The following is a 71,490-nucleotide window of genomic DNA, read 5'->3' on the forward strand; positions in this document are numbered from 1 at the left end:
CGATGGCGGGCAGGCAGGGCGCCGGGCGCGGCGAGGTTACCGTGATGATCGGTTGAAAGTGACTTCGATCAGCTGACCGCGGAAATTATAATTTCCGGAGCGGAGCCCACCTTCGTGTGACGCGCCAATAATTTTGCGTCTTTTTAAAGTTGCGCGAGGTGACCTGAGCGTATTACGCGTAATTGGCCGCTGTCAAATTTGACAGAACAACGGCTGTTAGAAAGCATGCGCGAGCTGGCAATCACGATGATTATTGGCGAAACGAGGCGCCCGTGAGAAGCCGCGCATGCTCAAGAAAATATAATTATTCGGCGGAACGGTTGCGACACCGTTAATTGTTTATATTTCGAGCGTGTTTTTATACGACAGGATAATTTGTGTCGCGATATGTTTTCCAGAAAAAAACATATAAAAAACGATATGCCTGTTGACTTGCGATCGGAAGCGAATATTCTAGAATATTCCAGTAAAAAATATAATATTTTATTACACAAGTAGTTTTCTATTATGCGTTTCAAACATTCCCGCCCGCCTTGTCGCACAGTGACAACATATTGTGGTATTTCGGTCGCGGAATCGCAAGTCGATAGTGATCGATGGTGGGGCAGGCGCGCCGGCGCGGCGAGGTTCACGTGATGATCGCGTGTAAAGTGAATCGATCAGCTGAGCCGCGGAAACACGTGGTGATCACGTGTTGCGAATCGATCAGCTGAAACGGCGAAAGTATGTGGCAGATGTGAACGGCGAGTGACCGATGCAGTGAGCGGTGAAAACGAGACAAGTGTTATAGTGAGGTGGTGAGTGAAATGAGTGAAGCGTGACAGTTGATATGGTGCATGACGTGATGATCGTGTAGTGAGTGATGCTATGCGTCAACGTGCGGTGTAGGAACGTCGTTCACGCCCGGAAGAAACACGAGCTTGACGAGTGGGCGCACGAGCTCGGACGTGGCCGTTCGGATCGTCACTACGCGTGTAACTCCATCGTCCCCGGGATGCAAACGCGATATGCGAGCGAGGGGCCATCGGTTCGGGGGGGTGATCTCGGAGCGAACGAGGCAGAGATCGCCGACGTGGGGTGCAGGTGCATCCTTGAGCCACTTGGTGCGTGGGGCGAGTCCGTGCATGTATTCGGATGACCATCGCTGCCAGAAGTGATCCCTCATCCGCTGCAGATGACGCCAACGTGACAAGGTGGACACCGTCTGCTCTGTCAATGACGGTTCTGACAAGGCGAGGAGCGGTGTCCCGATGAGGAAGTGACCGGGGGTCAGCGCCGAAACGTCCTCTGGATCATCTGAGAGTGCCTGCAACGGACGTGAGTTAAGACAGGCTTCAATTTGTGCAAGGAGTGTGCTCAACTCCTCGAACGTGAGGGTGGTCGCGCCGATCACCCGACGGAGGTGGAACTTGGTCGACTTTACGGCGGCCTCCCATAAACCACCAAAATGCGGGGCCGCTGGCGGGTTGAAGTGCCAGCGGATTCCTTGAGCGGTGGCGGCAAGGATGACACTTTGACCTTCGGCTGTCGCTGCGTTGAAGAGACCTCGCAGCGTCCGATCTGCTCCGATGAAAGTCGTGCCACAGTCGCTGTAGATCTCAGCACACTCAGGAAATATAACTGTCTGTGTTCGCGAACGCGCTGCGTGAACAAAGGATCGCGCTGCACAAAGGCTGAGTCACTTTTTTGTAAAACAAAGACTTTAATAATATCACACACGTATTGACAAAATACTATAACAACTTATTACAAAACCTTAATTATCTTTACAGTGAAATCGGAATCAAAAATCAAAGTGCGGAATAGCGGCGGTCGTCAACGAATTTTGCGGTTTATCTGATAAGCGGTTTGCGATATGTTTTCACGACGGAAAAGCGATAATGCTGGCAAGCGGGGTGAGAGCTCCTCATTTATAATTTCCGGAGCGGAGCCCACCTTCGTGTGACGCGCCAATAATTTTGCGTCTTTTTAAAGTTGCGCGAGGTGACCTGAGCGTATTACGCGTAATTGGCCGCTGTCAAATTTGACAGAACAACGGCTGTTAGAAAGCATGCGCGAGCTGGCAATCACGATGATTATTGGCGAAACGAGGCGCCCGTGAGAAGCCGCGCATGCTCAAGAAAATATAATTATTCGGCGGAACGGTTGCGACACCGTTAATTGTTTATATTTCGAGCGTGTTTTTATACGACAGGATAATTTGTGTCGCGATATGTTTTCCAGAAAAAAACATATAAAAAACGATATGCCTGTTGACTTGCGATCGGAAGCGAATATTCTAGAATATTCCATTTAAAAATATAATATTTTATTACACAAGTAGTTTTCTATTATGCGTTTCAAACTGTCTGAAACGTTGTTTCAGTATTCCAAATCCATGCTCAACTGAAATTCTGCATTGACTGTGTATACGATTAAAATTTCTTTGGGCCTGTGTCAAATGTCCATTATCCCGATATGGAGTAATTAATTGGAGAAGGCATGGATATGCAGCATCTCCAAGAAGTATGCTTCCATCTAAAATAAAAGCATGTATATTTAAAATTAACAGCTAAGGCTAAGGCTGCTTTTTGATATTCATTCTGCTAGTTGAAAATCTATATTTTATATTATGTACTACAGATTTATAATACTGGCAGTAAATATCAAAACGTAGCCTATGAAAACATTTACAGTGAAGTATATATTTTAATCATAAATCTTACAGATATGGCAATGCATAGTCAACCACATCTACATACATAGAAATATTGAAAAATGTTTCTTTTTTTAATCTCCTCCGGACTTTCGAATACAGAAACTGTTGACGCATGTCATAAATTTGTATAATCAATAGACTCTTATATTAATCGCTCGTATATCAACGGAAAGGTTTGATCGTTCGAACCGACACACGACAACATTATCGACCTTGTTCACCATCCCATGTGATAAGAGTCACGCTGTCACGTGTACATTTTATTTACTCCTATTCTTTCGTCGCTCCGATTCGCCGAAACAAACATCCGATCCCGAGAAAGAGAGGATTCCGTGACGAAAACTCGGAACGCTCCCGAAAACCGAGAATCAGATCTCTGCGAACCGTGCTATCGATCAGCTGTAAATACAAGTAAACATATGTTCGTTGCTGTAATCACTTTCCTCTCGGAGCGAGCCTTCACGAGGCTGTACAAGCCAGCAGTCGATCAACAATAATTTGAATTAGAGCGACGCCGTCGCGCCTACTGATATCCACAACATTTTTTGGTCCTTCGAGCCGGATCGCTAACGAGAGGACGACAAGTCGTGAAGTACATCATCCAATTACATTTTGGCTGACTTTGATCACGACCTACGTTGTTTAACGCAGCAGCCGCCATTCCAATAATGGCTACCACCGCAAAGCTTTTGGAGCAACAGCTCGACCTTGTTAGATCGGTTGCAAATGCCGTATCTAATTTCAAAAAACTCGGCCACGCCAAGATGACGTCCACCGTGGCTGCAAACCGGATGGAACGCGTCAAGGAACAGTTCCGGGAGATTCGCGTCAACAACGCCAAGCTGTTAGTCCTCGCCGAGGCCGCTACGAAGACCACGCATCGATACTTCACCGAGGAGCTGTATCAACAAGCCGAGGTCCAGATGGATGCTGCCCTTGACTACCTGGCCGAATTTGCCATACCTCCCATTGCCGCCCCGCACATCAACATCATGGACGCTTCGAACGCAAGTACCGATTATCATCATGGTCCGCGCCCGGTCTCGCGTTTACCGCGAATCGAATTACCGAAATTTGACGGCTCTTTCGAACGATGGGAAACGTTCCGCGATAGATTTAAAGCAATGGTAATTGACGATCCGATTTTAACAAATGTAGAACGCCTGCATTACTTATGTTCAATCGTTACCGGAACGGCCAGCACTTCGCTGAGTCACTTAGCAGTCACCGATGCGAATTTCGAAGTCGCGTGGCAAATCTTATCGTCGCGCTTTAAAAATCAACGTCGAATCGTCAACTCCCATCTTTAAATTTTATTCTCGTTACCGTCGGCAACGCATGAAACCGCGAAAGAGTTGCAGACTCTGCGTGACACCACCAATACCACCGTACAAGCGCTGAAAAATCTAAAACGTCCCGTCGATACGTGGGACGATGTTCTCGTGTTCCTCGTTTCGCAAAAACTCGACAAAGCTTCGAGAAAAGCGTGGGAATTAAAAATGAGCGAATCGCAAAATTTACCGTCCTATTCTCAACTCGACAAATTTTTAGAGTCTCGCATTCGCGCGTTCGAAGTTATCGCCCCGACGAAAAACATCGAGTCAGCCGAGACTACCTCGTCAAAAATTAAATCGGCCAAATCCGTAGCATCACATACAACGGCCGTGAAGTTCGAATGCCCGGTCTGTAAGGGCCATTATCGTTTATTTCAATGTACACAATTTGCCGCTTATACGCCGGAGCGCCGTTTTGAATTTATTAAATCGAACCGCCGTTGTTATAATTGTTTCGCGGCAAACCTTGCGTTAAAGGATTGCACCAACAAGCATCGTTGTCGAGAATGTAAGCAAAAGCATCACACTCTCCTTCACCTTGGAAACCACGCAAAGTTACCGTATGCTGAATCGTCACATTCAAAAGAAGAGACGAAAAAAGACCAAGACAAAAACGTTGTCGCTCTTACCCTAACACGTTCAATGCCAGCTATTCCCGCCGTTCTGCTCGCTACAGCGCGCGTCCGCGTACATTCCGCGCACGGTCGCTTCATTCCCGCTCGCGCGCTTATCGATCCAGGATCGGCTGTGACACTCATTACGGAGAATCTTGCGCAATTACTCCGTCTTCCTCGAGTAAAGCAAAATTTAAGCGTTACTGGCGTTGGTCAAACAAAAACTTCCGCACGCTACGCAGCAAATATCAAAATTAGTCCCGTAAAAAGTAACAATCCCGCGTATTCGACGACGGCTTTAATATTGTGTTCGCTCGCGGAATACGTGCCACCTCCCGTTGCGTCTCACACTAAGTGGACGCACCTCGACGCCCTCGAATTAGCCGATCCTGATTTCCTGAGTCCTACGCTAATCGATATAATAATTGGAGCCGATATGTATGGAAATATTTATCGCGACGGTTCACACAAGGGAACACCACACGAACCGTTCGCGCAGAATACCGCGTTCGGCTGGATTCTCTCGGGTCCTACCGTCGAAACCTGCCCCCGCAATTCCGTACCCGCATATCATACTAACATTTCACCTAATCTTGAGCATACCTTAAAACAGTTCTGGGAACTCAAAGATATCCCAGCCCGCGTTCATCCGAGTCCGGAAGACACCCAATGTGAGGAGCATTTTGTGACGACTCACTACCGCACCATGGAAGGACGCTACGTCGTGCGTCTTCCCTTTAGAAATGGCCCGCCTCGCGACCTTGGAGACTCTCGATTCGCCGCGTTGAAGAGTCTCGAACGGCTCGAACGTCGTTTTCGAACCGACCCATCGTTAGCAACGGAATACACCGCATTCCTTACCGAGTACGCAAACCTAGGTCATATGACTAAGATAAATCCTACCGAATTTCCCGCCCAAGCTCCCGCGTACTACATTCCACACCGTGCCGTGATCCGTGAACATAGCAATACAACCCGACTTCGTGTTGTGTTTAACGCGTCGTGCAACACCGCCACCGGCAAATCATTAAATAGCGCTCTTCATGTAGGAGCAAAATTGCAAACCGATCTAGTAGCGGTCGTCCTCCAATGGCGACAACCTCGATTTGCACTATCAGCGGACATCGCCAAAATGTATAGGCAGATTTTAGTACACCCTCTCGATACGATGTATCAATGCCTCTTATGGCGATCGTCTCCGACGGCTCAGGTCGACGAATACCGACTTCTTACCGTCACTTACGGCACCGCCGCTGCCCCATTCTTGGCCTTGCGAGTCTTACGGCAATTAGCCGAGGACGAAGGCTCACAGTTTCCGCTCGCGGTACCGGTTCTATTACAGCAAACGTACGTCGACGACTGTACTTTCGGCGCCGACGACCTTGAAACTGCCAAACAAACACGAGATCAGTTAATTTCGTTGCTATCTCAAGGCTGTTTTCGTTTGCGTAAGTGGGCGAGCAATTGCCCTACGCTCCTTGAAGATCTCGATCCTTCCGACCATGGACTCGCAACCAACAAAGATTTGCACGATCACGATTCCATTAAAATTCTCGGAGTTACCTGGAAACCGGAACACGATATCTTCACCTTTCAAGTTTCGAATTTAATAACAGTCGCGAAAACTAAGCGCGGAATATTATCAGTCATCGCGCAACTCTTCGACCCACTCGGGTGGGTAGCTCCCGTTATCGTAACCGCGAAAATTTTCCTGCAGCATCTCTGGTTGACGAAGTCTGATTGGGATGACGAGCTTCCCGCCGAGATGTTGCGCGAATGGGAAACATTTCAATTGACGTTGCCTCTCCTTGAGCAGTTAACTATTCCGCGCTGGACGCAGTATCATCCGAACAACAGAATTGAATTACACGGATTCGCAGACGCCTCCACGCGAGCGTATGCGGCAGCGCTTTACCTCCGTGTCATTTCGGGCGACGGTTGCATTACCAATACTCTGATCCTCGCTAAGTCTAAAGTCGCGCCGCTCAAAACCATTAGCGTCCCGCGTTTGGAGCTTTGCGCTGCGCTCCTACTAGCACAACTCATAGATTTCGCTCGTTCTGCTCTTCACCTTCCCGATATCGATTATTGGTGTTGGAGCGTTTCCATGGTCGTCCTCGCTTGGATACGTCAAAGTCCCTCGCGGTGGAAGACGTTTGTCGCGAATAGAGTCTCAAAAATGCAACAGCTTCTTCCCAATGGAAAATGGAATCACGTGCCCACGCACGACAACCCCGCAGATTGCGCATCTCGCGGTACCGACCCTGCCTCTCTTATTAATCACCAACTTTGGTGGCACGGCCCACCATGGTTATCACATTCGTTCAATCAATGGCCAGTAATATCCGACATCCCGGCAACGCATAGTGAATTACGCGATTCAAAAGCTTGCGCGACATGCTCGGTAAACCATTGGGAGCTTGAATCCCGATTTTCCTCGTGGCCGAAATTACTGCGCGTCACCGCGTATATCCTTCGTTTCGTTCGCAACGCTCGTACCCAGACGAAAACACAATGCGATGCCTCTCACTCGCACCCGCATGCTCTCCGGTCCGATGAGCTGGTCGCCGCTCATAATTTTTGGATTCGACGGATTCAACTCAATCTATTTGCTGACGACATAGCTCGCCTAAAACAACTACGTTGCGTCTCAAAAACTAGTCCATTTGCTTCGCTTTCTCCTTACATAGACAGAGACAGCTTGTTACGCGTTCGAGGCCGATTAAAGCACGCAAGCCTGTCAGATGACGCTAAACATCCGCTAATTTTAAAATCACATCCATTGGTCCACCTCCTTATTAAACAGATTCATGTTGCGGCCCTACACGCCGGTCCGCAACTCACACTCACGCTCCTGCGACAACAGTATTGGCTAATTCGCGCTCGCGCCACTGTGCGTACCGTCCTCTACCAATGTATTGTGTGCACACGGGAGAATGCACGCGTGCCCGAACAGCTTATGGGCGACCTGCCGGATTTCCGCGTGAACCCGACTTCACGCGCCTTTAATCATACCGGCGTCGATTACGCGGGTCCGTTACTAGTGCGTACGACTAAAGGTCGTGGTCATAAAGCCCAGAAGATTTGCCAATATTTTGTGGAAGTATGAACTTATTACATTCATAATTAATTACTGTATTTTAATCAAATATTTTTATATTTCTTATTCAATTCGGTTAAAATCGTAGATATTTTGTAGATATGAACTGGTAATTATCTATAGTTTCTGTTATCGATATCAGTAGGCGCGACGGCGTCGCTCTAATTCAAATTATTGTTGATCGACTGGTGGCTTGTACAGCCTCGTAAAGGCTCGCTCCGAGAGGAAAGTGATTACAGCAACGAACATATGTTTACTTGTATTTGCAGCTGATCGATAGCACGGTTCGCAGAGATCTGATTCTCGGTTTTCGGGAGCGTTCCGAGTTTTCGTCACGGAATCCCCTCTTTCTCGGGATCGGATGTTTGTTTCGGCGAATCGGAGCGACGAAAGAATAGGAATAAATAAAATGTACACGTGACAGCGTGACTCTTATCACATGGGATGGTGAACAAGGTCGATAATGTTGTCGTGTGTCGGTTCGAACGATCGAACCTTTCCGTTGATATACAAGCGATTAATATAAGAGTCTATTGATTATACAAATTTATGATATGCGTCAACATACCGTCCGCCTCGAATGTGATTGACATTCGATATGAATACAATATTTGCGGTCAATGAAATTTAACGTAAATTTACAATATTCAATCGGACAGTTACAATCCAATGCCGCCCACCATGGCGGAATGATGTTCGCTATCATTGTTGATGTCGACCGGAAGAAAACAAAGTTTTGTAATGGGGCGCTTGAACTCGGATTCAGCCGTTTTAACAGTAACGACTCGAACGAGCCGATCGCTGCCTGGATGGCATTTAACTATACGCCCAAGCTTCCATCGACTTGGAGGGGCAAGTGGATCGCGAAGTAAGACTAATCTACCGGGTGTGGCTAGAGTTTGTACAGAACGCCATTTAGGGCGTTGTTGTAAGGTATTCAAATACGTATCTTTCCATGCCTTCCAGACGCGTTCGCTTAATTGCTGCACTAGTTGCCAGCGAGATAAACGATTTTCGGCGAGTTCGAGTAAGCTCGGCTCCGGGATCGAGCTTAAGGATGCGCCGATCAAAAAATGACCCGGAGTCAGAGCGGTATAATCGTCTAAAGCGTCGGACACGGAAGCGATGGGACGAGAATTTAAGAAAAGTTCGATACGGCATAGTAATGTGGTTATCTCTTCGAACGTTAAGGTGTGCGTTCCAATAGCGCGTTTAATGTGATGTTTCACAGAGCGTACGGCAGCCTCCCATAGGCCTCCGAAATTGCGGCGCAGCGGGAGGTATGAAATGCCATGCAGTATTTTCTTGAGCTATGTAATTTTGAAATGCTGGATCACGCGTGGCTGCATGGAAGGAGGCCGTAAGCTCTTGATTGGCACCTTGAAACGTGGTACCGTGATCGGAGTACATTGCATGCGGAATGCCACGACGTGCGGTAAAACGATGATACGCGGCAAGGAACGACGCGGTAGTATAATCCGATACTGCGTCTAGGTGCAGTGCTTTCGTGGTCATGCATACAAAAATTGCGAGGTAAGCTTTTTGGGCTTTATGACCACGACCTTTAGTCGTACGTAGGTGCACTAGTAACGGACCCGCGTAATCGACGCCGGTATGATTAAAGGCGCGTGAAGTCGGGTTCACGCGGAAATCCGGCAGGTCGCCCATAAGCTGTTCGGGCACGCGTGCATTCTCCCGTGTGCACACAATACATTGGTAGAGGACGGTACGCACAGTGGCGCGAGCGCGAATTAGCCAATACTGTTGTCGCAGGAGCGTGAGTGTGAGTTGCGGACCGGCGTGTAGGGCCGCAACATGAATCTGTTTGATAAGGAGGTGGACCAATGGATGTGATTTTAAAATTAGCGGATGTTTAGCGTCATCTGACAGGCTTGCGTGCTTTAATCGGCCTCGAACGCGTAACAAGCTGTCTCTGTCTATGTAAGGAGAAAGCGAAGCTAATGGACTAGTTTTTGAGACGCAACGTAGTTGTTTTAGGCGAGCTATGTCGTCAGCAAATAGATTGAGTTGAATCCGTCGAATCCAAAAATTATGAGCGGCGACCAGCTCATCGGACCGGAGAGCATGCGGGTGCGAGTGAGAGGCATCGCATTGTGTTTTTGTCTGGGTACGAGCGTTGCGAACGTTATATCACGCATTTTTTGACGCTTTGTTTCAGGATCCTTTTGGTACTGATCACGCACCATCTGAAGTTTTGTTTCAGGATCCTTATGGTACTGATCACGCACCATCTGACGTTTTGTTTCAGAATCCTTATGGTACTGATCACGCATCATCTGACGTTTTGTTTCAGGATCCTTATGGTACTGATCACGCACCATCTGACGTTTTGTTTCAGGATCCTTATGGTACTGATCACGCACCATCTGACGTTTTGTTTCAGGATCCTTATGGTACTGATCATGCATTATCTGACGTTTTGTTTCAGGATCCTTATGGTACTGATCACGCATTATCTGACGTTTTGTTTCAGGATCCTTATGGTACTGATCACGCATTATCTGACGTTTTGTTGCAGGATTCATAAAATATTTTTCTTTGTGAGAAAAAGCATCTTTTTCGATTCGTTTCGAACGCTGTTCCTCAGTTTCCTTACTACGTGCAAGTCTTTTTCTCAGTGCATCCCTCTCTCGTCTTTTCAATGTCTCCAACGGCAGTAGCGTTAATGGAGCAATTGAATCATAGAGGTACGGAAAATGAGTTATTGTTTGTTTTTCAAACATTGCGGACAAATGAGGTCTTAGCAACGATTGATTATACGTCACGATGCAAGGATTTACGCCAAACAGAATAGATGTAACAATCGCAATTGCCATAGGACCACAATTATAACCGTCACCTTGCGACTGAACTTTAGGAAAAACTATTAGATTGTTTTGACAATCATGAAAGGGAAATAATCTGTCCACAAAAATTCGAATTTCTCCATTCAAATTATGTATATTTGCATTACGACTACCTTCATGAGAATCATATATAATAATAGATTTTGCATCGTAATGGCAAGCAACCCAATGTCCACCACCAAAATCACTGTGCAGTATTTGCAAATGCTTCTTCTTTGAAATATTCAGTGGAACAATCTGATCGGGAAATATTGTCAACCATACAGGTCGAGGTGCATAATCAGAATTGCTCTCGAGTAGCGCATGGAAACTGTCTATCATCGTTTCCGTCAACCATTCTTTGAAAGCCAAAATATTCTTTTCCTTATTGCCATAATGGAACTTGTGACACTGATGATCCATTTTCAGTTGTTTGGGACAGTTTTAGTTATAGATATACGGCGTTTGGGGCAGCCTTCTAGTGATGCAAGTATCAAATAAGATTTTTCTAATTAGACGCCTAGAGCAGGCGAAAGGTCTGAGATATTGCAGACTAAAATGCTACAAAAGCGAATACTGTTAATTTGGATGTGTAATAGACCCAAAACAAAAATACTTTTTCTAATTGTATAGGCGCCACGGGCAAGCCAAAAATCTGCGCTATTACAGACGAAAACGCTATAATAGCGAATAATTTTAGTTTGGATACGTAATAGGCCGAACAAAATTAATTTTTGTAATTGGATGCAGGCGTCTAGGGCAAGCCAAAATTCAGCGCTATTAGCAGCCGATGTTCTAATTCAGCGCTTATGGCAGCTTTTATACAGCGCCTGAGCAGCCGATTAATTTTTTTTTATTTTTCCGGATCTGTAAAATAAAAAAGTTATATAAATACATTATAAATTATTTTAATAAACATATGCAAAGATTCAAAATTATTACACTAATTAAACAATACTTCAGAAACTGCAGTTAAAAAGAAATGAAATTACATCTGTTCATTTTTCTTTTGTATAGTACTTGTAATTCACGTAATCACATTGACACGTCAAAATAGTATTTATTTATTATTATTGTAAATAAATCATCATTGCAGTAGACCTAAAATTTCTTAAAATTAAAAATCATAATCGAAAATTTGAAGTAAATCTAATTTTTTTTATAAATAGAAATATTCTATTTTTTTTTAATTTATCGATTCTTCACTATATATTTGATTCAATAATCTTACCTCAAGATTTTTATGCACAAAATGATGAATACCAATCGAAGTTAAATGCCTATCTTTGTTTTCCCTTTAAACTAAACAACTTTTGTCTGAAATTTTCCTATATACTTTCGAGATATTTAATAAGTACAAAATTTACTTATGAAATAGGTATTTCTGTACAAACAAGATTTATAAATACAGGATTTACTTACAGATTAAACAAGAATTTTTAAGAGGCATTGATGATTTATTGATAATAAAACTTCCTACGACATTTAAATAAACTTGTTAAATATGCAAGACGAAAAAATGTTTCAAACAAACACCATAGGATTTGAAGAAAGACAGATGATGCTGATATTCATTTGACCTTGCAGAGATCTTGAAAATTCCTGTTAACGTTAACCCACTAAACATGAAATATACATGCAATGTTTCAAATTGTTTCATTTAGATTTCAAATGATACATTTTACGTATTTGTTTTTGATATAATTCATAAATGTTACAATTGAAATATTTCATCATAGTATATATTAAAAATATTTCAAATGAAATATCTCAATTGATATATATTTAAAACATTCCAAAGTTATCGTTTTAGGTATATTTACAAAATAATAGTAAAATAAATATTTATGTACACGATTAGATAATCGCTTACATAATTTGGAAAATGGCAATCACGTATTACATTCAAATTGTGTTTATTTATTATAAATAAATTATTAGAGAGAAATATTGAAAAATATTGAATAACATAATTAGAATACGTTGTATATAAATATTTATATAAATGGTCTTGTTTTAAAATTGTATTATTATTTAAATGCTTAGAATGTATATATTTTGTTATTATATATTTATTTATATATTTATATTTTTTTTATATTGAAAAGATTCATTTTTCTTTTTCCTTTTTTTAAATTAATAAATTTTATTAAATATTTGTTTGCCAATTAAACAAAAATGTAATCGTACACCAGCAATTACTTTTCAAAATATTATTTTTCTTGTGTGTGAATAGTTTCATATAATATCTGGATTGCAAATATATATTGTTAATAATAATAGTTTTGTTGCATATCTATTATGCATATAATTTGGAAATAATATAATTTAATAATTAAAAATTGCAAACAGAATAATATATTCACATATTTATATTTATTATATTATATCTGCACATATTCATATTGATGAGATAATTGTTTATTATATAAAATCATGTGCGTGATAATTAAATATTTTCTATGCAATCAAATTAATAAGGAATATAATGATTTAACATGATTATATTCTAAATCTGTTGGTGAAAACGTTACGTGCAACAAATATATACAATTTAAGTTATTAAAATTTTATTATTTTTGTAAAATATCATTGACTTTGTAGAATACTTGAAAATATTACAATTCTATTTCTTAATAATAAATTAATTAAATTTAATAAAGGAAATAAAACATTTTATCGTGTTCTGATATTGGACTTATTAACCATAGCGTGTAATTAAATATTATAGGTCTACGCTTATTGTGATAAAGCTCTTTGATTGTTAATGCAAAATTAATACCTAATCAAAACATCACATACCAATGCTCAAGCTCGTATGACAATAAAAACAATGATAAATTATTAAATTAAGGCCATGTGTAACGAGCAATACGATATTATTTTATTATTGAGAAGAAAATTCTTAATTTGAAATAATAATTATACAAACGTTTCGAGCTCTACTTGCTCCTCTTCAGTGCGCAAAAAAATAGTGATAATAAATAACGATAATAAATAAATACATAAAATTCTAATAAAAAATCCGCAATACATAGTCAATATAAGTTATATAGTTGAGTCATAGTTAAAACGCAAAATATATTTACAATGAATTGAGACCATTAAAATAGTTCAACAAAGTAAGAACCCAATTAGAAGCAGAATGATTCGTCCGGTTATTCATAAAATATATTAGAATTATTAATAAAAACTTGGAGTGACACTTATACATTACTCCAAATGAACCACTTATCGTTATTTGACGAAAGTCCCTCGATCTGGCAATGATTATGTTCATCCTCTCCAAATTATTTGATATTTGTTAACTGAATTTAAAGAATTTATTCAATTGTAAAATAGGATTCCACTAATGTGTATGTGAAAAAAAGATTAAAAATTATAAATTAAACTAACTACTAAAATATTGAACCTTTATGCTTACAAATTGTTCCGAATAACTTGAGATGACGATGCTTCTAATTGTTGTTGGCCTTATTGTTAGTACTTGACTGTTGTCTAGTCTTTTAAAAAGTCGAATAAATAGGTGTCAGATCTCACAAAATAAACATTTACATAAGTCTAAAAATTCGATATTTCTTCTAGAATGTCGAAATACGCGTTGTTAAGCAATTCGGTGTCTGTGTTATTATTTATACCATAGCCTTTGTTCCTTGATGTGTATCATTTCCGAGATAAGTCTTTTATAATAATTAGATTCAATATCAAGTATTTTAACGTTATCCCAATCAAAAGCATGTTTTTTATCCATAATATGTTCAGAGACCACAGAATGCTTGGAGGAATCAAATTTAATATTATGCATATGCTCTTTTAGTCTAGTGCGTAATTTTCTTTTGGTTTGCCCAACATACGAAGCTTCACAATCCTTACAATTAATTTTGTAGACAACATTATTATTATTGTTATGCACGTTTTTGTCCTTGTGGACTTTAATTAATTTGTTAAGATTATTTAGACAACGGTATCCTACTCTGAAATCTGATTTTTTTATTGTCGATGCTATTGTCTCAGAAATGTTATTAATGTATGGAATGACGAAAAATTTTTTCTTGCTATTATCTTCTGCAATTTCTTTTTTTCTATTGTTGTTAAACTGACCATTGTTTAAAACTCTTCATGGTTACCCTATTCATTTAATCTTTAAAGAAATAAATAAGAGAATAAGAGTTTTAAACAATGGTCAGTTTAACAACAATAGAAAAAAAGAAATTGCAGAAGATAATAGCAAGAAAAAATTTTTCGTCATTCCATACATTAATAACATTTCTGAGACAATAGCATCGACAATAAAAAAATCAGATTTCAGAGTAGGATACCGTTGTCTAAATAATCTTAACAAATTAATTAAAGTCCACAAGGACAAAAACGTGCATAACAATAATAATAATGTTGTCTACAAAATTAATTGTAAGGATTGTGAAGCTTCGTATGTTGGGCAAACCAAAAGAAAATTACGCACTAGACTAAAAGAGCATATGCATAATATTAAATTTGATTCCTCCAAGCATTCTGTGGTCTCTGAACATATTATGGATAAAAAACATGCTTTTGATTGGGATAACGTTAAAATACTTGATATTGAATCTAATTATTATAAAAGACTTATCTCGGAAATGATACACATCAAGGAACAAAGGCATGGTATAAATAATAACACAGACACCGAATTGCTTAACAACGCGTATTTCGACATTCTAGAAGAAATATCGAATTTTTAGACTTATGTAAATGTTTATTTTGTGAGATCTGACACCTATTTATTCGACTTTTTAAAAGACTAGACAACAGTCAAGTACTAACAATAAGGCCAACAACAATTAGAAGCATCGTCATCTCAAGTTATTCGGAACAATTTGTAAGCATAAAGGTTCAATATTTTAGTAGTTAGTTTAATTTATAATTTTTAATCTTTTTTTCACATACACATTAGTGGAATCCTATTTTACAATTGAATAAATTCTTTAAATTCAGTTAACAAATATCAAATAATTTGGAGAGGATGAACATAATCATTGCCAGATCGAGGGACTTTCGTCAAATAACGATAAGTGGTTCATTTGGAGTAATGTATAAGTGTCACTCCAAGTTTTTATTAATAATTCTAATATATTTTATGAATAACCGGACGAATCATTCTGCTTCTAATTGGGTTCTTACTTTGTTGAACTATTTTAATGGTCTCAATTCATTGTAAATATATTTTGCGTTTTAACTATGACTCAACTATATAACTTATATTGACTATGTATTGCGGATTTTTTATTAGAATTTTATGTATTTATTTATTATCGTTATTTATTATCACTATTTTTTTGCGCACTGAAGAGGAGCAAGTAGAGCTCGAAACGTTTGTATAATTATTATTTCAAATTAAGAATTTTCTTCTCAATAATAAAATAATATCGTATTGCTCGTTACACATGGCCTTAATTTAATAATTTATCATTCTCTTTGATTGTTAATTGACTGAAATATAACCTAAGAGCTTTGGACATTCACATTCCACAGTAATCAAAGAGTTAGGATTATCAATTCTTTAAGGTAACGTATTGATAGTTTGTTCATTACTTATCATAATGCAAATACAATTTGACTTTATCACTTTATAATTATTAAAAATCGTTTTAGAGTGAATCTTATGTAACAAGCTTTTTTTGGTTTTCTTCGGAATTTTTTATAATGAACTCATAAATGTTTTGTATATGTATAAAAAATTTCATTTTAAAAAAGGTAAAAAAAGTTGTTAAGTCCGCGTCAAAAACTATATCTCCAAAATCTTACAGAATCTTAAAACATATCTGAAAAATAATGTATTTAAAATATATAATGACATTAAAAACTTGCAATAACAAAAATATAAACATTAAAGACTTGCGACAAAAAAAATTAATTTAAAAACTTAACATACATATATTATATAACATACATATATATACATATATTACATGAGGTGAGACACGGATGTGATTTATTTATAATAAATAAACGTTATTTGAATGTAATGTATAAAAAGATTGTGAAATAGTTACATGTTTGAACACATAAACGCTATCTAGCTATCCAAAAAAAAAGTGTATTACCACACACACACACACACACACGCGCGCACGCGCACGCACGCACGCACGCACGCACGCACGCACGCACGTATACATTCTTCTTTATAATGCTCAGAATAAAAAATCAGCACATGATCCACATTCTCTCAAAAACCATGAAATATGACACATTTTTCATACATAATTTCCAATATTTTTAAACATAATTAATTGTAACAATAATTTTTGGTATCACTAGTCTAGGTTTCATCACAGTAATAATTTAAAATATGATATTTAGTATTAAGGCAGAAAATCTATAACTTGGCAAAAATAATCTTATTTATTTTATGATCTCCTTCGACAGCGCACTGCTGATTTCACTAAAACATCTGATAGCTATTACATTGACTTTGCAACCATATTTTCTAATTGTATTCCGATTAACTTCTTCACAATTATTTTTATTAATCAGTGTAATTTCTGTAACATGTAATGTTACGAAAATTGTATGTTACTTTGCACTTATTATTATATTAATTTTATAAATATAATTAACTTTTTTATAATTTTTATTATTATTAGCATAAAATACATATTTATAAATATATAATTTTAATATTGATTGATATAATATAAAAAACACTGATGTATACCTTAATTATATATTAAATAATGCAGAACATTACACAAAACATTTTAAAACTATTATAATTATATATAATGAATATTTCAGATTTTTATACGATAATGAATAAAATAGACAAAAATATAAAATAATATCAATTGTGTGTATGTGTGTGTAAAATGAAGACGAGTAATAAGTCATAATGAGTCAATGATCGATATTTATCAATTTGTTGCATATTGAATATCATCCAACTATCCTCTTGAAAAAATAATAGTTTTGATTTTCTGCTTGAATTTGCGCATACCATGGAATATAAAAAAATCGTAAAAATCGGGATATGTTTCTGTAATATAAGTAATAGGTAAGCAATCAATCTCTAATTCATTAATATTTTCTATGGACCATCGGAAAAATGTTTCGTACACCGGATGACTATAATCTCGTATTATTTTTATGAGAGGACAATGCTTTTCCAAATCCCAATTATGCAAGTAACGTAGATCATCATCTGTTTGTGATTCTGCAATTTCCCTCATAAAATTAATAAAACTTGGGCGATGTAATTGGCTAAATTCACAAAAAATTTAAAATATGTAGAAAAACATTACAAATACGTGAAAATTGTTTGTGTAATATTTATGTTATAAAACATTTTAATAAATACTAAGAAACAAAATATAAAATTGCATTTTTCTTTATAAATTTGTTATATCCCCCAAAGATATACAATAGATATAACTATTAAAAGTTAACTAATATTAAGAAATGGGTACTCGTATTGCATCCGCAATTACGACAGACACTGACCGCGTTAAAAAACGCATACGATGCGAGGTATACGCGGAATCAGAATTACGACAGATAATGACCGCGTTAAAAAACGCATACGATGCGAGGTATACGCGAAATCAGAATTACGACAGATAATGACCGCGTTAAAAACGCATACAATGCGAGATATACGCGGAACAGAAATTGATCAACGTGCAAGCAAAGCAGAAGGACTTTGAATCTGCTTCGCTTGCACCTAGATTCTCGACCGGGGAAACCTGTTGCCAGGCACCCCTTCCGATCGGGAAAACTCCAAAAAACAACGATATAAAAAGAGAGTAGAGACGCGACAGCTCGCTCAGTCGCAGACACAAATAATCGCTCTAACCACGATCTCGCTAAACCGCGCGCGCACCTAGCATCGACTCGCAGTTGTGCGCGATACGCGGAGTAATAGAAAGTCAGTGCCGCACACACGATAAAGCTTCAGTGTATTAATAGTGGAATAAAATAAAGACCAAGTGGTTGAAGTTGAATAAAGAATTTTAATACAAAAAGTGTAGTGCATTTTCTACAAACACCCGACAAGTCCTGACGCCCCGGATTCCCATCCCAATTTGGCGCGACCCTTAAGTGTCTCTCCCGAGGCACACAACAAATTTATATATCTTATATTTATATTATGATAATAAAGAATATAACATAATTTTAAATGCAATTAAATAATATATTATTTAATTTTTCATTAAAGCACTAAAACAGATTATATTTGAACAAAGTATTGAGAGAGTTATAAAATGATTTTGAACAATAACAAAACAAATTAAAAGAAAATAAAGACAAAACAAAAAATTAGAAAAATAAGTAGGTAGATCTACGAGAGAAGAATAATGAAAAATGGAGAAGGTAATGGAAAAGAGATGTTAGATATTTAATAACCTGTTAAAAAAGATTAGAAAACAAATAAAAAATAGCAAAAGATGCAATTAAAAGAAAAGAAATTATAAGAATTATGGACAATATACATATATATAAATAAGGGAAATAATAAAAAGAATAAAAATAATTTTAAAAATTATTTTCAAAAAATAACAAATTATGAAACAAAAATAAACAAAACAACAATGAATCTGCATATGAAAGAGAGACAACGATAAATCAACAACTTCTTTCTACAAAAGCGGTTTTCATAGTAAAAATAATGAAATTAAAAATAAATATAGTAGAAAAACGAGAAAAATAGCGGAATTGTAAAACTAAAAAACACCATTATGAAATAATGTCAGAAGAAGCAAGAAAATTAAGGGACATTTTATAAAACTTCTATTATTATACATTATTTAAGTTATGTAATTTTATTTTTTTTATATTATATTCTATATTGTATTACTCACTTGCTGTTTGTATATAAACGAACGATTTTCCAAAATATTTGTTCGGTTAAGGCGTGTTGCATCATGCGCAGTATAAAGGGTGTTTAAATCAAAATTATATATATTAGATGTATTTTAAATATATATATTTATTATAATAGTTGCTTGTAAACATTGATTTTATTGATTTTATAAAGAAAAATTATATATATATATACCCGCTAAACATGAAACATACAGGGGATGTTACATTTCGGCAATAATATTGCAAATTTGAAACGTTACATAAATATGTTTATGAAATGTTTCGTAAACGTTTCAAAATAACATTTCAATTGCAACATTCATGCACTGTTCCAGAAATGTAACATTTTGGCTGTTATATCGATAATTTGAAATGTTAGGAAAGAAATGTTTGGCAACATCCTAGAAACATTTCATTTGGGATGTTCAGTTTGTAACGTTCAGAGACATTACAGCATTGTTACATTTGCGACGTTCATAAAACATGTATTTTAAAACATTCCATAAACGTTTCATTTGGGATGTTTAGTTTGTAACCTTAGAGACATGACAGCAATGTTACATTTGCTACGTTCATAAAACATATATTTTAAAACATTCCATAAACGATGTTTAGTTTGTAACGTTCAGAGACATTACAGCAATGTTACATTTGTGACATTCCTGAAACATTTAATTTCATAATATTCTATGAACGTTTTATATGAAACATTTACTTTGTAACATATTCAAAAATATTACACTGCATTGCAGATTTTATATATTTGTGTTTGTACAATTGTTTTTGTACAATTGTGTTACATCAACGTTTTTGAAATAATAACACAAAAGCTTTTTAGTAAATATCAGGTACGTATATATATACATTAATATAAATAAGGTACGTATATATACATTAATAAATAAAGTACGTATACATTAATAAATCACTGAATTTTTAATATTTTATAAATTTATAATATTTTGAAAATAGTTTTTGTTTAACGTTTCATGCAAAACATAGTTAAGTAAACAAAAGTATAGTTTCATATTTTTATTTAAAAAATGTACAAATATTTAATTGAAATATTTATAAATAATCGTGTTTTATACATATATGTACTCAATCTTAAAAAAAATCTATTGTAACATATTTACTATACCACAAATATCTCATACATGTTCCAAGAATGTTTTAGGAATCTATAATAATCACCGCTCGTTCGTTAGCAACGAGTTGATACGCGTAACTAGGGAGCGCGGTGTTTCGTCTCAGGAGCTTTCGTATGTGAATAAGAATACCCAAATATAATAATAAGACAATTGTGTTTGTTGGGCTTTATTGGAGGTTTTATAAGTCGTTTTATAATTAAATTTTAAATTCATCTTTATTTATAACTGGAAGCAATGGATCTGCCTGTTGGTGACGTTCGAGATTCCTGCCATGTAAGTATATATTGTGTATATATATTATTTTAATAACGTTAAATACCATAAAATCTTAAAAACTACGTATTAACTATATGAGCATCTCATGTGAATGATTTTAATTTTTTCAGTGATTTTTTTATCAAGTCAATAATAGCAATACTAACATAAAAATTAAAACAATAATGGCTAAAATAAAATTGTTACAAAACGTCATATGAGACGGATGGTAAAAAAAGAATTAATACACATCTTGCAGTTGAATCGACAATTAATTCAGACGAATAATTTGCCTAATAACATAAAAACAATTATAAATGTAGATACTGTCATAAATGTAAATACTACAAATATAAATGTAGATACTGCAAAGAAACATAATGAAAAACAAGAACAATGTGAAAACCATGATAATGTGATTCCCGAGATTCCAGAAAAAATTGAGATTGAACCATTGGAATATATTGATGTGATTGAAGAAATTAACTGTTCAGATACTTCTTTATCATTTGAAAATTTATGTAATAATCTCCCTATTGTAAATGATTTCATAGTTAACGCTGTGAAACAATGGTTTTTAAAATACAGACATTTGCTTAGTCAATCTGCCATGAATGAATTGTTGGGTATTCTACGAGTGATATTTCCACAATTAGCAAAAGACTCGCGAACTCTTTTAAAAACACCAAGTTTATGTCCACAGGTTTCTATTGTCACATTGGCATAGAGAATGGACTACGTAGGATAATTAATAATAGTTTAAATATGCAAAAACATTTGATGCAAAATGTAGAAATAGTATTACCTCTTAACATAAACATTGATGGTTTACCGATATCTAATTCTTCAAAAAGTCAACTCTGGCCTATTCTTATCTCCATAGATCTAAATCTGGTTGATAAAAATATTAAAAAACCTTTTGCGGCTGGGATATATCACGGACACAAGAAACCAGCCTATGTAGACCAATTTTTAACTGAGTTTATAACAGAGTTCAAACATTTAGAACAAAATGGTTTTAACATAAATAAAAAAATAATAAAAGTAAAGGTTGGTAAACTTCTTTGTGATGCTCCTGCAAAATCATTTATTTTATGTATTAAAGGTCATACAGGCTATAATGCCTGCACAAAATGCATTCAAGAAGGGACCTTTGTTAATGGAAGAATGACTTTTTTACAAACAAATGCACAATTGCGGGTATCAGAAATAAATTAGATGAGGAATTCCATAAAGATACAAGTCCTTTCGAAAAGCTAAATATTGGTTTCGTATCTCAAGTTCCTCTCGATGGCATGCATCTTGTATTTCTAGGCGTAGTTAAAAGATTAATTATGTTTTGGATAAGAGGGAAAAAAAATCATCGTTTACCCGAGACTGATAAAAATGATATTAATAATCAATTATTGTTTTTGAAGAATTATGTGCCGAAAGATTTTCCACGCTTGCCAAGAAGTTTAGAGGACATTGAATACTATAAAGCCACTGAATTAAGGCAATTTTTATTATACACCGGACCAATTGTTTTAAAAAAGATTGCAAACAAAAATATATACACACATTTCATGGCCTTATCCTGCGCTATTCGAATTTTATGCAGTCCTGCATTATACAGAATTTATAATAATTATTCATTGAAACTACTCGAATACTTTGTTCAAGATTGCTTGCAACATGGTCCACTTGACACTTTCAGTTGTTTTAAATATGAAAATTATTTATTTGAGATAAAAAAAACAATTCAAGCTACAAGAAATCCTTTACAACAAATTTGTAATAGGTTAAAAGAACAAGAATATATGCAAAACAATGATAATGAAAAAACGTATCCAATTTTACGTCAGCAATGTACTGATCAATTTCATAAACAAGATTTTATATTCTACAAAACAGTAATCATTGAAAAGTTTGAACTAAGCACATGTGATAAAGATAATTGCGTTATGTTAAAAAACAATTGTGTATTTTGTGTCGAAAGTATTTATAAAGAAATCAAGACTTCAGAAATCTTTTTAAAGGGAAGAAAATTCATTGAATCAAAACCATTTTTCAGTTCACCTTGTTCCTCAGAATTATTTAATATTCAGCAAACACAACATTTGTCATATGATTTGTACACAGTCAATATTCACGACATTGGAAATGTGTGAAATTTCCTTACGACGATGGTTTTATCATCATGCCATTGATTCATATGCAAGAATAATATAAAATATAATATAATTGCAAATAATAGTTTAGGTATTTTTTAGTAGGTACGAGTATATCAGGAGACGCGGTAGCGTCTCGCTAAGTTATATCTTTTATTCGTCAAATTAAAATACAATCTACAAAAAAACAAAAAAAAATATCGAAAGATATCGAAAAGATAGCGAAAATATCGAAACAATAGCGAAAATTATCCGTAGGACGCTACTGTGTATCCTTTACCGGACGTAACACGATTTTCGTAACCTTGAAAACAAAAATTTGAAATATTTCATGAACGGAAACATATTTTTCAAAAGATGACCATATCAATCGAAAGCGCGATTTTTTCCGAGTAAAATGAGACCTTAAGGAACTTGATAGCTCTATTGGTTGCGGAGATATGAATTTTTCAAGTTATTTTTTGGTCGAAAAGGTGTCACTTTTTTTTAAGTACTTGTCCCGATCACCCATCCCGACAAAGTGATTCTGTCCGAAGCTGCTTTACCTTATCCGCGGTCACCCATCCTAGTATAGTGACATTTTCCTCAGCTGCTTAACCTTTTAAGCAACCAAACAAAAAATAAATTCTTGCTCTCTCTCACTCTCTCTCTCTCTCTCTCTCCCCCTCTCTCTCCCCTCTCTCTCCCACCACTTTCACCATTTCTCTCTTGCTTTCCCACGTCTTTTTTCGCTCTCTCTCGCCCTCTCTCGCTTTCTCTCGCTGTCTCTCGCTCTCTCTTGCTCTCTACCGCTCTCTCGCGTTCTCTCGCTCTCTGCCGCTCTCTCTCGCGTTCTCTCGCTCTCTCCCACTCTCTCTCGCGTTCTCTCGCTCTCTCTCGTCGTCTCTCGCTCTCTCTCGGTTTTTTTCGCTCTTTCTCACTTTCTCTCGCTGTTTCTCGCCTTCTCTCGTTCTCTCTCGCTCTCTCGCTTTCTTCCGGTCTCTCTCGCTCTCTCTCTCGCGTTCTCTCGGCCTCTCTCGCTCTCTCTCGCTCCCTCTCGTCTTCTCTCACTCTCTCTCGGTTTTTTTCGCTTTCTCTCGCTGTTTCTCGCTCTCTCTCGTTCTCTCCCGCTCTCTCTCGCTTTCTTTCGCTTTCTCTCGCTCTCTCCCGCTTTGTATCGCTCTCTCTCGCTCTCTCTCGCCCTCTCTGCTGTCTCTCGCTCCCTCTTGCTCTCTGCCGCTCTCTCTCGCGTTCTCTCGCTCTCTCTCGTCTTCTCTCGCTCTCTCTCGGTTTTTTTCGCTCTCTCTCGCTTTCTCACGCTGTTTCTCGCCTTCTCTCGTTCTCTCCCGTTCTCTCGCTCTCTCTCGCCCTCTCTCGCCCTCTCTCGCTCTCTCTCGCTCTCTCTTGCTCTTTCCCGCTCTCTCCCGCACTCTCTCGCGTTCTCCCGCTCTCTCTCGCTTTCTCTCGCTGTTTCTCGCCTTCTCTCGTCCTTTCCCGCTCTCTCTCGTTCTCTCCGCTCTCTCTCGCTCTCTTTCGCTCTCTCTCGCTTTCTCCCGCTCTCTATCGCTTTTTCTCGCTCTCTATTGCCTTCTCTCGCTTTCTCTCGCTCTCTCTCGCTCTCTCTCGTCTTCTCTCGCTCTTTCTCGGTTTTTTTCGCTTACTCTCGCTCTCTCTCGCTTTCTTTCGCTCTCTCTCGCGTTCTTTCGCTCTCTCCCGCTTTCGCTCGCGTTCTCTCGCTTTCTCCCGCTCTCTCTCGCGTTCTCTCGCTCTCTCCCGCTCTCTCTCGCGTTCTCTCGCTCTCTCCCGCTCTCTCTCGCGTTTTCTCGCTCTCTCCCGCTCTCTCTCGCGTTCTCTTGCTCTCTCTCGTCTTCTCTCAATCTTTCTCGGTTTTTCTCGCTCTTTCTCGTTTTCTCTCGCTGTTTCTCGCCTTCTTTTGTTCTCTCCCGCTCTCTCTCGTTCTCTTTCGCTCTCTCTCGTTTTTTTCCGCTCTCTCTCGCTCTCTCCCGCTTTCTATCTCTCGCTCTCTCTCGCTCTCTCTTGCTCTCTCCCGCTTTCTCTCGCTCTCTCTTGCTCCCTCTTGCTCCCTCTTGCTCTCTCCCGCTCTCTCTCTTTGGTCCTCTTGCTCTCTCTCGTCTTCTCTCATTATAAATATAAAAAAATATACATTTATTTAATGCATTTTGTTTAATGATCTTTGCAAAAATATGTGAAATTCCACAAAAAAAGACATCACAGATGTAAAAAAAAGCGCTAAGTTATATCTTTCGTCAGCAAAAATAGTTCTTTATAATAATAAAAAATATAATCTTCTCAAAAATTATGTTTATAGCCAAAATAATTCTTTGCAAAAATTAATCATTATCAAAAATATTTTCTCAAAAATTATATTTATAAATTATATTTTATTTTTGTTAATTCAATTCAATTCAATTCAATTCTTTATTCGTCCCCTAAGGGATTGAAGGCGCTTTTGAAGGAGCGTTCCCCAACCTTACAAACTCTTACAATCTTACTTATATCTACTCTTACATCTAATTACAAATAACTTAATTCTACCTTAACCTACTTATCTACTACTTTAGAGAGAGAAAGAGCCGTCCCTACCTATCGCTTCGCTTCGGTTTCCGATTCCCCATACATTCTCCACCACCCTCATTCATACCTCACTCATTCTCCTCCTCATACTTCCTTCCTCCTTTTCCCCTCCCTCCCTCCTTTCTTCCGTTCTCCCCTCTTCCCTCTTTTTCTCTATTTCCTCTCATCCATCCTTCCCCTTCTCCTCCTTCCTGCAGTATTTCCTTCATTCTTTCCCACCAGTTTCCCTTCCCCCCTTCTCCCCCACATTCTCCTATCACATGCTCCCATGTTTCATTTTCTATCCCGCATAACCTACACCTTCTTTTTCCCTCTTCTTCCCAGTATCTCGCCCCTCTCATCTCATTGTTCATTCTGAACCTAACTATCCTTCTCCATCTACTTTCGCCCCATCCCTTTCTCAGGTATTCCGGTAAACCCTCATCTATTATATCTCGACTCTCTTATCCTCTCCCATCTTTCCTCCTCTTCTGCCTTTCCCTGTCTTTCTGTTCCCACCCCTCATATACTTCCTCTCCCCTTCCCCTTTTTTTCCTCCATCTCTTTCCCTTCTATTCCTCTTACTTCCCAGAATTTTCCCCCTCTCTTCCTCCCACATCGTTCTTTCCTTTCCTCCCTTATCCTCTCTTCATATCCTCAAAACATTTCCTCGCTAAACTTCCTCCCCTTCCTTCCTCCCCAACTTCCTCTCATACCCTACCGCCTCCTTCCTGCCCTTATCCTAAATTGTCTTTTCCTATCTCCTCTCTTACCATATACCCCGGCGTGCACCAGTCTACTCCTACGTCCACCTAATCCATCGCTCCTGCATTGCCTCCACCTCTCTCCTCTCCTTCCATCCCCATATTTCCGCCCCATATTCCAACACCGTCCCCACCAACCTTTCCATTAGCCATACTCTTTTCATCCAGTCTCCTGCAAACCTTCTCTCCCCTTCCCCCAAATGTCTATCACTGTCCTGCTTCCTAACTCTGGTCTTACCTGAGCCTCCTGCCCCCCGTTCCTCGGTAGCATACTAAATATGTGATTTTTCACTTCCTCAACCCTTTCCTTTCCCATCTCACTTACACTATATTCATTCTTCTCATCCCTTTTTAAAACATCATTACCTTTGTCTTATCCACATCACCTCTAAACCTTTTTTGTCCAATAACTTCCATTTTCCCCAACATATGTATCATCTCTTCTACTACGCCCACAGTACCATTCATGCGTAAGACAAACAATGCACCTTTTACCATCCAGTTATCCCCCCCAACCATTTCTTAGCACTCTCAAGATCGCGATCAGCAAACGAATAAGTGCGTTAGGACTCATTGCGGAAACCTGCCTCACACCCATGCCGTCCAAAAAAATTTTCCCTATCTCCTTCCCACTCTTACGCTTTACTCAGTCGTGGCCCTGTGACACTTCTCTATCCTACTCCCTCACTCCCTCCTCTTCATTGCCTCCATTAACACCTCCCCTATCTACCGAATCAAACGCCGCTTCAGGTCCATAAGTGCCGCGGACTACCTTTCCCCCCTTCTGTTTTACCCTCTTATTCACCAGATAGTTCAACACATAGATACTATCCATCACCCCCATTCCCTTCCTAAAACCTGTCTGACTCTCCGGTACTCATATTCTTACCCTCCATTTCTTCTCTTTACCTTTCAGTTAAAATCCCCACGTATATCTTGTATAGCGTTGGCATCCAATGTTACTCCTCTATAGGTTTTCAACTTTATTCCCGTTCCCTTTTTCAACAGTGGGTATATTATCCCTTCTTTCACCTATCCGGGCAATCCTCTCCTCCCATACCTGACGTGCCAAATTCACAGTACCCACTATTTTCTACCCTATCCCCTCCATATTTCAATACTACTCGGTATACCATCCTCCACCCACGCTGCGTTTACCTTTCTAGTTTTACAAGAATCATCTTCACTCCTCCGCTTATATAATGCTCCTCATCCTCCTCCATTTTTTATGTCCTACTATTAAAAATGTTTAAATATATCCCTCCCAAAAGTACATGAAGTATTACTTCCATTCCCCGCTTTAGTCTCATTAACCCTTATCTTTTTCTTTCCCTGTTGTATAATTCCATTAATATCTTCAGTTTTGCATCTATCGCACTGTACCATATTAGTCTCATCCTCCCTTTTTCACTTTACAAGGAGCACTATATCGAAATCTAGATGTCTATATCCTCTCCCCTCCTCGGTTTCCTCATCCATTAACTTTTCCTCACTCTTTCCTCTTCTGCCTCACAGTCACTCGGCCAACACCCTTTCCTTTTCCCTATCCACTCTCTTTGTCTTTTCTCTCAATCCTCTTCGATGTTCCTATTTTTACCTCTAGCTCCTCTTCAAATCACCCTCCTTCCAACGCCTCATCCCAATCTATCTCCTATTATTAGTTATTTCTCCTCCCCGGTTGTCCATGCTCCCTATTTTTCTTATTCCATTCCCTACACATTTTTTCCCGTTTTCAGATCCTCCTCTTCTTTCTAGCGTTAAAATCAATGGTGATGGTCCGGGATGATAGGTATATGATACACACCTCCATCTTTATTTATCCGTTCCTTTACCTATCACTCTCCCACCAACGAATATATTACAGATTCCACTCTTCTCTGTATTGTGTAATCCACCTTCTATATACCTTCTTATCCCCTCCGTCAAAAACCCCATCCCACCTCTTTACACTATTTTATTCAACTTCTTCCTTCCTCATTTAACTTCTGTCCTTGAATCTTCTTCTTCTTCCTCCTCACTACTATAACCCACCCCCTTTCTACCTGTCCTTGCGGTGAATTTTATAAAAACCAAAAAACTGTAAAAAATTTGGGTACGTTTTTTATTAGATGTTTAACGAATTAAAAAAAAATTTCCCTTTTAGCTTTAGTAAAACGCAAAAATTTTCGATGAATCCCTGGTCTTAATGTTTTTTTAAAACCCGAAAAAAGTTTTTCACACACCCGCGTAAATAAAAACTTTTTGCCAGAATCTAGTTGAAAATCCAAACCTACGGAACGTGAAAAAAAATTTAAAAAACCACGACCGCATACGGGGGCCAAAAAGGATTTTCCCAAAAACATTTAATAGACTTCGACCTCATTATTTTTGGAGTAAAAAAAAACAAATATTCAAAAATTCTTTAAAAAAATGTCGCGAATGTCTTAAAAAAATTAACGCGCTTTTAAAAAAAAACCAAGAACCCCAAATGTTTAAATCACGATCCCCCCGGGACGCTTTGAAAAAAGGTTTCATAGATATGTGGGCCATTTTCATAAACCAAATAAGGAAAAAAATTTTTTTAAAACCATAAAATTTTTTTAAAAAAAACTCCATACTGTATTTTTAAAAAAAACCCAAACTTCATTAACGATACCCGGGGTTTTTACAAAAGAATTTTTTGCATTTACCCCCCCCCAAAAGGCTATCCTTCCCAAAAAGGGGAAAAAAATTTTCTAAAACTTTAATACGCTCCAAAAAAAGAAAAAAATTTTCCCCACATTTTAAACCACTCCCTTACCTAAAAAATAAAAAGGGACCCTATAGAACGGTCAAAATCAGATAGAGAATTTTTAAAAAAAAAAAATCAAAAAGGGGAAAAATTGAGACAAAACATCAAACTCCCCATGTTTCCTACAATACAAGCCCAAAAAAAGGGGAAAAAAATTTTTTACCATACGAACTAATATTCGGACGACTACCCCGTTTTCCATCCCCGATCAACTTATCGAAGAATCTGAACCCCCTTATCAAGAATATAAAGTAGTTATACTAGGGGGGTTTTTAATCGGGAAAGAGGGGGGCGGGGCGGGGGGAATGGGGGGAGGGGGGGGACCACGCGGGGGGGGGGGGGGTTTTTCAGTAGAAAAATTATTTTTTTTTAAAAAATATCAGATAAACCCGAAAAGGGGGTCTGTTACCCATAATTTTAAAACAAGATAAAAAAAAAGGGGTATGTTACCTGTTTTTTTCATAAAAAGAAGATAAAAAAGCGGCGTCTTTGAGGGGGTACAAATTTTTTCATAAATTTTCTCCGAAATAGAAAAAATTTCTGGGGGCTGCCGCATTTCGAGCCCCCGAAAATGGGAAATTTCAAATTTTTTTTTCCCCGAAAAAAAGATTTTCCCTCGAATTACTAAAAAAAAAAGGTTTTTGCCGACAATCAAGGGGGTTGATACATGATCTATACATATATTTCTAAGAAATATCAGCGGGTAAAGTTTCAGGGCGAACAAGTTGCTGCCTGCAACCTCGCCGCTTGCGACATCGCTGCCTGCAATCTCACCGCTTTGCGGCCTGCGACATGTTTTTGCATGGGATTGTATATCACCCTCGCCGGTACCACTCCCCAATAAGCGGCGGTTCTTTATTGTTTATCTTAGGAAGAAATACCAGCGCCGATAACCAGCGGCTGCAGGAATTTATAAAACAAAACAAGCGCCGAAAATTACGTCATCTAATTTTTTCTCGTTCGTACGTTGACAAACAAAGGGTTGATCGGGGATATATAATGAGGACCGATGCCGCTGCCGGTCCATAGTACCACTGACGAGCGCATGCCTTCATCGAGGTGCAGAAAAAGTAAAGTTTAGTGTGCAAAGAAGTTTTTTTGTAATAAGTGTGAAAAAGTGAATTTTTACAAAAATGGAGAACGTTGACGCGACCTGTTGGAGCGTTCCCGCCAAGTTGCTACTTGGGCGAATATTTCGGATGGCTGCAAGAGTGCAAAGAATTTATCCACGCTGGAAGAACGCAGCCGTGTCAAGCGTCCGCGTCTCTCGATTGGACATAGGCAATCTCTCGTGGCGAGAATAGCGCGACTCGAGGGTGCAAAGGTGCGCTTGCAGAGGACAGTATGTCGGTGAATCCATGCCTAGTGGCGGCGGGATTTAGTGGCGGCGGCAATAAACGCGCAAGACTAGTTTTGGCGCGAAATCGATACGGCGTTCGATAGCCGTATACTGACCGGCGCGGTAATTAACGCAGACCACATCGAACCGCGTCAGTTTTGGGAAAATGCCGCAGACATTGTAGTCGAGAACGTGGAGAATGTGCTGCAGAGACACATCAGTGTAAAGTTGAACACTGTTTTCACACGGTGAATTTGTGTCCGGTGACAACGCGCGCCAATAAAGTATTAACACGAAGAAACTTTGAACTCTTTCGCACGTCCGATGTACGCGAGTGGTACTAGCGCCGCGTTAATCGAGCCCACGCTAGCATCGCTAGAAGAGTTCCAGGAACGCGATAGCGGCTGGGCATTGTCGCGGATAATAGATTTGACAGTGAATGTAAATAAGTATAATCCAATGCGCGCTGGATGCCATGTCAAATTACCGCAAAAAATTGTGACAAAGAAAGCGGGTGGTTAATGTGCAATCAGCGGACCAATGCGTGTTTTGCATGGTCGGTGGTGGCCGCTCTTTACCCTGCTGAAATAAACACGGTCGAAAACCCCCCTATCCGCCCTTTTTCCACAGTGTGAATCTCCAAAAAAAATTGAGTTTCCATTTACGGGGAAAAAACCCCCAAAAAAAAAAAAAAAAAAAAAAAAATTTGAACTGGAAAAAGACATCTCCGTAAATGTGAAATATCGAGAACGGGAAATCGTTTCCCCTTGCCCCTTTCCCAAAAAAAAAGGGCCCGGCACGTAAAATTTCTGACGTGGGGCCCAAAAAGGGGGATTTCCCCGGCTAAAATCTGTCTCGTCCCGTGAGCCGCAATGAGAAAAAAAAAGTAAAATTTTTTTGCGACGGTAAATATTAGAAATTTAAAAAATTTAAATTTTTCAAAATTAAAATTTTTTTTTTTTTTAAATTTTTTAAATATTTGGGGGGGGGGAAAATTGAAAAAGGGATACGGAAGTTGGGGAAATTAACGACTGGCTACCAGTTCCCCAGCGACAAGGACAAGTGGCTCAGCTTCGAAAATTACCGGGAAAGGGCGGCGTGCCGTTTGTAGTGTACGCCGACCTCAAGTGTGTTTTGGCAAAGACCCGAAGATGGCCAAAAATCATCAACACCATCAAGTGTTCAGCATCGCGTATTACGTACAGTGTTCGTACGACAGTTCGTTGTCCGCGTACAATTCCCGCCGTAGTGTCGATTGCGTCGCGTGGTCTGCCGAACAGCTTAAAAATTTAAGCAATCCGCGTAAAAAATATTTAACGATCCAATGTCCCCATGGTAATTTAACGCCTGACGAGTGGTTTAAAATTTCGCAGCGCAACACATTGTCACATTTGTGAGAAACGTTTGACGAAGACGATACACGCGTCCGCGATCATTGCCACCTCCCCGGGCGGTACAGGGGTCCAGCGCACATCAATTGTAACTTAAATTACAAAGAATCATTTTGTATCCCTTAGTCTTTCACAATCTGTCTGGCTACGACGCGCATTTTATTATCGAGGACATAGCCACAGCGTTCGAAAGGGAAATCGAATTACTGACCGATAACAAAGGAAAAAATAACATTTCATTCTCGAAGACTGTTAAATTGACACAAGATAATAATTCGAAAAATTATATTAAATTTACGGTTTCATAGACTCATATAAATTTCTCTAGCGCTAGTCTCGACAAATTAGCGTCATTTTGGATAAAGAAAACTAAAAATTTTACATTCGGAATATCAAAATTTAACTAGTGAAAAATTCAATTTATTGACACGGAAGGGCGTTCTTTCCGTACGAATACATAGGACTGGCGTGGACAGATTACAAGACACCACGTTTACCGCCGCGCGACTCATTTTACAGTTCCTTAACGGCGACACAGTATCCGAGAGTGATTACGCGCACGCCGAGACGTCTGGAGCCGATTCTCCCTTCGAACGCTAGGCGAATATAGCGATTTATATTTAAAAATTGATTGTCTTGTTATTGGCCGATATATTGAGAATTTTCGCGATAGTTGTATAAAAAGTTACGGACTCGATCCCGCGTATTATTATACTCTCCCCGGATATACATGGGACGCCATGTTAAACATACGAATATAAAAATTTGAATTATTAACAGACATTGACATGGTAATGTTTGTCGAACGGGTATACGCGGCGGCCTTAGTCATGTTCAGGCCGAACGCACAGGCTACTAACAAGTACATGCAATCGTACGACCCATCGAAACCCTCCATCGTACCTCATGTATTTTGATGTAAATAATTTGTACGGATGGGCAATGTGTCAACCATTCCGTATACCGATTTTCGGTGGGTCGACGATATATCGAATTTGACGTATCATCTATCGCGTTCGATTCGGCCTATAGGCGATGTTCTCGAAGTAGATTAGAGTATTCGCGGCATCTTCATGACGCGCACATTGACCTACCCGTTTTGCCGACGCGCGATCATAAGCCGCCCGGCAAGCGGGAGTATAAACTCCTCGCAACGCTTTACGATAAGAAGCGCTACGTAATACACTATCGTAATCTACAGCAGTGCACGCGCCACGGGCTACGCATAACAAAAATATATCGCATACTACAATTCACGCAGTCAGCGTGGCTTCAAAAATACATTGACTCAACACACAGTTTAGAACACGAGCGAAAAACGATTTTGAAAAAAATTATATAAATTGATGACTAATGCGGTATTTGGCAAGACGATGGAAATGTGCGCAATCATGTGGATGTAAAATTATTAACAAAATGGGACGGACGGTACGGTGCTGAGGCAATGATCGCTAAACCAAATTTCATAGTACTAGCATATTTTCGGAAAAATTAGTTGCCATAGAATTACGCAACTCGAAGTTAAAATCTACAAACCAATCTACGTTGGCATGTGCATACTCGACATATCAAAAGTATGTCTTTATGAATTTCATCACGAATACATGTCACCGCTCTATCGTGACAATTGTAGAGTAATGTACACCGACACGGACAGTTTAATATATCCAAATTAAATGGTCAGGATGTCTATGAAAATTTGAAACGCGATATCGCTCGATTCGATACCAGCGACTACGCCGGCGAATAATGCGTACGGTTATACCGCTCGCGAATAAAAAGGTGCCGGGTCTGATGAAGATGAGAATAACGGCGCGATAATGACGAATTCGGTCGGGCTTAGAGCAAAATGTATGCTTTGCGGGTGGATGGTAAAAAGGACACTAAAAAGGCAAAAGGTGTCAAAAGTAACGTCGTAGCGCGTAGTATACATTCGACGATTATTACGCGTTGCCTTAATGACGAAATTGAAATGACGCGTCAGCAGTCATGCATAAGATCGAAAATTGCATAAAGTGTATACCATCAGCGAGACAAAAATTGCTCTAAGTCCCTACAGACGACAAGCGGTATGTCGTACCCTGCATTCGACCGACACCTTGCCGTGGGGACATTATAGAATACCGTTGTAAATTATATTTATTATATTTATTATATTATTATATTGTAGGACGTATTAATGAGAATTATATATTTTGTTATATATTTCATATATTCATATGTTATACAATATATATATGTTATACAATGATTGAATAAAATACATTAAATAACATTGTTTTTATGTATCCAAGAGTTGTGCGGAACTGTCGAATCCCAGCCATTTCACATAAACCTCGTCACCCCTCCTGCGCAGTATTTTCTCACGAGGTACACATCCGGATAATTTGCACGATGCAGCTCATGCTCGTAAAACGCTCCAGCGATAGAGTCTTGCGATAATCCTCGAGTAGATATGTACGGGATTAGTATGCTGCACTTTAACAATCTAAAACCTCGGTTGTCCAATCTGGCGTGTATCCCTTCTCGAAAAGTTGTTTGTACTTGCTGACGCGTACCTGATCAACCTACTTGAACTTTGCCGGGCCCGCGATTTTTTAACACGATTGTACACCGGTAGCCAAGAGTCTTTCGACGATCGCGGGGGTAACGTCGGCGGGTCGCATACCAATCGTTTCGATGCTTGCGTCCGTTGTAATCTGATACGAGACGTGGCAGCATGTCGAACCACTTGTAAGTACCATTCAGCGTAAACATCTTCCACATGTCGTTCTTTTAGCGTGCGATTGAATCGTTCGACGACCGACGCCTTCAATATCGAATATGTAGAGAATAGTGATTAATGTCATGTCTTCGCATAAGTCGTTGCACATCGGCGTTGTAAAATTCCTTTCCGTTATCGGTTTGCATGTTTTTCGGGCATCTTTTGCTATGCCGAATTATCTTGGCGATTGCGTCAGCTGTCTCGCTTCCTCCTTTACTCTTGAGTGGTACAGCCCACGCATACTTGCTCAAACCCCATCGATGATGGTGAGTATGTAGTGGTAACCTCTGTTGAAACGGGAGTATGGACGCATCTCGACAATGTCGGCTTGCCACAAATCATCGTATCCTCGCACTATGACATGTCTTCGAGGGAAATTTTTTCTCGCTGACGCGTGCAACTCGTTTACCAACTGCCGTCTCTCCAAACTATGTTGCTCGTTGTTATTTTCACTATTCATTCTCGTTCTTTCGGGTTCTTCAGGGTTCGTGCCTCGTTGTTTCAGGTTTTTTCAGGTTCTGTCGGGTTCGTGCCTCGTGCTTTCGGGTTCGTTGCCTCGTTGTTTCGGGTCTTTCGGGTTCGTGCCTTGTTCTTTTGGGTTCTTTCGGGTTAAATTCTCGTTCTTTCGGGTCGTGCCTCGTTTCTTTCGGTTAGATTCTCGTTGTTCGGGTTCTTTCGGGTCGTGCCTTGTTCTTTTGGTTAAATTCTCGTTCTTTCGGGTTCGTGCCTCGTTCTTTCGGGTTCGTGCCTCGTTGTTTCGGGTTCTTTCGGGTTCGTGCCTTGTTCTTTTGGGTTCTTTCGGGTTAAATTCTCGTTGTTTCGGGTTCTTTCGGGTTTGTGCCTCGTTCTTTTGCGTTAAATTCTCGTTGTTTCGGTGTTCTTTCACGTTCGTACCACGTTGTTTTAGGTTCTTTCACGTTCGTTCACTCACGTCCTTGGCCCATTCAAAAATCGTTCCTGACCCGATCACAGCCTCGTCCCAAGTCGTTTCTGATCCGTTCGTAGCCCGCCTTGGCCCGTTCGCAGCCGTCCCTGACCTGTTCGCAACCCTTACTGAGTTGTTGATAGCTTTTTATGTAACCTTTAAGGACTTGTTCGTAGCCTCGTTCGCAACCCTGTTTGACATGATCGTAACCTCGATCGTAGCGGTCGCGTTCACCACCGTTTCCAGGTCGTTCACTGCTATTTCCGGGTCGTTCACTGCTGCTTCCAGATCGGTCACTGATGCCACTCATTGTTGTTTGGTAGCACGCTGATAATCCTTCGTAGCTGTTCAACAATTGTTTGCAACCACTCGAGAATCCTTTCTAGACGTTTCACAACTGTTTGATAGACGTTTCTGAGCCAACCGCTCATTAGATGTCTGAGGTAGTGTTTGGCGCACGCAGAAGCTCTTTTATCGCAGTTTCTAACGCTCGTACATCCTTCTCTAACGCAGCCAGCTTCTCATCTGACTCTTTTTGTTGGATCATCAATGTTTTAAAGCACTCTTTCAGGTACAATTTGTTGACGACATCGGTATCCGCCTCAGGTTGCGCTACACGGCGAATCTTGCGCGATCTCGCGTCATAATCTGTAGCGACGCGATGCAGAGCGTTTTTGCGCACGCATTTTCTAATCAATCTATACCATTGGTCGTTTGTGCCAGGGGTTGCATCATTTCTCCTCTCGAATAATCCAAATTTATTGATAGACATTTTTTCAATGCTTTGTAAAGTGTCACACGATGAACTGAATAGATTGTCGGGAACCTTGTTTAATTTATAATAATGCCCGCTTCCCGCAGTTCCTCGATAATCGACAAGATCTCGTTGTCATGCGCGTTGTTGCCAGCTTGGTGCGAAGCATCGAGCAATCGTAGGCGATCCACTAGCTCGTTGGGGTCGTCCCAGTGTACGTAATCAATCTTATTGTTGGTTAGCGTCATAGCGCGAGGCATTCCCATGCCAGATTTTGGGTCGTCCGATTCCCCCCGCGTCAACGGTGCGATTATATATTTGTACTTGTCCCCCTTGCTACTCTTCACACGGCCTTGCACATCAAAATTGCGTTTATGCGCATTTGTCGTCAATAATATGCGCTTGTATTTTTGCAAATCATCCTCCTGGTAATCAGGTCTTTTCTTGAAGATCAACTCGTACAATCCGGGCGTTCCAATATACCGCGTGTCGCCTATGATTATATTGTCATCTTTGTCAATCGCGAATCGCTTGTTTCCAATGCGCATTTCATTTTCGCCGAAGTAGACTCCGTATATATTATCAATTTCTTTCTTCTCATCAGCACCGAGGAGAGCGTCCATATACTTTTGTCCTAATGGCCCCCAATCCTTTCGCATCATTTGTCGACCTTCCGACGATCTTAACCAGTGTCGAAGGGATATTTCGGGCGGGTTACGCGTGGTTTCGAAAACATTTTCGTCTACGAGTGTTTTGGGTATCACAGGTTGTGCGTTTTTCGGTGTAGATGTTGTCGGCAGTGAAGCGTCCAATGGCTTCGAAATATCATATTTTCTCTTTTTCAATTCCTCCTCCTCCTCTTTATATCGCTTGATAATTTTGTTTTCTCTTTTTCGGTGTCTCCCCCTCATACCGTGTTTCGATCTTCACACCGTCGTCGTCGTCGGTGTTAGGCTCGTTTTTCACCGAAATCGTCGCGTTGTCGACAATCTTTTGTAGCGGCTCGATAATAGGTTTAAAGTGAGTCTTGACGGCGATATCATCATCGATCTTTCCGGTCTTCAGAGCGCGGTGTTTCTTGCGGATCGATTCGGCCGTCTTCGCAATCTCCTTGGCAACCTTTTCACGCTTGCGAATATTATCAGCCATGTCGGCAGCACTCTCTAGAGTTTCTCTCGACCGGAAGGATTGTTGGCGACGACTAATGGCTCTGCGGTATCGCGAACTCGTTAAATCCTTTTCTGTATCGCCCGTTCAAAAGCGAGTTGTCCTTGTCTATCACTAGAGTTCCATACTTTTGTTGCCAACATGTACGACATAACTCACTGAAATCCTCATACGACATGTCGGTATTCATGTGATCGTTGTACACGTGCTTCAAATTGGTGGCGTCCTGTTTAAACAGGATTAGCAGGTTCGCGTTGTCGCGTATAAGATGTTTCGGTATTCTCGCGTATGTCTGACAGAGATAGAAGCAGTCGATGTTCGAGTGGCGCCCCATTGAGAAGTACTCTTTTATCGTATCTCGCTTGTCGCATGCCACGTCATCAAAGACAAAAATTGAATTTGGACATGCCTCGCTCGGTGGAATGACGTCACTGTTATTGGAGAATGTAAAGTAGCCGATTTCGTCAATCGGCGTCAATAAATCTTCCAAATAACGATATTTCGGCTGTTGCAGCGATTTCGAGTACACGTACACGTTCTCGAAACGCACACCGTGCGGACTTTCCAGCAGGCTTATCAACACGTTGGTTTTACCGCAGTTTGAGGGGCCGCAAACAATCGCGCGTATAGTTGTCGGTAGCATCGTACCGTGTTTGCGCACACCTTCGTTCACGCTGCAGCGTACTCTGTCGTCGTAATTCATCACTCGTATCGTCAGAGGTTGTTGCACGAATTTCATTTTCTCACTCCCGATTTGATCTCCAACGTCCGCCTATTTATAGCTGCGCGGACTCGCGCTTTGCTCAGTAATGTCTAGAGATTGCAACGGATGTCAACGAAAATAGGCACAGGTGTATTAAATCGTGCGATAAACGCACTTCCGGTCGAGCTTCATATTCCCGGCTATCAATTTTGCGGCCCGGGAACTCGTTTGGAAAAGCGATTGGCTAGAGGTGATCAAGGTGTCAACCCATTGGACGCGGCGTGCCGTGAACACGATATAGCGTACTCTCGGAGCAGCGAACTCGCCGAGAGACACGCGGCGGATAAGGTACTCGCCGAGAAAGCGAAAACTTGCATCGTCGCGAAAGACTCGAGTCTCGGTGAGAGAGCCCGCGGCCACAGTTGTCTGGACAGCGATGAAGGCCAAGACGAAGCTCGGCATGGGCTTGAAAACGAAAAAGAGGAAGACGAAGAAGAGGGTACTTTCGGCAGCGAAACGAGGCGGATTTTTGCCGATTTTACCAATGCTGGGCGCGCTCGGATCCCTGGTTGGCGGAACGGCTGGCGTAGCAAAAGCGGTAAACGACAGAAAAGCCGCGCAACGTCAGTTGCAAGAAATACTACGCCACAATCGCGCCATGGAAGGCCGCGGACTGTATCTCGTCCCTTACAAATATGGACGAGGAGCGAAGAAAAAAAAACGTCAAAAAAACGTTAAAAATGCCGAAAGGTGTAACTACAAATGTGCAATTGCTACAACTTGCAAAACGTATGCACATTCCATACTTTAGAGGTGTATTTATGCGCAATAATTTACCGATAAATGGCGCGCGAGAAAATGAGAGTGGTATCGTTAATCTAGACAGTACAGACGGTCCTGGCACTCATTGGGTGGCGTATGCAAAAAGAGGAAATCGCGCAATTTATTTCGACAGTTTTGGCAATCTTCGACCACCCGAGAAATTGGTGCGATATTTAAATGTGCCGAAATTGGAATACAATTACACCTCTTATCAAACGTATGATCAGAGTATCTGCGGACAGTTGTGCTTGCAGTTTCTCCGAGAGATTGAATTTTAGTTCAACTTGCAGCGAATTTAAAGACTGACATTGCGCTATTTAACTCAGTTTTGTCAACATGTCGCTAACACTAACATTGACTGGGAAGAGTAGCGTCCTCGCGGCGACCTACTTTCCGCCCATAGATTTGAGCGACGCGGACTACGAGCTCGGTCTGACGGATTTTGAAACTTATCACACTATATCGAATGTGAATTCCTCGAATAATAAATTTTACTACGGCACAGACGACGCGGAAATTACGATTCCCGAGGGATCGTACGAGCTGCAAGCGATACATGAATTTTTGAAACGTGCACTTTCCCGAAAACATAATGCTGTTAGCGATAAAGGTGTCGACGATGAAGATTACCCAATCGTGCTCCGCGCTAATTACAATACGATGAGAAGCGAGATCAAGTGTGCCTACAGAATAAACTTTAGCTTGCCCAACAACATTGGATCGCTGCTGGGATTCTCGAATCGTATACTGCAACCGCGAAAATGGCACAAATCGAACATGGCGATTAATATTATCAACGTAAACATTATCCGCATAGAGTGTAACGTGACCGCGGGTGCATACTGCAACAATAAACTCGTTCACACGATACACGAATTTTCACCGAGGGTACCACCAGGATATAAGATATCGGAAACGCCGGCGCAGATCATTTACCTGCCGGTCTTCGTACGGAGCATTACTGATTTAGTGTTACGCGTTACTGACCAGAAGGGACGATTGCTCGATTTTCGAGGTGAAGAGATAACAATTAGATTGCACGTACGACGGCGGGCCACCCTCGTGCGACGGGATGCTCGTGTTGAATAAAGACACGAAGAACACAATCAGACCAGCAGCAACATCATTCGCTAATATCAAATCAACTACGAAGAAGAGACTCACCTCGTCAAACGTTGCGTTTTTACAATCTTTGGGATTTGCGGTGCGCGCCATCTGAACAATGACTGAGATTCTCAACATCGAGGAAGAGCCAGTCTTTGACGATCGCATCGTCAAGATTGAGACTCACACATACAACCCGTTTGCCAACACAACATTTGGATACAGCGACGAGATAAGAATACCCATACAACAACAGGATTTATATACATTGCCGTATGAGAGTTTCTTCTACATCGAGGGTGAACTGAGGATAAATCATCCAGTTGAGGGATCCAATGTGATGCTGGGAAATAATTGCGTCGCATTCATGTTTGACGAAATTCGCTATGAGCTCGATGGTGTGGAGATTGATCGCAACAGGAATGTGGGAATAACAAGTCTGCTGAAAAACTATGTAACAATGTCATCCGATAGAAGCGTGATTATGCGAAATGCAGGCTGGGATAGCCCGACTACTGTGAATGGATACTTTAATTTTTGTGTGCCGCTGCACATGTTGCTGGGATTTTGCGAGGATTACAAACGCGTTGTTATTAATGCGCGTCATGAGTTGATCCTAATACGAGCGCGCAACGACAATAATTGCCTGTATGGAGATTCTGCACTGGAGCCTGTGATCAACATATTCAAGATACAATGGCGAATGCCACACGTGTTGTTGAGCGAGATTAAGAAGCTGTCGATGCTGCGCGCTCTGGAAAGCGGACGTTACCTCAGCATGGGTTTCCGCTCGTGGGATATATACGAATTTCCGCTATTGCAGCGTACGACCAAGCATTCGTGGGCCATTAAGACCGCAATTCAACTGGAGAAGCCGCGATATGTAATTTTTGCTCTGCAGACAGGGCGTAAAAATGTCATGTCCGAGGATACGAGTCAATTCGACGACTGTAAATTAACCAACGTGAAACTCTATCTGAACTCGGAATGTTATCCGTACGACGATATGAATCTGGATTTCGATAGAAACAGATGGTCGATTCTGTATGACACGTATGCGCGTTTCTGCAAAAATTATTACGGATACGAGTATCTCGAGCCGAGTCTCACCATCACGCTGTTTTTACAAAACGGTCCGTTTGTGATTATCGATTGTTCTCGACAAAACAAATCGGTCAAGAGCGCAACGGTGGATGTGAGATTGGAATTTGAGTGTAAGGAGAATATACCTAATAATACCACTGCGTACTGCCTCATCATGCACGATCGCGTGATCCAGTACAACCCATTGACCAACGTTGTGCGCAAAATCACTGTTGTGCCTCCGGGAAGGCACGGAAAATTTTGGGGTCTCAGTCGACTGAAGGATGAGGATCCTAGGATCGGCGGGCGTCTCCTCCTTGACTGACTTCGATTGTTTATTTGAATAAATCTTTTATTTTCCTTATTTCTTGAGTTGGTTTAATTCTGTATAATCCCACCTGGGTGGTTAGTTAAGTATGCTCGCTCTCGATAGTCAGATTACAGGTGATAGTTTATATTCTGCGGCTTGTCTTCGACTCCTAGTTAGGTTCTAATTAGCGACTTAACCTTTTGGATTTTCGTTAGCGACTCTAGATTTATTCTGACTTTAGCTAAATAACGACTCGTCTGATTACGAGTCGGGAGTTATCCTCGATGTGTCTCGGTAGGTTGGTCTAATTCAACTCGCTCTCTGTTCACTCCCGAGTTCTTACGTGAACTCGGTTTTTCGTTATTTCATTTGGAAGGGGTGCCTGGCGACAGGCACCCGATTGGTGCATAGCTTTTGCATACGCGGCTAGATTTTGAGCTAAGAGCTGTTCGAAAGATGAAGCTCTTAGCTTGCGTCTTCGCGGTTTCCGGCCCGCTGCTGCATCAGCGGTCTCCACGCGGATTTTATATCCGTTAACTTGTAATTATAGCCTTTCGGGCTATAACATTCCTCCCCCGTTAAAAAAGAAAAACGGAGGTACGAAGTTTTTCGTTATACCATTGGTTTTAACAATATTTGATTATGTTGATATCTTATTCTATGTACAATTATAGTTTCTCCGATACATAGTAGGTTCTATAATCGTTTCTTAAAATCTAGTACTTTGACTTCTTTTTAGTATTGATCGCGATATTTCGAAGTCATCGTTTATTATTACTTTGGCTATTTTTCGTTTTTATTTTTTCTTTTTATTATTATCCATGGATATTGCAGCTACTGTCATTATTATTCCGGTAAATGTCATTGGGTAGACAAATTGTTTCTGTGCATAAAAATTTTGTTCGTTGTTTTGTAAGTCATTGTCTATAGTTTCTGTCTGTTTCATGTAATTGTCAATTTGCTCGAAATATATTCCTGGACTATGTTTGAATTCTGTTATCTCATACGGTTGACCCTTCTCACTTTCCTTCTTGAGTACTGCAGCGTTGCAGGCTAAGAGTGAGAGTGCCCTGTAATGATATACATATAATTCTTCTTAATACTTTGTCCTTGATCTTGAATATGCTTTCGTTTGCAATTTTTTATCAAGCAAGAGGGGCGTTCGGTCTATATGTCTCCTGTCGTCCCTTTAGTCTTATGACAACCTTTGATTTATTACTATCGTTGCGTCTTCAAAAAAAAAAAAATGGTTGGTTCCGACATGTGGTTCGATTGTTCGCGATGCCATGTGGAGTTTGTGCCCTGGTGGAAACTGCTATGCTTCTCGTGTTTGAGATTTCTTAGATGTGTGGGCCCAGTTGTGGGGCCGGCATTGCCGACCAACCATTTTGAACGGGCTTTGGGGGCTGTCGCAAGATATGCGGCCAGCTCCTTTCCGTTTTCTTTACACGTGAGTGTAAATGTGCGGTCTGGTGTGCGCGTTGTGCGCGAAGTTGCTTTGGTGCCTCCCGAGGAGGGATTTATGATTCCGGCCATGCAAACTTTGAGGGTTTTGCAAGAGGGGTGGCCTCTCCCTTATGGACGTGTATATCACGAGGACGAAGCAGACAATTAGATAAGTCCTAATTTTCAATAAATAATTTTAATCTATTTGTGTGTATGCGTATCGCTCTTCTTCCTTTTTTTACTGTGTAATTTACGCTTGAATTTTTTTCTATTATTGTATACGGTCCTGCCCATAATGCGTCTAATTTCTTGGATCGTCCGCGTCGGAGTGTCTCGTCGTATACGAGTACTTTGTCGCCTATTTTAAATTCGGTTTCTTTCGCGGAATTATCAAAGTATTCTTTCGATTTTATTTTTTCCTCTTTAATATTTTCTTTTGCAAGTTGATTTGAGGCACGTATTCTTTCCCTTAGTTCCTGTAGATAGTCATCGTAATTATACGTCAGTTTAGGCGGTTTTGTTAGTGCCGTCGGTAGTTCGACTTGTCGTCCATATATTAGTTCAAAGGGGGTATATCCCGTAGCTGAATGAGGAGTGGTATTATATGTAAACATTGCGTATGGCACCCATTTATCCCAGTCGGTTTGGTCAGCATTTATATATTGTCGCAAATATTCGGCTAATGTGCGGTGCGATCTTTCTAATGCTCCATTACTCTCGGGGTGATACGCGGTTGTTTGTATCTTTTTTATTCTTAATAATTTGCATATATTTTTAAATACTTTGCTCATAAAATTTGTGCCTTGGTCTGTTAAAATTTTTTCGGGAATGCCGTGTTCGAAAATTATTTTCGTAACGAACTCTTTCGCGACGGTATTTGCTTCCTGATTCGCGATCGGTATCGCTTTACTGAGTTTCGTCAGGCTATCCTGAAATGTTAGTAAATATTTGTTTCCGTTAGTGGTAACTGTTAACGGTCCGACGATATCTAATGCACATTTTTCAAATAGTTTATTCGGAGTATCTGTGATTACGAGGGGTGCTTTTATTTGGCGCGATAATTTATTTTTTTGGCAGGATTTGCATTTTGCGATATATTGTTCGACATCTTTTGTCAGTCCTGGCCAGTTATAGTTTAATCGAATTCTTTTGATTGTTCGTTCGATTCCTTGATGCCCTCCTGTGGGTGCATCGTGATATTCATAGAGTATTTGTTTCTTTTCCGTAGTATTATAATTTTGTTCCGCGCGAGATAATACTCGGCTGGCGTATGCGATAGGTCTATCCTTGCCTACCGTTCCTTGTGATAGTACGGCTCCGATTGCATAGTCCGAGGCATCGGTAGTCACGTTGAATTCTTCATTGAAATCCGGATACTTTAGCACTGGCGCTGTCATTAATTTTTCCTTCAATTTTTCAAACGCGATTTGTTTTTCGTTTTTCCTTTCGAACGTTTCCGTTTTCTTCGTTAATTTTGTTAACAGTTTTGCGATTCGCGAAAAATTTTCTATAAATTTCCGGTAATAACCCGCTAGTCCGATAAACGATTGTACGTCTTTTACTTTCCGTGGTGTCGGAAAATTTTTTACCGCCTCTAATTTCGACGGATCTGGCAGTATACCGTTTTCGGAAATAATATGTCCAAGGTATATTACCTCTTTTCGTAAAAATTCGCATTTGTCAGGCTGTAGTTTGAGACTGTTTCCGTAGGCGTTGTAATACTTCCGCGAGTCTTCTGTTGTGATCCTCTAAACTGGATCCGTATATAACGATGTCGTCAAGATAAACGAGACATCGGAGTCCTTGTATCCCGGTTAGCACTGAGTTCATAAGTCGTTGGAAAGTCGCAGGCGCGTTTTTAAGTCCAAACGGCATTCTATTAAACTCGTAGTGTCCGTAGGGAGTCGAGAAGGCTGTTTTATTTTTGTCGCGCTCGGCCATCGGTATCTGGTGATATCCAGATGCAAGGTCGAGCGTCGTAAAATACTTCGCGTTTCCCAGCTGATCCAAAATATCGGTAATATTCGGCAGTGGGAATGAGTCGCCTATAGTCAATTCATTTAACTTTCGGAAATCGACTACTACTCTTAATCGCGGTTTGCCTGTTGCGTCAGTCTTTTTTGGCACTACTAATAACGGTGCATTCCACTGGCTAATGCTTGTACTAATAATTCCGTCTTTTAGCATTTCCTGTACTTGTTTGTTCACTTCTGATTTGTGTTTTTCGGGAAGGCGATACGGTCTTACATTGACGGGTGAGGTATCGGCGCGCGTGCTTATCTCGTGTTTTAACGTTGCTGTGCATGACAGTGGTTCTCCGCTTAAATAAAACACGTCGCTATATTCTTCGCATATTTTCTGTATCGCTTTCCTTTTTTCCTCGTTTAAATGCTTTGTGTGTAACAATTGTCAAATTCGTTCGTCACGCGTTAATTGATTCGGAGTCTCGTCTATATGTATCGTGTACAATTCGTGCGCGTTATCTTCGCAAGCGTCTTCTACGGTTACGAGGGGTGTGTGTATCTCGACCGGCTTATCAGTTGTATTAATTACACTGATGGGACATTGGAAATTCTTCGGTTCTACCAAACATCGTCCGATATAGATTCCTGGGGCGGTTTCTTTGGCTCGAATGATTCCTGTTTTATTATCATCTGTTATTACGTGTATAATTGTTTCACTACGCGGTTTTAAGATAATTTTGTTGTACGGTTGCAATTTTAGGACGGCGTTTCCGATTTGTAATTCGCGTTTTTTGTAATCGCACGTGACTTGCTGCTTCTGGAGGAAGTCGATTCCTATGATCCCGTCATATTCCATTGGGAAATCATCTTTCACGACGTAAATCGCGTGTTTTATCTTGTTTCCGTTTAGCTCAATTGTCGCGTATATTTTTCCGATCGTCTTTGCTTTATGACCGGTTATTCCAACGAGGGTTATTTTATTATTGTAAATTTCGGTCTCGCCCTTCAAGTGTTTCACTTTTATCAATGAAATCGTAGCTCCCGAATCGTAAAGCATATTTACTCTTCCGCGTTTTGCCTCTCGCATAGGCAGAGTAATTATATTTAAACTCGCTCTTTCTCTCGGCGTTCGGCGCACGTGTGTCACCTGATATTCGAGCGCGCGAGTCTTCTTAATCTTATCTCGGCGCTCTCCGTCTTCATCACTGCTACGTTCGGACTCGGAATTTCTCTTCTGCCGGATTCTTTGATTATCTATTTTATTAATACTTCGCGGTTTTTTTTCGATCCTCTGGCTTGTTCCGTGGGGGCGTATTATTTTTTGGTCGTCCGTTTAATTCCCAACATTCTTCGCGGTTATGTCCACGCTTTTTGCAATGATTGCAAAATTTTTCGATGGCGGATACGCGCGAGGATTTTTCCGGTTTCGGTAAAACGTTGACTTTGCTACGACAGTCTCGTCCGTAATGTCCGGGTTTTCCGCATCTATAACATTGTCCCGTCGTTCGCTGTCCTGACCGCGTTGATTCAGGCTTATTTAGCGAGGAATTTGTTGCCCGTGACGTGCTAAGTCCGATAAATTTCTCTTCCGCGCTCGCGCCGGCTATCGCTTCTTGAAGCGTCGTATATCGTTGTGAGCGTACAAGTACCTTTAAGTCGCTTCGTAGCCCTAATTGAAAATTTAATAATGCTTGGGTTTGGATCGTTTGTAAGATAGTGCGTTTCTCTGAGCTCGTTTGGTTTTCTCCCTCTATCATTGAATCGTATAAATTCATAGCAAGCTGGTCGACGCGTTGCCCGAAATTTTGTACTGTCTCATTATATTTCTGCTTTAGCGAATTAAATTCTAATTGCAAGTGGGCAGTACTTTGCTTGCATTGGTATGCGGTTTCTAGTTGTTGTTTTAATTCTTCAAACGTTTGTATGTCTCGCGTTTCGAAAACTTGCATGGCTTTACCTTTTAATTTAGTAAATAGTATGCCTTGTATCAGAGACTCTTCGTCTCCGGGATGTATGTTTTGCATTGTATATGTGCATGCGTTTAGAAATTCCTGAAGGCGGTGTCGCGATGTACCGTCGAATTCGGGTATCATCATTCGCGCCTCTTTTAGAGACATATATTGTCGTGCAGTACTCCGTCGATTTCGTACGTCGCGCTCAGTCCGTCCGTAAGTCATACGAGGCTCGTAATCGGACTCCCGCTGTTCGTCTCTGTGTGTGTATGCCTGTGCGGCTTCTATCCTATTCATACGTGTGTTTAGTGTATGTAGCTCTGCATGTATAGCTTGTATTATATTAAGCATTTGTGAAGTTTCTCCGGGCGCTACGACGGAGGGGTGTTGTGACGTGACGTCTAAATTCTGTCCCATTTGTGCAAGGGTTTGTCGGAGTATGCTTATTTCGGCATCTATCGCGGTTGGCGGAATAGTTGCGTTCGCGTTTGTATTTTCTGCCATATTTATTTCGCTATAAATTTCTTCGGGATCGAATATTTCGCTGTCGTATGACGTTAATGAAAATTCTCTTCGCGAAGATACTCTACTCGGAGTTCGGCTGATATACGGTCGCAATCGACGCGGTTCGTTTTGAGTTACTTGAACGGAGTCGCTTGGATTATTTGCGAATATACTCGCGTCAAAACTAGTAAACGGAAATTCTCGTTCGTTTATTACGTTCGGAGATAACTCGGTATTATTTTCGTTTGTCAAGTCGCTGTCTAAATTTCTACGAACGCTTTCGAGATTTTGCGCAGTTAAAGGCAATACTCGCGTCGTTAATCGTACAGGTGTACTATGCAACCACGATTTGTTTTTAATCGCTTGTCGGGGTGTTTCGTCACCTTCCGACATTCACGCAATCAAATAAATTCGGACTTACAGTATAACGGCTCGCATCGTTACGCTCTATACGGGTCGGCTGCTGCTGCTGCAACTCGATCGCTCGTGGGCTGATAACGGCGGCTCCGTGTTGGTGATAGATACGGCGGGTCGTCGCTCGTGTTGATGCGCTGCCCGTGAGGTTGTCGTAGGTCGGCGTTGTCCTTGGACGTCGGCGTTCCTTTTCGATTCTCTGCTGCTTATCACTCGTTGCACTGTTTATGTTGTCCGCTCTCTCGTTCTCTCCTAGTCGTGGCTTCTGCTTGTTTCCGTCAGAGTTACTGACGTGCCCGTCTAACACTTGTTATAATTGTATGTGTTTTTACAGGTCTTCGCCGCTGTGAAAATTTTGGAGACGACGTCGGCCCTGCGGCTGATATCCCACCGCTGCCACCAAATTGTTGTGCCTCCGGGAAGGCACGGAAAATTTTGGGATCTCAGTCGACTGAAGGATGAGGATCCTAGGATCAGCGGGCGTCTCCTCCTTGACTGACTTCGATTGTTTATTTGAATAAATCTTTTATTTTCCTTATTTCTTGAGTTGGTTTAATTCTGTATAATCCCACCTGGGTGGTTAGTTAAGTATGCTCGCTCTCGATAGTCAGATTACAGGTGATAGTTTATATTCTGCGGCTTGTCTTCGACTCCTAGTTAGGTTCTAATTAGCGACTTAACCTTTTGGATTTTCGTTAGCGACTCTAGATTTATTCTGACTTTAGCTAAATAACGACTCGTCTGATTACGAGTCGGGAGTTATCCTCGATGTGTCTCGGTAGGTTGGTCTAATTCAACTCGCTCTCTGTTCACTCCCGAGTTCTTACGTGAACTCGGTTTTTCGTTATTTCATTTGGAAGGGGTGCCTGGCGACAGGCACCCGATTGGTGCATAGCTTTTGCATACGCGGCTAGATTTTGAGCTAAGAGCTGTTCGAAAGATGAAGCTCTTAGCTTGCGTCTTCGCGGTTTCCGGCCCGCTGCTGCATCAGCGGTCTCCACGCGGATTTTATATCCGTTAACTTGTAATTATAGCCTTTCGGGCTATAACATCACCTAAAAAATGTTTACACAAATACGCGTGTGAAAGAGGGGGAGGAGGATACATAATCAAGATGATGCGAGATGTCTGATGTTAGTGTAGTAATACCTCTCAACTGACTCACATCGAAGAGATCATGTCCGCACCAACGTTTGTCGACCTGCAAGGATTTATCCTAAACAAGCGATTTATCGTGAAGGAAGCGGCAATCCTGAGAAGAGGATATATCCTGTCGCACTATTTCTTCGCATGCCCTGTGTCATGGAGCGTGCTTATAAAGTCGGAAAGGCGTCAGGCCTCGTGGCTAACTCAGCATCATCACAGCTTGCAATGGGAGGATGGAAATGTTCCATACTGCATGGTTCAGCGCTTGATTACGGCAGTTATCAATGGCATAAATGAACAAGACAAGGAGGAAGAGTCCTCTCTCGTGTATGTAAAAGGACTCGAAAAGCGAGAATGGCTGGCCGAAATAATGGACGATGCGAGCAGCGGTTTCACCATTGAGACCTTGGATGCCATATATGAAGATGTGCCTGCATTAAATAAATTAGATCCCACATATACTCTACGATGTAATAAACATGTAAAAAATTGCGCGTTACAAAATGTATTTAAATTATTTAATTGGTGGTCGGCTAATCGCAACGATCATCCGTTTTTTGAATAAACATATTATTTACATACTATTCTCTTTGTTATTTTTCCTAACCAGATATTTCTAAGAAATCCTTTCTCCTAATATTTTAATATTTCTCTTTGTTCCCCTCCAGTATATATTTCTAAGAATTCCTTTTTCCTAATATTTAATTTTATCTCCACTACTTTTAAAAATTTCTCACGCAATCGTATTTCTAAGAATTTCTTTTACCCCCACTACTTTTAATAATTTGTCTTTCCCTGCAGATATATTTCTAAGAATTTCTTTTACCCCCACTACTTTTAATATTTTGTCTTTCCCTCCAGATATATTTCTAAGAATCCCCTTCTCTTAATATTTTAAAAATGACCGTTACTCGATTATTAGTACTTTATTATACAATCAGTTTTTCGTTGACCGTTCTAACTGACGGTTCACTTTTTAATACCCTCGGTTCAAAGAAGCAGCAGCAGCATGAATTACTACATGCCGAGACATGAAGAAACGTGCGAGAAGAAATGCGACGAGTAAGTATAACTTTTTTGTATCTTTTATATTTTTAATTTTATTTTATATTTTTTCTATTTTCTATATTTAAGGCATTTTACGAGTTATAATTTCTTTTTTTCCTAATTTAGTTTTAATTTCTTTTTCCGAATTTTTTTACAGCGTTTCGTTGGAGCCTCGTGCGGTTCGTATACTTGGAAGACGATACGCATTGACGGCAACGGAATTCAAATTCCTCGAAATCGGCATCAGAGTGGATCCGCCGAGTTACGTGGAGATCGCCATAGGAGATCATCGGGGAAAACAGCTAGTACTATCTCTCGAAACGTGGAAAGGACTCTACGAGCAACGCCACGCTATTCACAATTACCTGAACAATGACTCCTCCTCCAACAACGATGTGTATAATTTCATAAGTGTCGGGCCGCTAACAGTGCGATTTCACAAGATAAACGGCACCAAGCTCATAAGTCTCGAATCAGCGGACGTGCGCATGATGATGGTCGAATCGACGTTACATCGTATGTTCGAGCTCGATTCATGTATCGAAATAATGTTCGATCGTTTGACGAGGCTCGTCGCAACGGTTGATATCAAATATACTCAATTCTCTAATATTGCATCCACTGTAACGAATGCGAGAGAATTGTCGAATGCGATACGCGCTAGCAATGTCTTCAACATGCACCAACTTGTCGATTGCGAGCTGGTGGCTTTAGTTTTTAATATGTAATAAAACTATATAATTATGTATTAAATATAAGAAGAATAAATACTTATATGTATATAAAAAAACTATTAATCTCGGCTCGAATTATTGTGTTACAATAAAAATAAAATCTCGACGGCAATCGGAGCCTATGCGGATGACATGCACAAAATTAATAAATTAAAATGAGATCTCAAGTCAAACTCATTTATTAAATTCTAAACGTTTCGACCCACTTCGGGTCTTCTTCAGTAGCTGCAAAATACAAAGAAACAAAAATAGAAGATAATCGGTACAATCAGAAAATTATAAAACTCGTATACATACAATCCGCAAATAAATTAAAAATCATTCTCCTCCCTATTCAAACCGTCCGGCCGTCGGAGTGTCTCCCTAACGGTGACCATCGTCAGGAAGGAAGCGGAGCAGTGACTCCCTTACCAACACTAATCAACATGGTATAAATTAAACGTAGAACAATTCACAAGAATTAAAAATTAAGAACCGGGAAGAACACTCCGACGGCCGGGAACCCCGACAGCAAAAACAGAGAGAAGACGATGCTACACGTGACACATCACTCTAACGACTGTGCGGTATTCTACCTCGACACAGTCGATACATATATACGCAAAAAACAAATATAAAAATAAAATATGAAAATAAAAATAAAAATAAAAACAACTAAACTAATCGGCACTCATGTCAAAAGTCTAACAAAAAAACCCGGCTATGTAAAATCACAAAGCTAGATTTTGGTAAATTTTTCTATTAACAGATCAAGATTCTCGTTTAATTTATCAGTGTCGCTATGTAAATTTAAACTATTCCTCTGACGTTTTATGTGGATCATTTTGGATATCAAACGTTTACCTAAAAAAGGCTCCTCGTCTAAGACTTTTACATCCTCCCAATTAAATTTATGGTTCAATAATCTATGTTCCGATATGACTGATAATTGTGACGCGTTTCTTTTTATGTTGTTGCAATGTTCTTTCATCCTAGTTTTCAACAATCTACCCGTCTGCCCTACGTACGACGCATCACAATCCATACAATCAATTTTATAAACTACATTATTATGGAGTTCTCTTGGTAACTTATCCTTGTGTACTTTAATGAATTTACGGAGACTGTTAATTGCTGTATATGATGGAATGACATCCAAATCACGTGTAATGTCCTCGATTCTCTTCGATACATTATTAATATACGGAATATTAAAGTACAAAACTTTTTTCTGCGTTAGAATCTTGTCATTGCATACATTTGCTCTATTGTTATGCAACTTATTATTATAGCGGAAGAACAACTTTTTTAACCGCGCTTGTAATGTATGAAATATCAAATTGAGAGGATAATTATTAGACAAAAGAACTCCAATCATAGACTCAAAGTTAACTTTATGGAATTTCGGATGAGATAGCCAAAAAACTCTATCTATGAGGCTGATAATGGTGCCTTTTTTATGACAGAGAGGATGCTGCGATTCAAAATTTAAATATCTACCTGAATACGTCGGCTTATGAGACAAATCAAACTCAATGCTCCCATTATTTATAATAATGGTGACATCTAAAAAATTCAATCGGTTGTCAACCCCCTCCTCCATGGTGAACTGCAATCTAGGATGGAAAGAATTGAAAGTGTTTAAAACTATTTTAAGCATGGAGGGTGGGGCCGCCAACGCGATATCGTCAACATATCTAAAATAAAATGGAAATGACAATGGAATCGCAGCAATCGCTCTACTCTCCAAATCTTGCAACGTGATATCCGCAATAATCGGTGAGAGGGGGGAACCCATAGGCGTGCCAAAAGTCTGTTGATAACATACATTATTAAACATAAAATAAGTCGAGTTCATAATAAAACGAATTGCCAATAAAAATTCATCTCGTGGAATAATACACTCTTTTTCAATATACCCCCATCTGTTAATTAAACTATCAATAGCCATATCCAATGGTACGTTGGTGAACAATGATGTAACATCTAGTGAAACTAGCTTCACATCACTATCCACACATAAACCATTTAATTTGTTCACTAATTGGAAACTATCAGAAATAGCCGAATCAGGTTTCGGAATTGCCTTATATATTATCTTATGTAAAAATTTTGCCAAGTAATAAAGAGGTGTATTCCTAGATGACACGATGACACGTAAAGGGCAATTCGGTTTATGCACCCTCGGCAGACTTATATGTATATATCATGGTGTACTTTATTTGCGCGCCACCCGTTACATACTTTGCGAGATATAATTATTGTGTCAAGGACAATGCATTCAGCGAGAAAAAAAATCGATATTTTTATCTTACGAGATAAGACCATCCATGCTGCGGCAGAATCGATAATTTTATCTTACGAGAGAGAAGACGCAGCGCGTGATAGTAAGAGAGAGATCCAAGCCTGGATTCAGCACGCATTCGAGAGAGATGTGGAAGTGAGAGAGAAGACGCATGCATTCGAGAGAGAAGACGCAGCACGCATTCGAGAGAGATGCGGAAGTGAGACAGAAGACGCACGCATTCGAGAGAGATGTGGAAGTGAGAGAGAAGACGCATGCATTCGAGAGAGAGAGAGAGATCCAAGCCTGGATTCAGCGCGCGGCGGTATACGAGCTCTCCCGTCGGAGCGAGAGAGAGAGGTAGCGCGCGGCGGCGAGAGATTCGGCGGCTCGGGCCTGCGGCGAGAGAGATCCAAGCCTGGATGTGGCGGCTCGGGCCTGCGGCGAGAGAGTCGGCGGCTCGGGCCTGCGGCGAGAGAGATTCGGCGGCTCGGGCCTGCGGCGAGAGATGCAGCGGCGAGAGAGGCGACGGCGAGAGATGCGGCGGCGAGAGAGGCGACGATGAACTAGAGAGGCGACGGCGAGAGATGCGACGGCGAGGGATGCGACGGCGAGAGATGTGAAGGAGAGGAGGAAAAACATTTTTTTTTTTATTCATTACTTTTTTATTCATATTTTTTTTACATTAGTTTTTTACATATTTTTTTCTATAAGGAAAGAAGAAGGGAAACATTTTTTTAAATTAATAAACATTTTATTATATTAATATTTTTTTATTTAATATATTACCGCCGGCATTAGCATTACCCGAGGTGTACCGCGTGGAGGTTGCCGGTCGGATTTACACCTCATTTGTCAGAGTATGTGCATGTGTGTATGCGTGTGTGTACTTGTACATGTGTTGCAGTAGAGATGAGGACCCCGCGGTTCGTCACTTCCGCGGTATTTAATGACTCCAAACCCTCTCTACTGTGCGTGTAAATAAAAAATAAAAAATAATATATGTAAAATAAAAAAATATAAAAATATAAAAATATAAAAATATAAAATATAAATATAAAAAATATAAAAATATAAAAATATAAAAAATATAAAATATAAAAATATAAAAAATATACGGTGACGGCGAGTGAGCAGCGAGAGAAAGAGAGATGTGGCGGCTCGAGGTAATGGCATCTACACATAGAAATATAATAACAATAATTTAATATTTTATAGATTTTTTTTTTTGGTATTTTAATATACTTACAGCCCTGACGGGACAGTGAGAGAGAGGGGGGTCGCATCACCTATCGCTGTCATCGGACTCGACATCTGTGCATAGAAATATAATAATTTAATATTTTATATATTTTTTTGACATATTATATATATATATATTTTTGACATATTATATATACTCACGTCCTTGACATGTGGGACAAGCGTTGGCCAGGTAGAATATGTATAATCTTTCCCGGCAATCCTCGCAACGCAGTTCGGGTACATTTATGTACCGCGATGTAGTGTGTTCCTCGATGGTTGTGATGCTTAGGAATCTGCCCCTGTTTCTCACGAAACAGCGAAAGCAGATCCTGATCATCCCCCATGGTGCGACGAATGCCATGACATACGACGCCACAGTGCATACCCTCGCTGTCTCGTCGAGGGATGCAGTGGCGCGTATGCCATACATGCGGGACCTGCACGACTCCCGGACAGCGTTGTCAGTATCGTACCCGTCGTCATTGTCATCTTCATCTTCATCATCATCGTCATCGTCATCGTCATCTTCATCGTCATCATCATCGTCATTGTCATCGCCGTCTTCTTCTTCAATGGGTGCGATATCAATGTCCATCTCCTCAATGTCGTCCAATAGGATGTTCCCCTCCCTGTCGTACACAGGGTCGTACATCGCACCATCACTGTCACTGTCGTCGTCAGAGATAATTATGATCTCCATCTCGTCATCCGGGACGACGACCACCTCCATCTCGTCATCAGGGATGACCACCACCTTCATCTCATTGTCGCTCTTACGCGCTGCGTTCTCCATTTTTTATCACAAAAAAACTATTTACTCGCTCACTACTATGCTCGCAAATGTCACCGTACTATGACCCGGCAGTGGCGTCGGTCCTCAATATATATCTCGTTCAGCCCTTTGTGCTTCACATGCGATCGAACTTATCTCAGAAAGAAAGATGATCGGTCGTAAAAGAGCAGCCGCTGCAGCAGTTGATTATTGTTTTGTTTACACCTCGTGAAAATATGTCTTGACACATTTACTACGATCCTCTCTTTCACGCGTGATAAAACTTATCTCATAAACACTGCTATACTCTTCGCATATATTATACACCTATTTTATCACAGAAAAGATAAATAGGCTGCCGACAAGAAATCTGGCGATGATGACGATGACGACGATGGCGGTTCTCTCCTATCTGACTCCTCTATTTCTTGGTCCGAATCATAATCAGATGATTGTGTTTTGCATGATACCGATGGTGAAGGCATATCCATGTCGGCAAAATAAAGGTTGTCCACAGTAAAATATTCTGTGCAATTTTTGTAGCGACGCTGATAACATGCGACTCGCTTGTGTCGTTTAGACGATCTGGTGCATTTAGATAAATCACCAGCCACTCTTACAATGTCTTCATGCGTTTCCAGGAACTGGGCTACACGTCTTGTATGCGGTTTTCGCACACCAAGTTCGCGATTTCGTACATATTGTACAATTGAAGTCGCCGCTTCACGTTTATTACAAAACGGGTTATCTTTTTTTTCATTGTGACAGCATACCTCGAGATGTCTATACCATCTCTCGGCAGTCTTATAACACCCCTTCTCATGACACTCTACATGATTTTGCGGTGCGCTCTCCATTTTTGTAAAAAATTCACTTTTTCACACTTATTACAAAAAAACTTCTTTGCACACTAAACTTTTTTCTCACAGCTATTTTTTTCCTTGAGGAAAGCATGCGCTCGCCAGTGGTACTATGGCCCGGCAGCGGTATCGGTCCTCATTATATATCCCCGATCAACCCTTTGTTCGTCAACGTACGAACGAGAAAAATTTAGATGACGTAAATTTTCGGCGCTTGTTTTGTTTATAAATTCCTGCAGCCGCTGGTTATCGACGCTGGTATTTCTTCCTAAGATAAACAATAAAGAACCGCCGCTTATTGGGGAGGTACCGCGAGGGTGATATACAATCCCATGCAAAAACATGTCGCAGGCCGCAAGCGGTGAGATTGCAGGCAGCGAGGTCGCAAGCGGCGAGGTTGCAGGCAGCAACTTGTTCACCCTGAAACTTTACCCGCTTATATTTCTTAGAAATATATGTATAGATCATGTATCAACCCCCTTGATTGTCGGCAAACCTTTTGTTCTTAGTAATTCGCAGAATTATCTTATCTTTGGAGAAAACTTAGATATCCGATTGTCGGCGCTCGAAATGCGGCAGCCATTCGCAGAATTTTTATCTTATCTTCGGAGAAAATTTATGAAAACTTTGATACCGCTCAAAGACGCCACTTATCTTTGATACCTTACAAAGACGCCGCTTATCTTGGATTCGAAAACTTAGCTTATCTTGTTTATAAATATATCAGGTAACATGATCCCCTTATCTTATCTTGTTTATAAATATATCAGGTAACATGATCCCCTTATCAGGTAACATGATCCCCTTATCAGGTTATCTGATATGTTTATAAACAAAGATAAGCTTATCTACTGATAAGACCCCCTCCCCCCGCGTGACGTCACCCCCCCTCGCCCCCGATTCCCCCCCGCCCCGCACCCCCCTCATTGCCCCTGAGTTAGAACCCCCCTAGTATAACTACTTATATAAATACTTTATTTAACAAATTATATGATATCCGCGAAGAAGCGCAACAAAATCTTATTAGAGCCAAAGAAAGAAGCAAATATTACTACGATCAACGTATAAATACTCGACAGTTTAAGATAGGAGATTATGTTTTCCTATTAAAAGAACCAAAGAAAGGAAAATTCTCAGCACATTACATAGGACCATATGAAATAATAGAAATCCTACCTTCCAACAACGCCAAAATCCTAATCGACCATAAACCGCGGATTGTCTATATCGATAAGTTAAAACTAGCACATATAGAACCAGGTTGAAAAACAGTATTTCTAATTTTGGGTTTCAGATGTGTTGGCATCGCCAACCAGTCCATCCAGGACAAACTACAAGTTCCTCGCTACATCAGATATTCGCATTCGCAAGCTGCGTAAAGGTATACGGATATCGTAATGTAGTCACTAATTCTGCACGTTGCACGAATTGTTATTCAAATCTCGATCTAGCCGCACGTTCCTTTTACCAAACACGGTATACCTGTACTCACGCCGTTGTGATTGGGTTAGGTTATCCTGAACCATAGTGTTCTGTATGTTCCGAGCTCCTAACAATTTCCAAACCAATACGAAGTTGTATAATTTGCACAAATTATTTAATGAGCATAAATCAAGAACCACCCTTTTAACCACCTCTAGTTGTTTAAACTTTAAAAAAAATGTCTTCCAACAATCCATGCGATCACAACGCAACAGCCTCTAACACGTACTACGAACATCCTAATATTGTCGAACTCCACACCCTGTTAAAGAGATTCCCTTTAATACAAAAAATGATAGAATTTTTTCCTAATATACATAGAGCTAGATGCTACAAAAGCACAGTTTACGATAATTATTGCCAAATTTGTCGCATCACGCGAAGAACCCGATCCGTACCTAAGGACATCCGCAATTATCACGTTCTTGTTTGTGAAACCGCACCTCCTATTCCATGTCTCAACTGTCGCTATGCTTGTTATAAAATCGAACCCGCAACTAAATGCGAGAAATGTTTCTTCACCTATATTCAATATGTAGTAAACGTATGGAAAAGCAACCATACCATCAGACACTGGGACGGAAAAGTACCCACCATTAATCATTACCAGCCTACGCTATAAAACAATACACTAATAATTATTATTATTCTACTAAATGTAAGGACGAATGACCACCGCGTCATATAAAGATTATTCATGTATAATAATATATGTATTCCTGATTGCAGGTTCGCTATCAGCTCAGACGCCTATAAGATTATTAAAATTTCAACGCTAAAATTACAGGTATATTTTACTAATACGATATATGTAAAAGTTCCCGTTTCAGGAAACCGTCCTAACTAAGCAGGTTGTTCAGCATGGAACCCTGTGCATTATTCAAAACCCTATTATTACTATTTCTAGCCATAATCTTTCATTTTTGTATGAGGTATGCTTTATAAAAGTACATCTCATACAAAACTCCCAAAGTTGCATAAGACTCATATCCATGCAATATTCTAATTAAGACACTTTATATTACCACAGATTATCGTTAACTCGCTCACTGGTAATAACTCCGTTCCTCGCGAGAATTATCTATCGGTTTACTGTTCCACCATTGCGAATAGCTTCGTGAAAACCTTAACGAACCTAACAATTTATATATATATATATATATATATGTATATATATATGTAACATACTAAACACTTATACTTACCTTAACTCAGAAAAATCGACTCCAGCCTCACCAGTGTACGAGCTAATCGCCTCTTATCAAATAACAAAATTTCGAATAATTTCTACAATCTTCGCAAAAGACACGGGCAGGAAAAACTGCAACCGCGCAACCGATATACATAGATATACGACGTAAATATAGTTTATAACATATACACCTATTCGTTAGTGTGCACTCGCACCCGTACTTATAAATTGTACAAATATATGTATACATATATATATGTATATGTCAATCGTACACTTTGACGACGATTTTTCGTAACAATCGGTTATTTCGACGACCCTTGGTTATTTTGACGACTTATACATGTGTGGATATATATATGTATATATGTTCATGTGCAAATCTGAAAACGGACGTGGGAAACAACGATAGTATAAAATCATGCACGTTATATTATTTAAATATTAGATTATTTATCACGCACCGTTTATCGCGTCCAATGCCAGGACTGCCTCCGCACGTGCACATGTATATATCTATAAATATTTGTGTGTGTATGCGTGCACACATACATATTAAATAATATATATATATATATATATATATATATATAAGCTTAAACGACTTGACTACGACGTAACTAGCAATTTTATTTGATTATTTCACGACGTTTCGACCATTTGGTTGTGGTCCTTTTCAAGTGAAATTTCATCAATTAAACCGAGGTTAACATAACATCACACCGGTGTTATTTGAAATCGAAAGTTAAACGTTAAAAGAGGAACACGTCCCATCGTTATGATGTTAAAAGTTAAAAATTAAAAGAGGAACACGTCCCATCGTTATGATGTTTCGTCAACGACCCGTTGACGCCAACGACCCCAACGACAGTCGTTGACAAAACATCATAACGATGGGACGTGTTCCTCTTTTAATTTTTAACTTTTAACATCATAACGATGGGACGTGTTCCTCTTTTAACGTTTAACTTTCGATTTCAAATAACACCGGTGTGATGTTATGTTAACCTCGGTTTAATTGATGAAATTTCACTTAAAAAGGACCACAACCAAATGATCGAAACGTCGTGAAATAATCAAATAAAATTGCTAGTTACGTCGTAGTCAAGTCGTTTAAGCTTATTTTCACCACTAGCGACAAATATTAATTTTGATTGATATTAATTTTAATTGATCATATATATATATATTGTGACGTGGTCTTTTTGAGCCCGTCACAAGGGCGGACGCGCCCGGCCGGGAGGCGTCTGAGAGCGCTTTAATTTTGTGTTTCGTGCGGGTGAGCAGTGACCTTTTCGCTAGCTCACCCGTACTCTGTATCGGGATCGAGGTGGTGGGCCGGGAGAACGGCCATTGTTTTAGGAAGAAGAGGACCCAGGCGAACGACGGAGGGACGACCTCGAAAGGGGAGGAGCGGAGACTGAGCAACCGGCCCGGTGAGTATTAAGAACAATAAAATATACGCGGTACCGAGGAAATAAGGAAGGGATACTGCAAATAAACTCGTTACAGCCTCGATGGGACAAACAGGAGCAGTCTAAAACAGGGAGGAAAAGGCGCCTACATCCCTCGACAAGGATGATTCCCCTGAGGGGCCCGCCACCACACATCGAGAGAAACACGGAGATCTAACGGGACTGATCACCCCGAGACGACTTCCCTCAGCAAATAAAGGTCGTTCGGAACATCATCATACAGCCATACGAGGTGTGGACGGGACCACCGAGAATGGACCTGCTGAATCGTCGATCCCGAGGGCTGAGGTTTGAATTTGGCGGCGGAAGTCCGACTAGCCGCGACAGACGGAAATCGATACAAGGATCGATTCCGGGTCTGGCGCGGGGCGCAACACTGCCGCGAAAACCTGGCAACCGGGCCGGGGTGGCGCGCATTGTCTTCCCCCTCCCCACCAGCGTACCTTCCGAGGTCCCGCCGGCCCGAAAGGAAATCACTGTTCGGCAAGCCGGTGTCCTGCGAACACGTGCAAGGACGACGACCCACAGCGACCACCTGCGACGGCTAATTATTGTAAGGCCACCTCCTCGATCGTCCGGTAAGCGCGGATTCGGCAGAGATCCGTGAGTTATTAGAGATGTGTAACGATACCGAGCAATTATGCTATAAATAATTTAATACCAAAAATTAGTTGAGAGACTCACGGGACTCGCGCCGATTTCCGCGTCATTAAGTTATTGCATAAATCTTTGCCTTCTTCGCCTCTCCGAGGGGCACCGAAACGAGTCGACAGTCACATCGTAATATATTGTAATTGTAGCATTGTATCGAGTCATTGATTAGCAATCCTTGAGAATAAGTTACGCTGGATTAGTGTATGGTCTATTCGATTCCGAGCCGGATATAAAGGGAGGAGAGTAACGATAACTAGAGATTTCGATAAAACCCAGCGATTTTCCTACGGCTCGATAATAATATTATAGTTACTTTTATTCACTCTATCTATAGACTACTAACTGAAAATATATTCTTATTTTATCTTATTTCTGAGTACAATTAATATCGAGATTTCCTCTCTCTCTCCGAGACGGCGATTCCGAATCTCCTTACGGAAAGAACCACGACACTCTACCCCCTGTTGATACCGAGCTACCGAGGCCGAGCCGTCGTGTCCGCTGATTATTTGCTGAGATATTGTTGAGTGGTGCGGCCTGACCGCACCTGGCGCCCAAAAGATATGATACCGAGCAATCAGTGATACCGAGCAAGTATTGAGAGAACGGAGAACGGCACGACGAGGTTGCGCAGCGGTCTCTCTCGCACTCTCTCTCTCTCTCGTTTGACGAGAGAGGACGGAGAGACGGTCGCAATATAGAAATATTTAATTTAGTAAACTAGTCCGATTGTGCGTTACAGCTTGTCATGATGTTAGGGATTATTCTAATACTCTCCGTTAAAACCTCATTCGCCCTGATTGGATTTGATTGTGGTGGACAGCATCTCAACATCACCGCTGTTTCTCTCTTAGATGTGGGAGAATGCAATCTCCACCATCAAACTCCGAACTCTACAGAGATCTATATACAGCTATTACAACTTTCTGAATATAATTATGCAGAAGTTATGCAATGCAAACTAGAGATATCCCGCACGATATACCACTGCGGCATGCATTCGCACATCTCGGTCGTCTTTAACGGAAAAGCGGATTACGTCCAGGAAACCGGATATTCGCAATGCATGCGAATGTTTCAAGATGGCACCACATCCCTGGGACCCGCTCACTTAATTAGTGGACTCAAAATTAATCAAACCTCCTATCACAGCCTTACGTTGGCTGGCGAATTAAAAACCGATGGAACATGCAAGGGTACGCAATACTCTGACCCATACGGCACATGGGATAACGTAATCGTTCAAGCAGTTGCTAAAATCTCACTCAAATCATCTTACGTGCCAGTACAACTCGAACACGGAAAAATCAAGTTAAGGTCAGGAACAATCTGTACACTGGCCGATAGCTTCTGTTTGGATTCTGACGACGGCTACACCTTTTGGAAACCAGTACCTATGAAATCATGCAACTTCAATCAATACGACGTTCTATACGAAGGACTAGCGACCAAAATAGCAGGCGATAATTCACCCATCGTCTACAGTCTTACCACACAAGACATCACATTCGCCTTGACTAAGACTAAAGAACAACCACTATGCGGATACACTCTGCTTCGCACCGAACATCCGAAATTATTTATTCTGGAAACAAAGCAAGGCCAGACCTTTGCCAATAAAGATACGATCCCTGTGGATAATCTCGATATATTCACCTACATGCATTCCAAGTTTGTGTATGTTGAAAAACATATCCGACATCAGATGACATCTTTGTATCATAATGTCATACAACAAAAATGTGAATTAGAAAGACAAGTAATAACCAACGCCTTATCCTTTGCAACTCTTTTGCCTGATGAATTCAGCTATGTGAACCTGGCACCCGACTTAAAGTAAATGGATATTTCAGGTACGCATTCGATTGTACTTCGTTTGTACCCGTTTGTACCGATTTTTATTTTGTTTGTACCCCTAAGGGTTGCAAGTTATTAAGGGTTGAAAAATCACCAGCACCCCACTTTGAGATATCGTAATTTTCGTGGTGCCATTCGATACAGTATCGTTTGTACCCGTTTGTACCGCTTTCCATTTCGTTTGTACCCCTAAGGGGGTGGAAATACGGAGTAATTAATATTCGCGAAAGGGGTAACTTTGTCAATTTTAAAGATATTCGAATTCTGCAAACGGGTGCTGCTTCCAAATCGTTTGTACCCGTTTGTACCGCTTTCCATTTCGTTTGTACTTCCTAAGGGGGTGGAAATACGAGGTATTTAATATTCGCGAAAGGGGTAACTTTGCTATTTTTAAAGATATTCGAATTCTGCAAACGGGTGCTGCTTAATAATCGTTTGTACCCGTTTGTACCGCTTTCCATTTCGTTTGTACCCCTAAGGGGGTGGAAATACGGGGTATTTTAATATTCGCGAAAGGGGTAACTTTGCTATTTTTAAAGATATTCGAATTCCGCAAATGGGTGCTGCTACCTAATTGTTTGTACCCGTTTGTACCGCTTTCCATTTCGTTTGTATTCCCACGGGGGTAAAAATATGAAATGCTGAACAAACTTTCTTAGGGGGACAAACGAAATGGAAAGCGGTACAAAGGGGTACAAACGATTAGGAAGCAGCACCCGTTTACAGATTTTGAATATCTTTAAAATTGACAAAGTTAGCTCTTACCCCTATTTTAAAAATTCGGTACTTTCACCCCCGTGGGGGTACAAACGAAATGGAAAGCGGTACAAACGGGTACAAACGATTAGGAAGCAGCACCCGTTTGCAGATTTCGAATATCTTTAGAAATAGCAAAGTTACCCCTTTCGCGAATATTAAATACCCCGTATTTCCACCCCCTTAGGGGTACAAACGAAATGGAAAGCGGTACAAACGGGTACAAACGATTAGGAAGCAGCACCCGTTTACAGATTTCGAATATCTTTAAAAATAGCAAAGTTACCCCTTTCGCGAATATTAAATACCCCGTATTTCCACCCCCTTAGGGGTACAAACGAAATGGAAAGCGGTACAAACGGGTACAAACGATTATTAAGCAGCACCCGTTTGCAGAATTCGAATATCTTTAAAAATAGCAAAGTTACCCCTTTCGCGAATATTAAATACCTCGTATTTCCACCCCCTTAGAAGTACAAACGAAATGGAAAGCGGTACAAACGGGTACAAACGATTTGGAAGCAGCACCCGTTTGCAGAATTCGAATATCTTTAAAATTGACAAAGTTACCCCTTTCGCGAATATTAATTACTCCGTATTTCTACCCCCTTAGGGGTACAAACAAAATGGAAAGCGGTACAAACGGGTACAAACGATTAGGAAGCAGCACCCGTTTACAGATTTCGAATATCTTTAAAAATAGAAAAGTTACTCCTTTTGCAAATATTAAATACCCCGTATTTCCACCCCCTTAGGGGTACAAACGAAATGGAAAGCGGTACAAACAGGTACAAACGATTAGGAAGCAGCGCCCGTTTACAGATTTCGAATATCTTTAAAAATAGCAAAGTTACCTCTTTCGCAAGCATTAAATACCCCGTATTTCCACCCCCTTAGGGGTACAAACGAAATGGAAAGCGGTACAAATGGGTACAAACGATACTGAATCGAACGGCACCACGAAAATTACGATATCTCAAAGTGGGGTGCTGGTGATTTTTCAACCCTTAATAACTTGCAACCCTTAGGGGTACAAACAAAATAAAAATCGGTACAAACGGGTACAAACGAGGTACAATCGAATGCGTACCTGAAATATCCATTTACTTTAAGTCGGGTGCCAGGTTCACATAGCTGATGAATTCGCGTATAGTCTTATGAAGTCGCCGGGATATATGGCCGACACCACTGGAGAAGCTGTCCAGATCATAAAGCCAGTTCACATATCCCTAAATAGTAAAGCGCAGACACTCATTATATTTAATCATTTTATTTAATCAACTAATTTTAATTCAATCTTATATTACACTCCGAACTCTGAATTTTGAATATAGACATAGGCCATATATTACTCTGAATTCCTAATTTTATTTCAACTTACTTATTGCATCTGCACACGTCAGCATTACAATCGTTGACTTATATTATATTTTATCCAATACTATTCGCTATTTTTAACCAATATCGCATACTTATTTATCCTATTGTACTTGCAATATAAATATATTCATGTATTTTATTGTATTACTGCTTACCTATATATGTATGCAATCCTGTATCCTACCGCCAATTAGCGAATTGAATAACGCTAATTCCTCAGTACACATTAGAAATTATATCCTGTCAGAAGGTACATTCGCAAGTCATCTCTGAGATGCACGTTTAGTAAAGTGAACGTCGCATTAGTCTATTAAGACAAGGACCAGAGAACCCGGCCTAGCCGGATGAACACCTATCTCTCTATTCTTTTACGCTTTTATTACCTTGCATTTTCCAATAGTTGCGAATACTTTACTACACCAACTGACAGTGATTTTGCATATTCGATTCATTGTGACAAGTGTACACCACCTTATCCTATTTACTACTTATAGAACGGTACTCTGTCATAAGGTAAATTTGTTGCTACGATTCTGAGATGCACGTTTAGTAAAGTGAACGTATGCATTAGCCTCTAAGGACCAGAATTCACACGGGATAACCGTGTACTTCTTTAACCTTCCCTGCTTACTCTCTCTCTCTCTGCTCCACAAACCAAACGAATTACTTTACCAAACCAAATGACAGTAGTCTTATTAATAATTATCTTTTCGATTAAGAATTATTATTTCAATATTTAAGGTTTTAATTATTAATGTTTGAACCTACAAGTATTAATATTCTTGACATAGATATTAATACATATTCAGAATCCTTTTCTTTTTCCACATCATTTTTTATTATTATCAATCCTATACCATTTAATTACAAGATCAATATAATTTAATTATAATAATTATTGACACAAAACTCAATTAATTAACAGGTGAAGGGCATTCTAGCATAGATTAACCTTTCATCTCATTTCGATTTCATTAACGAGTAGATCACGATATAAACGTGAGTCTTATTCAATTATTCTAAATTATAAAATATTCTCCCCTCTATAAAACATATTCATATAAATTTATCCATCCGTTAGATGGTCTCTCCCTTCCGAAGGAGGAATCAATTTGATCGTAACGAGCAACGTCTCCATAGACTACGTGAACGTAGAACGAGAAGGTTCCTTAATTTACATGTCCAAATCTTTCCCACACGAATAATCATTCGATCCCCTTCTCCCGACGCTTACTCACCCATAAATAACCTCCCACCTCACATCGATTATTCTCATCCGCAATTTCCGGATCCGTCACATTCTGAATCAAATACGAATCATAATTTCTCATCCGATCCCGAATATTATATTCCGGACCCAAGCCGATATATCGTATCATCATACAACCCCTCTTTACAACCTCATAACGAACACGACCTCAACATTTTCGACGAGGACACCGCTAACCTCACATTCAACGACACTCGCGATTTCGTCCCCGAAGGAGCTCAGGACAACTTCGCTTCTTTCCTTACTTACCTGAATCAGCCTGACAATCCAGAAGAGGAACTCAGTAATATTATAACTCGATTTCAAGTTCCCCACGAACCACGTCAGGACCACTAATCTTTATATCGACGCAAAGGTTTTGTGAATAAATAAACGACATTATATTAACAAACTATCTTTATTTATCGACCCGACCCGTCAGTTTCCTTCTCTGTCCGATACTCTCAACGGAATCTCCAGCTCTCGGCATCCCTGGGTATAGCCGGCCTAGCAGGTTGCCCATAAAAAAAATAGAGAGCAGCTTTTTAAACGTCCACCGAGGTAGACGCGAGAGAAGACCGTCTTGTGCAGAAGGTAATTTATCGCCAGATGAATTATTGGACGTAACACTTAGAAGAAGTAGTTCAGTTAATAACTTATTTAGTCACTTAATAACTATGATGCCGATATTGTTGCGTATCTGCCTAAGTACAAATTGTCATAATATAAGTGAAGGAAAATATTGTATATATAATGTACCTAAAGATTAAATATTTTTATTTGTTTTTTTTCAGCAGAGAAATTAAAATTACTAGTTCTTAGATCAGTTAGATTAAGTTAAGGGATATAATTATATTTCAATCTTGTAAAAAAAATTCTAATAACTTATTGCATAAAACAATATTTTAAAGAGAATAGGAGAATTAGTAAGCGTTTACGATGTTCCCTTTAGTCTTTATCTTAATAGAATAATAAGATAGAAATGTTTTTTTTTGTTTGTTTTTCATATATATGTATTCGATTATAATGATATAGTCTTAATACTGAGGTTAAAGCATTTTATAATTTACTTATGTATACTCATTTACGAGGCCCGAGCTTATCCTTAAAATTATTGGTCCCTTAGATTAAAGGATATAAATATTCGTCATTTTAATTACAATATTATATAGTTCCTTAGTTGCCCCATCGATATTGTTTAAGAATCCTTAACCTAATTCTATGCCTTTAATATAGTCGTCCCTTTGTTAATTGTATTAATTTAGAGGATATTTTTAAATCAACTTATTAATTTTTATTATTCTAAATGCATTATGGGTACCTTATGTAGTTACATTGATATTATAATAATAAGGAAAACTTATGCGTATATATCCTAATTTAATCTTTTGCCATCAGCGTCGTCGTCACAATCAATTAGCTTAGAGGAAGTAATTCAATTCCTTTATTATGATATCACTTCTTTTATTTCTTACGATTTTAGTTAGTAATTACTCTTAATTTTATAAATGAATTAAAAATAGCACACAAGCTTAGAGTGAGTGATATTATATATTATATATTATATATTATGAAAGATATTATATTATACGCGAATATATATTGTGACGTGACAAATGGAAATTGTCCGTCACAAGGGCTGAATGGCCCGATCGGGGGAGGGCACGGGACCTCTGCTCTTTCGAGACAGCGAGAGAGAGAGAGAGAGAGCGTGCGTGCGAAAAGCGCGGGACCGGACGCGATCCCGCTGCTACGCGTTTTCGTATATTTTTTTTGTTGAGAGTTAGGATTATTTCGGCGGCAGACAGGATGTGCGACGAGTCTCAGCCGAGAGAGAAACCCTGGAGGAGAAATAGGAAGGCATAGGAAGCAGGACGACGGGGACCCCCTTCGTCAGGGACACGCCCGGTAAGCCCAAGATTCAAAATTTCTTCACCGAACATCCGACAACGGAGTAGGTGCCACTGCCTAAAAATTTGTACCTTCCAGGAGCGAGCAGGGGATGGCCACTCGGGTGCAACAAGCACCCGAGTCCCCGCATACGGAGCGCCGGCAGGAGAGCTGCCGCCCTCGGGACATCCGGAATCTCGAAGGAGAACAAGGAGCGGCCCTGCCGTGCGCTGCCGCGACGACCGCCTACGAAGGGCAACCCGCGGATCAGGACTCCGCGGGTAAGGATAATTAAGCGCGCGGCCGACCTGATAGCGCCGCGAGTGGCCCATCTAGGTAATTGAATCACCGACGTGTCTCCTGAGGGCCCCGGTTCGGCACTGTCTAGCGAGCGCCCGAAGAGAGTGGAGGTCCCGAGACGGAAGCGCGACTTAGAGAGAGCGAGAGAGGAGAGGACGATAAGGATCGTTACAGGACTGATGAGACGACGTGGTCATCCTGCTGTCGCCGAATTAAGGTAGTAGGGTGGATGGGTCCCGAATTACCTATCGTTAAGAGATTATGCCGGACTTGGTTGCCGGTCCGTTATAAAATGGCGAGAGATTAGTTTTATTGTCGAGTCGCGGTATTAACGTAACGGAACTCTATTGGGAGAAACTACGACCCATCCACTCTCTTGCGTTTCCGTATATTCTCTCTCCCGCGTGGACAGTCTTCGCGCGTAACATTGTCGCGCGAAAATTACCGCGATTTACGCGTTGCCGAATATTGTTCGAGGCGCAAAATCGGGGAGCTCATAAACGCTTTTGGGCTCATTAAAGTATTGATGTTGTCTTATAAGAAAAGGCGTGATTACGTTTAATTTTGTGTATGGAATTTATGTACGGCGCACGCGGTGCGCCCTTACGCCGGCCCCTTTGTTGTCGCGCATACCGCGCGGATCACGCGCCCGCGGCGTGGAGTAATATACCCGGTGGCGCATCGCCGATTTAATTAATCATTTTTTTGTTATTGGAGACACTACCTCGTTGCCGCGAATTAGTTAAATATTATTCATAACTCGGCACGGCGAATCACCGGTCGTATTGCCTCACCAAACTCTCAATCGTGCGTCTGTGCACGCCGCTTATTTCTGTATATTATATACTCATGTGTCTTATGAACAAAATTTAAATATATGTTTTATTAACTTTAATTCCTCGGGTGATTTCTCGCCACCACGCACCCGAACCCTTACCCGTACAGAGGCTAGCCGAGCGGGAAAGCTGCCGTCGCGATCTCTCTCTCTCCCGTGATTGACGCCCGCAAGAGGACTTGACAATCCCCCCCCAAAAAAAAAAAAAAAATTTTTTTCCCCCCACCCTTTTTTTTTAAAAAAACCCCAAAAAAACCCCCGGGAAAAAAAAAAAAAAAAAAAAAAAAACTTTCCCAAATTTTTTTTTTTTTCCCCCTTTTCCCTTTTAAAAAAGGGGGGGGAAAAAACCCGGGTTAATTTTTTTGGGTTTTTTTTGGGGTTTAAAAAAAAAAAATTTTTTTTTTTTTTTCCCCTTTTAAAAAAAAAGGGCCCCCCTTTTCCCCCGGGGGGGGAAAAAAAACCCAAAAAAGGGGGAAAAACCAAAAAATTTGGAAAACCCCCAAAAAAACCAAAAATTTGGGGGGGAAAAAAAAATTTTTTTTGGTTTAAAAAAAATTTTAAAATTTTTTTAAAAAAATTTTTTTTTCCCCCCCCCCCGGGGGTTTTTTTTTTAAAAATTTTTAAAACCCCCCCTTTTAAAAAAAACCCCCCAAAAAAAAAAAAATTTCTTTTTTTTTTTTTTTCCCCCCAAAAATTTTAAAAAAATTTTTTAAGGGTTTTTTTTTTTTTTCCCCCCCTTTTTGTTTAATATCCCTTTTTTTAAACCAAAAAATTTTTTTATTTTTTCCCGGGGTTTTCGCCCAAAAAAATTTTTTTAAAAAGGGGGGGGGGGGGAAAAAAATTTTTTTCCCTTTTTCCCCGGGGCTTGGAAAATTTTAAATTTTTTAAATTTTAAGGGGGGGAAAAAAAAAATTTTTCCCCTTTTTTTTTGGGGTTTTTTTTTTTTTTTTTTTTTAATTTTTTTTTTTTAAAAAGGGGAAAAATTTTTTTAAGGGACCCCCCAAAGAAAAATTTCCGCGGGAAAATTTCCCCCCAAAATTTTTTTTTTTTTTTTGGGGGGTTGGGGGTTTTTTTTTAAAAAAATTTTTGGGGAATTTTTTTTTTTTTTTAAAAAAAAAAAAATTTTTTTTTTTTCCCCCTTAAAAAAAAAAAAATTTTTTGGGCCCAAAATTTTTTTTAAATTTTTTGGGTTTTTTTTTTTGGGGTGGAAATTTTTTTTTTGGGAAAAATTTTTAAAATTTTTTTAAAAATTTTTTTTTTTTAAAAAATTTTTTTTTAAAAAAATTTTTTAAAAATTTTGGGGGGGGGGGGGGGGAAAAAAGGGGGGGGGGGGGGGGGGGGGGGGGGTTTTAAAAAAAAATTTTTTTTTTTTTTTTTTATTTTTTTTGGGGCCTTTTTTGGGGCGCCGTCACAAGAGCGAAAAGCCCGATGGGGTTTGGACGCGGGGATCTTGGGGTCCCCTCATTTCGGGGAGGGGGGCGATCCGTTTTTTTTTATTTTGTTTTTTTATCGTATTTTTTGCGAGAATCGCAAATTTCCGCACATCGGCCTGTCATGCGCGTTTCAACGCAAAATTTTTGGGGGGAGCGCCCGCTACGGTCCGAAGGGGGGCCCAGAAATTTGTGAAGCAAGGGAAAAGAACGGGGATTTCCCGAATGCTGCGCAGAAGGGGAAAAGAGATGGGGGGGAATAAAGGGGGAGAGAGAGCAAGGGGCCTCGGCAGATAAATATATTTTCTGGAAAAATAAATTTAAAAACCTCGCGCCAAAATTTTTTGAAAGGAAAATTTTTCCAAATACCGAAAGGCTCCAGCAGTTTTTAAACCCCGGGGTCGAAGCTGGAGAAACGACGGAGGGGCCCGGGCCCGCCTTCCCCCCTATTCCCCCCCGGGAAAAAAAGCCAAAGGGACGGGGGCTTTGGGGAAACCCTCCTCCGCGCGCAAAAGGTTTCCGGGGAGGGGGAAAATTTCCCCAGCTAGAGGAAAGGGGCAGGGAGACCCAGGGGGCCCCCCGCCATCGACCCTATTATCGATTTAATGCGCGAGAGATCGGCGCGGCAATTAAGGGATCAAGGCACCGCGAGGCCCGGCTTTCACTGTTTGGTGTGTCATACGACCCGAGGGGGTGCCTCCAGATCTACCCCCTACAGTACCAAGGGGCGATCTTTTACCGCCGAATATGTAAGCCGCCTCCGAGTAGCCGTAAAATAAATGGTTTGGGTTTGGGACCGTGGGTAATTTGGGGAAAAAAATTTGAGTAATTACCTGGGGTACCGTGGGCCTTTTCAATCGGCTGTTTTTGTTCAAAGACGGGTTTTCTCTCTCTAGTATCGTACAGGGGTCCCAAATTCGAGTTTCGCGGCCGAGCCCTCTCCGAAAAAGGGGCCGTCACGTCAATCGGTTTATCCCCAAAAAATTAGATATAAATATTAAAAGGGAAATAGTAATTTAAAAAATTAATACTCGTATTAACATCCGCAATTACGACAGAAAGACCGGGGGTTAAAAAAAAAAATTTTCAAAAGCGAGATATACGCGGAAACAGAAATTTTGGGCCAAAGGGAAGGGAAAACAGAAGGGGCGGGGAATTGCTTCGCTTGCCCTAGATTCTCGACCCGGGGAAAAATGTTGCCAGGC

At 40.3% G+C, this 71,490-nt stretch overlaps 5 protein-coding genes across 5 annotated transcripts; 3 read left to right on the plus strand and 2 right to left on the minus strand.

The window, feature by feature from the left end:
* Positions 1-4,674: 4,674 nt before the first annotated feature.
* On the plus strand, positions 4,675-7,755 carry LOC146721162 (uncharacterized). The gene has a single exon (XM_085487337.1). It carries the CDS (start codon positions 4,675-4,677, stop codon positions 7,753-7,755), a length of 3,081 nt encoding a protein of 1,026 aa, XP_085343463.1.
* A 1,203-nt stretch (positions 7,756-8,958) lies between these two features.
* Positions 8,959-11,015, minus strand: LOC146721163 (uncharacterized). Its single transcript, XM_085487338.1, has 2 exons — positions 10,779-11,015; positions 8,959-9,870 (listed from the first exon to the last, which is right to left on the minus strand). Exons 1-2 carry the CDS (start codon positions 11,013-11,015, stop codon positions 8,959-8,961), a joined length of 1,149 nt encoding a protein of 382 aa, XP_085343464.1.
* Positions 11,016-36,219: 25,204 nt separating this feature from the next.
* Positions 36,220-37,398, minus strand: LOC146721164 (uncharacterized). The gene is made up of 2 exons (XM_085487339.1): positions 37,182-37,398; positions 36,220-37,108 (listed from the first exon to the last, which is right to left on the minus strand). Exons 1-2 carry the CDS (start codon positions 37,396-37,398, stop codon positions 36,327-36,329), a joined length of 999 nt encoding a protein of 332 aa, XP_085343465.1. The 3' UTR covers positions 36,220-36,326.
* A 1,157-nt stretch (positions 37,399-38,555) lies between these two features.
* LOC146721165 (uncharacterized) lies at positions 38,556-41,875 on the plus strand. The gene is made up of 4 exons (XM_085487340.1): positions 38,556-38,742; positions 39,759-39,982; positions 40,302-41,323; positions 41,815-41,875. Exons 1-4 carry the CDS (start codon positions 38,556-38,558, stop codon positions 41,873-41,875), a joined length of 1,494 nt encoding a protein of 497 aa, XP_085343466.1.
* Positions 41,876-48,895: 7,020 nt separating this feature from the next.
* LOC146721166 (uncharacterized) lies at positions 48,896-50,639 on the plus strand. Its single transcript, XM_085487341.1, has 2 exons — positions 48,896-49,253; positions 49,999-50,639. Exons 1-2 carry the CDS (start codon positions 48,896-48,898, stop codon positions 50,637-50,639), a joined length of 999 nt encoding a protein of 332 aa, XP_085343467.1.
* The last annotated feature ends 20,851 nt before the right edge of the window (positions 50,640-71,490 follow it).

Source organism: Nylanderia fulva, unplaced genomic scaffold (genome assembly GCF_048542155.1).
Source record: "Nylanderia fulva isolate GAGA-0341 unplaced genomic scaffold, ASM4854215v1 Scaffold538, whole genome shotgun sequence".
Taxonomy (NCBI): domain Eukaryota; kingdom Metazoa; phylum Arthropoda; class Insecta; order Hymenoptera; family Formicidae; genus Nylanderia; species Nylanderia fulva.

Bases quoted from the DNA above. Each gene is read 5' to 3' on its own strand.
- LOC146721162 (XM_085487337.1), top strand. From the start codon at position 4,675: ATGCCAGCTATTCCCGCCGTTCTGCTCGCTACAGCGCGCGTCCGCGTA.
- LOC146721163 (XM_085487338.1), bottom strand. From the start codon at position 11,015: ATGGATCATCAGTGTCACAAGTTCCATTATGGCAATAAGGAAAAGAAT. The intron at 9,871-10,778 runs GTTGCTTGCCAT...GCTCGTACCCAG, and splicing joins ATTTTGGTGGTGGACATTGG to ACAAAAACACAATGCGATGC.
- LOC146721164 (XM_085487339.1), bottom strand. From the start codon at position 37,398: ATGGCTGATAATATTCGCAAGCGTGAAAAGGTTGCCAAGGAGATTGCG. The intron at 37,109-37,181 runs GTGTGAAGATCG...AGCGATATAAAG, and splicing joins TAACACCGACGACGACGACG to AGGAGGAGGAGGAATTGAAA.
- LOC146721165 (XM_085487340.1), top strand. From the start codon at position 38,556: ATGAAGGCCAAGACGAAGCTCGGCATGGGCTTGAAAACGAAAAAGAGG. The intron at 38,743-39,758 runs GTCAGTTGCAAG...TTATCCGCATAG, and splicing joins CGACAGAAAAGCCGCGCAAC to AGTGTAACGTGACCGCGGGT. The intron at 39,983-40,301 runs GTACGACGGCGG...ATACAACAACAG, and splicing joins AGATAACAATTAGATTGCAC to GATTTATATACATTGCCGTA.
- LOC146721166 (XM_085487341.1), top strand. From the start codon at position 48,896: ATGTCCGCACCAACGTTTGTCGACCTGCAAGGATTTATCCTAAACAAG. The intron at 49,254-49,998 runs GTTTCACCATTG...TCTATATTTAAG, and splicing joins AATGGACGATGCGAGCAGCG to GCATTTTACGAGTTATAATT.